Here is a 72,089-nt window from a genome sequence, read left to right as displayed (position 1 = left end):
GTTGAGTGCAGGTTAATGTCAAATTGGGTGAGAAAAGTGACCTTAAAATGGCCTATTTTTGTCCACACAGGCAGAGACACGAGTGTGTGTCTTAGCCGTGTGTGACACATGGCCTAGCACATGGGCGTGTAGTTTGGTCGTGTGACCCTTGCACCTTAATTTCATACATTAGTTACCCACACAGCCTGGCACACGGGCGTGTGACTTGGCCCTGTGACCCAAGTCAGAGAGTTACACAGGTAAGGACACGAGTTAGGATACGACTGTGTGCATCATATCAAATTCCCACGCGGCCTAAGACACGGGCGTGTCTCCTAATGTAACACCCCAAATTTTGGGCTTAGAAGAAATAGGTTTTGAACAAGGGAACAGTTAGGAGACTGCACATAAATATTTAGTTGTGCAAGGAAGTGACGTAAATGAATGTTTGCTTCAGTGGTTAAGTGATTTAGGAGTGTTTGGAAGTGTCTGAGAAGTCAGGGGTTCAAGCCTTGGCTTATGCAAAATTTTTATTTTAAGTGAATAAAATCCTTGGATCTAGATAGTAGTTTCTTAAATTATTGTGGTTAAAATATGATACAAAAGAGTTGTTGGTCTAGTGGTAAGGGGCGTGTGGAGTGTACATGGGGTCTAAGTTCGAGTGGTGGCGCATCAAAAAGGGAGTATTTATTTTGCTGCCTAATTCGTGTGGGTGGTAGAGTTGGATTGAAATACTGCTAAATAGAGTTTGAACTGGTCATAGAGAGAATTAAGGAGAGATATTTGGAGAGATTTGAGGAGAGAATATTGGGATTTGGGGAGGTTGTTGTTGTGGAGATATATATATCATCTATTTGTTCCTTATTCTCGATTGGAGATCAGCAAGGTTTTTATTGCTCTCTCCAACCTGCATTGATTTCATTCCTAACTAGTGGTGGTCGAGGTTGATTGGCACATTGCCTAGGAACCAAAGGTGCGATGATCATTCATTTTCGGAATAAGAGAGTTCAAAACGAAGGGAATCTACAAATCGTATCAGGTGTGTAACCACCCCACTGTAATTGTAGAACGGCAAAAGTCGAAAAGTCAAAATACGGCGTTGAGACCACACGAGTGTGTGATCGCTCGTGTGGAAAGCCAAACCTGCGAATCATGGGCGATAAACTGTAGAGGCCTCCATGAGCATTTCCATGGGCTTAGGCCGTAATGGGCCACGTTGGGCCGAAATGGGCCGTGTGGGCTCAATGGGCTCGTGGGCCCCACACAGATGAAATCCACGAATTATGGAAAATACTGGACTGGGCTATATAGATCTCATAGCCATGGCAGAATCTGGGCTAAACGAGCCGCACGAGAGTGTGGGCCCACTTGGGTCGAGTAATGGGCCTTGGGCCTATTTAGATTACTTGAGTCGCTCGAGGCAACTATAGACCTTTCGAGAGGTCGATAAATGATCGAATTACCCTCATAGGATAAAATGACCGAATTACCCCCCCCCCCCCACAGGGTAAAATGATCGAATTACCCCCACAATGGAAATTACTAAATTACCCTCACAAGGTAAAATGACCAAATTACCCTCACAGGGGAAATTATTAAATTACCCCCACAAGGTAAAATGACTGAATTACCTTCATAGGGTAAAATGACCGAATTACCCCCACAGGGTAAAATAACTAATTACCCCTACATGGTAAAATAACCGAAATACCCCCATAGGGTAAAATGACTAAAATACCCCCATAGGGTAAAATGATCAAAATACCCTCATAGGGTAACATGACTGAAATACCCCTATAGGGTAAAATGACCGAAATACCCCCATAGGGTAAAATGACTGTTATGGCCTTATGCTATGTATGCCTGATTTGCTCTATGATATGTATGACTATGATTGAGCATGACATTTTTCATACACGTATGATATTATGTCACGGCATGTTGCATGGGGTTGGGTTGTTATATTTGGAGGAAGTGTATTGTACTGTTAAGGTCGCACGGGTCGCGCAAGACGGTTGTAGACCTACTGGTGGCTTTGCCACATATACTATTACTGGCAGCTTTGCTACAATACTGATACTGGCAGCTCTGCTGCAATGCTATTACTGACAGCTTTGCTGCGATATTGGTGTGTTGGCTGGGTGGGTCGATTTTATCCACACATGGTGTGTTGGTGGTACGGAGTGGTGTGTTGGTTGGATTGGGATGGGATGTGTAACACCCCGTACCCGAGTCCGTCGCCGGAGTCGGACACGAGGGGTTTGCAGACTTAAATCACTTCTTTGCACAATCCATTTTAAAATTTTCCAGGCAAGCTGGCTAACTGCGTCACTGTCACCTTAAAAATCATATCTTGAGTTTCACAACTCGAAAATCAGTTTCGTGATTTTTCCCTGAAACTAGACTCATACATGCATCTACAAATTTTTTCTAGAATTTTTGGTCGGGCCAATTAGTACAGTTTATTAGTCAAAGTCTCCCCTGTTACAGGGATCGACTACACTGACCTTTGCGCATTACGACTTGGATATATCCCTGTACAGGGCTTCAATACTGATGACATTTGTTTCTCTAGAAACTAGACTCAAAGAGGAATCTATACATATATGGCATGACTTCTAAATGTCTCTGGTTAATTTATAATGAATTTCCAAAGTCAGATCAGGGGATCCAGAAACCGTTCTGGCCCTGTCTCATGAGAACTTTAACATCTCATAATATACTGTTCATATGAACGTTTCCTTACTTTCCTATGAAATAGATTCATCAAGGTTCGTTTGCATAATTTATTCACTATTTAATTCCATTCCTACTATTTTTAGTGATTTTCCAAATCTACGTCACTGCTGCTGTCAGCATCTGCCTTTAAGGTAGACTTTACCTATTTTATAGTTTCCATGATTCAACTAGCCCTTTTAGCATAAATAGCACAAATTATGATAGTGATCAACCATTCCCATGGCCAATCCTTGTTAAGCATATCCATACCAAATGAGTATAACATTATGCTCAAACATATATAAGCCATTTTCGCATGGCTATCCAAAATTATACAAATCCAAAGGGTACATGACCAACAACAAAAGGGTAGTCCTATACATGCCATTTCAAAGTTCAACCAAAATTGTACCAAAAGGGGGCTTTGATAGTGTGGGAGACTTCGACTTCCAAAAATCCCGAGTCCGATAGCTGACGAGCCAAAATCTATAAAACAGAGAAACAAAGAAACGGAGTAAGCAATTTATGCTTAGTAAGTTTTGAGCAAGGGATTCCAGCACAACAAAAGTATAGCATTCATGTAGCTAAACAAATAATTTCATATGCACAAATTTTCAATATCATACTTACTTCACATTACCAACCCTTATATTCATACACAAAGATCAACTTAGCCAAAGGCCGGTAGCTCATTTATCAACTGAGCGAATACTTATTTGTAAGGGCTCAACTAATTCAAAGCACATACGAAACATACCTCAATGTTGGGATGTTACAAGCGTATCAACTGAAATTTTTACAGCAAGATCGTTCATTCCCAAATCACGTACCTTCGGAATTTAACCGGATATAGCTACTCGTTCAAATGCCTTCGGGACATAGCCCGGTTATAGTAACTCGCACAAATGCCTTCGGGACTTAACCCGGATTTAGTAACTCGCACAAATGCCTTCGGGACTTAACCCGGATTTAATAACTCGCACCACTGCCTTCGGGCTTAGCCCGGAATTAGTATCTCGCACAAATGCCTTCGGATCTTAGTCCGGATATGGTCACTTAGCACAAAGCCTTCGGGACTTAGCCCGGACATCATTCGAATAACCATGCACATTTAACAATAAATCATGACACATTCGTATTTCATTTTCATTAGCAAAACTCAAACACAAGACACTTATCACTCTTGCCATTTCGGTTCAATAGCCACACACAAAGAGCACGATTTTGATTTGCTTAAAACATGATCTAATCAAATCATAATTTAAGCTCTATTACTCAAGAACTTACCTCGGATGTGGTCGAGCGATTTCGACAGCTATTCGATCACTTTTTCCTTTCCCTTATCCAACTGTGGTCCTCAAGCTCTTGAGCTAATTCAAACAAATTTAACTCATTAAAGTCTCATTTTGCTAGCTTATGGCCGAATATACACATAACTTATGTACTTATTCAAGTGGCCGAACATACATGTCTATGTTGGGGCCGATTGCAACACTTAATACATTCTACAAGTATGGTCACTTGTATTGACTAAACACCATTTTGTTTCAAGTTCAAAACTTGGCCCATACACATATATACACTAGTAAAGCATCCTCTCCCTTTCCATCAATTCAACACATGCATTACTCATTAATATACAAAAATTATATTCCGCCTTAGCACACAACTTGCTAGCCGATTCTTCTCCATCTAGCAACTAATGCACATATGTGCTCATTTGTTAGACTCTACTTCATCTAACAACCACCATATTTCCCTTCTACTTCCTACCATGGCCGAATGCATCACAACACCATACCATTTCAAATTTTTGGTCATGGTTAAACAAAGAACTTAATGTCTCACTCAAAAAAAATGCTAAAAAGAAGATTCAAGAATCATCAATCCACCATCACATGCACCATTACAAAGCTTCACTTTTAGCATGCAAATGATATCAACACAAATCCACCCTAGCCGAATATCATCTCCATGACATAGTAAAGATTTGAACCATGGGCTAGTTAGAACTCAAGCTAACTACTAAAATATACATGAATCTCATGAAGCAACCTCAAACATACCTTAGCCTAGTTACATGCATGGCCGAACCTCTTCAACATTTCCTCCTTTCTTTCCTTTTGAATTTCGGTCAAAGATGTTCAAGGATGAACACACATTTTTTTTCTTTGTTTTCTTTCTTCCATTCACGGCAAAGGGGGGGAACACTCACACACATTCCTTTTTTTTTTGTTTTCTTCCTTCCATTTCTTATTAGTTTATTGCCCATGCTTCTTATTTTATTTTTCCATTAACACAACATGTTTCATGACATGTTTTGCCCATCATCCCTTGTCATGGCCGGCCACTAGTACTTAAATGGGGGGAAATTGACATGCAAGTCCACCCCTTTGATTACATGCACTATTAGGCCACTTACATTTGCCTAGCACATTTCTAAATTTTCTCACATAAGTCCTATCAACTAAATTCACATGCAATTAACTAAATCGAAGCTTAAAACTTTCACACATTTATGTTCACATATTTTAGGCAATAATTATCACATTCAAATAATTTGGTGACTCGGTCTAGCGGTCCCGAGACCGCTTTCCGACTAGGGTCACTTTAGGGCTGTCACAACTCTCCCCCACTTAAGAAATTTTCGTCCCCGAAAATCTTACCGATAAATAGGTTTGGGTATCGTTCTTTCATCGAGCTCTCGGTTTCCCAAGTAGCTTCCTCGATCCCGTGTTTGAGCCATAACACCTTAACTAACGGAACCCTTTTGTTTCGCAACTCTTTCACTTCACGAGCTAGGATACGAATCGGTTCTTCTTCACAACTCAAGTCAGATTGAATTTCAACTTCTGAGGATTAATCACATGTGACGGATCGGATCTATAACGTTGAAGCATCGAAACATGAAAGACGTCGTGAATCTTTTCAAGTTCAGGGGGCAAAATCAATCTATACGCAACCGAACCAACTCGTTCGGAGATTTCGTACGGCCCAATGAATCTCGGGCTCAACTTGCCCTTACGGCCAAATCTGAGTATCTTTTTTCCAAGGCGAAACTTTAAGAAACACTTTGTCTCCCACCTGATATTCAATGTCTTTTCGTTTCAAATCCGCATACGATTTCTGACGATCTGTGGCTGCCTTCAAACTTTCACGGATTACCCTTTACTTTCTGTTCAGCATCTTTAATCAAATCAACTCCGAAAATTTTACTTTCACCGAGCTCGGTCCAAAACAATGGTGTACGGCATTTACGACCGTACAAAGCCTCGTAAGGTGCCATCTTAATACTTGATTGAAAACTGTTGTTGTAAGCGAATTCAATCAAAGGTAAATACCGTTCCCATGAACCGCTGAACTCGAGGATGCAACATCTCAACATATCCTCAAGTATCTGAATTATCCGCTCGGATTGACCATCGGTTTGGGGGTGAAAAGCGGTGCTAAAGTGCAGCTTGGCACCCAAAGCTTCTTGCAATTTCTTCCAAAATCGCGAGGTGAATCTCGGATCTCTATCCGACACAACAGAAATCGGTACCCCGTGTAATCTCACAATCTGAGAAACATACAATTCAGCTAGTTTATCCAATGAAAAATCCGTACGTACGGGGATAAAGTGAGCCGACTTAGTCAGTCTATCCACAACAACCCAAATCGCATCTTTCTTACTTGCCGATACTGGCAACCCAGATACGAAATCCATCGTGACTCGATCCCATTTCCATTCAGGTACCATGATCGGCTGAAGTAATCCTGAAGGCACTTGATGTTCTGCTTTCACTTGTTGACATATTAAACATCTCAAAACAAAGTCGGAGATGTCTCGTTTCATACCATGCCACCAAAACTGACGTTTCAAATCGTTGTACATTTTCGTACTCCCCGGGTGAATTGACATTCGGCTACAATGGGCTTCGTTCAGAATCATCGGAATGAGTTCCGAATTCCTTGGAACACACAAACGACTTCTGAACCTCAAACAATCATCATCATCAATTTGAAACTCCGATTCCTTGTTCGGAACACACTCAGCCCGTTTTGCAACCAATTCATCATCGACTTTCTGAGCTTCACGAATTTAATGAATCAATAATGGTTTGGCTTTTAATTCAACTACTAACACATTGTCGGGTAGAAAAGACAAGTGTACATTCATCGCTCGTAAAGCAAACAGTGATTTCCGGCTTAAGGCGTCCGCAACCACATTAGCCTTTCCCGGGTGGTAATCAATGACAAGCTCATAATCTTTCAACAACTCAAGCCAACGCCTTTGTCGCAGATTCAAGTCTTGCTGGGTCATCAAATATTTGAGACTTTTGTGATCCGAAAATACATGGCACTTCTCACCAAACAAATAATGTCGCCATATTTTCAAAGCAAATACGATGGCAGCTAGTTCGAGATCATGGGTCAGATAATTTCTCTCGTGTGGCTTCAATTGTCTCGACGCATAGGCCACAACTCGACCTTCTTGCATCAATACGCAACCCAACCCAAGTAGGGATGCGTCACTATAAATGACAAACTCTTTGCCTGATTCGGGTTGCACTAAAATTGGAGCTTCAGTCAAATAAGTTTTCAATTGATCGAAACTTTTCTGACATTTCTCCGTCCATTCGAACTTAACATCCTTTTGAAGTAGCTTCGTCATTGGTGTGGCTATCATCGAGAAACCTTTTACAAATCGTCGGTAATAACTGGCGAGCCCCAGGAAGCTCCGAACTTCGGTAATATTTCTTGGAGGCTTCCAGTTAAGTATGGCTGAAATTTTGCTCGGGTCAACTCGAATACCCGATGCGGATACCACATGACCCAAGAAGCTAACCTCTCTTAACCAGAACTCACACTTACTGAACTTAGCATATAACTGCTTATCCTGCAAAATTTGCAACACTAATCTCAGGTGCTCAGCATGTTCGGTCTCATCTCCTGAATAGTCCAAGATGTCATCAATGAACACAACTACGAACCGGTCCAAATACTGTCTGAAGATTCGATTCATCAAATCCATAAATACCGCAGGGGCATTAGTGAGCCCGAACGGCATCACTAAGAACTCGTAGTGACCGTACCTCGTTCTGAAAGCAGTTTTGGGTACGTCCGAATCTCGAATCCGCAACTGATAATAACCCGATCTCAAATCTATCTTTGAAAACACTGAGGCTCCCTTTAGTTGATCAAACAAATCATCAATACGCGGTAATGGATATTTATTCTTTATCGTCACTTTATTCAGTTGACGATAGTCAATGCACAACCTCATGGTTCCGTCCTTCTTTTTCACGAACAATACTGGTGCACCCCAAGGTGAGAAACTTGGTCGAGCGAAACCTCTATCCGTCAACTCTTGCAACTGAGCTTTCAGTTCTTTTAACTCGGTTGGTGCCATACGATACGGAGCTATCGAAATTGGCGTAGTTCCATGTACAAGCTCAATACCAAACTCTACCTCCCGAACAGGTGGTAAACCCGGTAATTCTTCAGGAAAAACATCCGGGTATTCACAAACCACCGGCACAGATTCGGGTTTCTTTTCTAATTCTTTGTCATCAAATACATACGCAAGGTATGCTTCGCACCCTTTTCTTACATATTTCTGGGCCAACATTGCTGATATTACAGCTGGCAACCCATCCAAGTCCGTAGACTCAACTCGGATCATCTCATTATTTGCGCACCTCAAATCCATAGTCTTGCTTTTGCAATTCACAACCGCATCATTCACGGTCAACCAATCCAAACCAAGAATAACATCAAATTCATCAAACGGAAAAAGCATCAAGTCCGCCGGAAAACAGGAACCTCGAATTACTAGGGGACATTTCTTACACACTTTGTCGACAAGCACGTAACGACCCAAGGGATTTGACACCCGAATTACGAACTCAGTAGACTCAATAGGTAAAGTCTTACTGGATGCTAAGGTTTTGCATATATAAGAATGAGTAGAACCAGGGTCAATCAAAGCAATCACATTAGTATTAAAGAGAGTAAAAGTACCGGTAATAACATCTGGCGAGGAAGCATCCTCGCGTGCGCGTATAGCATAAGCCCTAGCAGGAGCGCGAGCCTCGGATCTGGTCGTAGCATCTCTAGATCCTCTCTGACCACCACTAACATTGCCCGTATTTCTAGATGGTCTACCTCGAGCAGTAGTAGCACCTGGTTTCCCACTCTGACTTACATTTTGTTCAGGCAACCTCGGGCAATCCTTGATAAAGTGGTCAGCTGATCCACACTTATAGCAGGAGCGGTCATGGAACCTACAGCTCCCCGAATGCCATTTACCACAATGCTGACACTCCGTTCTGTCTCGACGTTCATTCCCAACACTGGCGACCGAAGTGCCTCGTGTACCCACAGGGGGTCGATCACGATCTCGTCTAAAAAGGCCCGAAGTGCCTCTAGACCGGCCCACATCATCTCGAAATTTCTTCGATACCTGTTGAAGAGACTTTCCCAAGGATCTTTTACGAAACTCTCCAGTTCCCACATCAACTTTTTGTTTTCTTTTTTAAGCTCTTCGGCTTTACAAGCTCGCTCGACAAGACTACGAACTCTCGTATTTCAAGAATGCCAACGAACATTTTTATATCTTCATTCAGCCCATCCTCGAAGCGTTTACACATGATAGCCTCGGACGAAACACATTCCCGAGCGTATCTACTAAGTCTAACAAATTTTCGCTCGTAATCAGTAACTGACATAGAACCTTGCTTAAGCTCAAGAAATTCCTTCCGTTTTTGATCAACAAATCTCTGACTGATATACTTTTTTCCGAAACTCAGTTTGGAAAAACTCCCAAGTTACTTACTCTCGGGGCACAACAGAAGTCAGAGTACTCCACCAATAGTAGGCAGAATCGCGTAGCAAGGAGATAGTACACTTTAGGCATTCATCGGGTGTCAAAATAGCTCATCGAGTACCCAGATAGTGTTGTCCAACCAAAATTCAGCTTGCTCGGCATCGTCGCTATCTGTAGCTTTAAATTCAGTAGCCCCATGTTTTCGGATTCTGTCAACTGGGGGCTTATTTGACCTTATTTGGTCAGTTACCGGAGCTATTGTAGGTGCGGGGGTGGCATTAGTCGGGAATGGAGGTTGTGGGACAGCCGTATTAGTTCGAATGTATTGGTTGAACCAATCATTCATTACGCTATAGAAAGCTTGTCTAGCTTCATCATTCGGGTTACTAGCATTAGGTTGAGAGTCCGCTGGCGCTGTCCCTTGCGCGGGAGCAGGCGCCACACTCTCAAGATCATCAGCTACCGCTCGGTCGGGATCGGGATTCATTACTATAAATAAACACATTTTCAATCGTCAGAAATCACCACACTATCAAATAATCACAAAATGGCATGTATAGCTAGACCCAAATGTATTACGGTAGTCCTAGAATCGACTAAACCGTAGCTATGATACCAATAAAATTGTAACACCCCGTACCCGAGTCCGTCGCCGGAGTCGGACACGAGGGGTTTGCAGACTTAAATCACTTCTTTGCACAATCCATTTTAAAATTTTCCAGGCAAGCTGGCTAACTGCGTCACTGTCACCTTAAAAATCATATCTTGAGTTTCACAACTCGAAAATCAGTTTCGTGATTTTTCCCTGAAACTAGACTCATATATGCATCTACAAATTTTTTTCTAGAATTTTTGGTCGGGCCAATTAGTACAGTTTATTAGTCAAAGTCTCCCCTGTTACAGGGATTGACTGCACTGACCTTTGCACATTACGACTTGGATATATCCCTGTACAGGGATTCAATACTGATGACATTTGTTTCTCTAGAAACTAGACTCAAAGAGGAATCTATACATATATGGCATGACTTCTAAATATCTCTGGTTAATTTATAATGAATTTCCAAAGTCAGATCAGGGGATCCAGAAACCGTTCTGGCCCTGTCTCATGAGAACTTTAACATCTCATAATATACTGTTCATATGAACGTTTCCTTACTTTCCTATGAAAATAGATTCATCAAGGTTCGTTTGCATAATTTATTCACTATTTAATTCCATTCCTACTATTTTTAGTGATTTTCCAAATCTACGTCACTGCTGCTGTCAGCATCTGCCTTTAAGGTAGATTTTACCTATTTCATAGTTTCCATGATTCAACTAGCCCTTTTAGCATAAATAGCACAAATTATGATAGTGATCAACCATTCCCATGGCCAATCCTTGTTAAGCATATCCATACCAAATGAGTATAACATTATGCTCAAACATATATAAGCCATTTTCGCATGGCTATCCAAAATTATACAAATTCAAAGGGTACATGACCAACAACAAAAGGGTAGTCCTATACATGCCATTTCAAAGTTCAACCAAAATTGTACCAAAAGGGGGCTTTGATAGTGTGGGAGACTTCGACTTCCAAAAATCCCGAGTCCGATAGCTGACGAGCCAAAATCTATAAAACAGAGAAACAAAGAAACGGAGTAAGCAATTTATGCTTAGTAAGTTTTGAGCAAGGGATTCCAACACAACAAAAGTATAGCATTCATGTAGCTAAACAGATAATTTCATATGCACAAATTTCAATATCATACTTACTTCACATTACCAACCCTTATATTCATACACAAAGATCAACTTAGCCAAAGGCCGGTAGCTCATTTATCAACTGAGCGAATACTTATTTGTAAGGGCTCAACTAATTCAAAGCACATACGAAACATACCTCAATGTTGGGATGTTACAAGCGTATCAACTGAAATTTTTACAACAAGATCGTTCATTCCCAAATCACATACCTTCGGAATTTAACCGGATATGGCTACTCGTTCAAATGCCTTCGGGACATAGCCCGGTTATAGTAACTCGCACAAATGCCTTCGGGACTTAACCCGGATTTAGTAACTCGCACAAATGCCTTCGGGACTTAACCCGGATTTAGTAACTCGCACCAATGCCTTCGGGCTTAGCCCGGAATTAGTATCTCGCACAAATGCCTTCGGATCTTAGTCCGGATATGGTCACTTAGCACAAAGCCTTCGGGACTTAGCCCGGACATCATTCGAATAACCATGCACATTTAACAATAAATCATGACACATTCGTATTTCATTTTCATTAGCAAAACTCAAACACAAGACACTTATCACTCTTGCCATTTCGGCTCAATAGCCACACACAAAGAGCACGATTTTGATTTGCTTAAAACATGATCTAATCAAATCATAATTTAAGCTCTATTACTCAAGAACTTACCTCGGATGTGGTCGAGCGATTTCGACAGCTATTCGATCACTTTTTCCTTTCCCTTATCCAACTGTGGTCCTCTAAGCTCTTGAGCTAATTCAAACAAATTTAACTCATTAAAGTCTCATTTTGCTAGCTTATGGCCGAATATACACATAACTTATGTACTTATTCAAGTGGCCGAACATACATGTCTATGTTGGGGCCGATTGCAACACTTAATGTGACACCCCTAAAGTGACCCTAGTCGGAAAGTGGTTTCGGGACCACAAAACCGAGTCTTATAAATAATTAAAGGTTATATTCTGTGTTTATGATGTGAGTAAATGCTTGTGTGATAGTTCCATACTTCAATTTGGTCAGTGTATGTGAAAATTATTAGTAGGGACTTATGTGAGACAATTTAGAAATATGCTAGGCAAGTGCTAAAGTGGCCTATTAGTATATGTGGGAAAGTGCTTGTCCTTGCATGTCAAATTAGCCAAACTATAGGTAGTGGCCGGCCATGCTACAAATTGTATAATCAAGTGTGAATTTTATATTAACTTTAATTAACTAGGTGCCATATTAGTATGGAGGATGTAATAAAATAAAGAATTGATAACTAAAGGAAGGGATGGGTGAAAGAAAAAAAAAAGAGAGATCATCATACATGTTTCTTCCTAGCCGAATCTAAAGAAAAAAAAAGGGGAACAAGAGCATTTGGTGATGAAAACAAGTTGTGTTCTTTGGTTCTTCTTGGCCGAATTGAAAGGAGGAAGAAGAGAGTGAAGCCATCGGTCATCTTAAGTCAATATTAAGGTAAGGTGTTCATATTAGTTCTTGAAATTTTAGTTGATCTTGAGTGAGATATCAAGTTATTTTTTTTGTAACCCATGATGAATTTTTGATTTTTGGATTGAGTAAGGTTTTCGACTATGGTAGCTAATAATGGTGAGTTTTGTTGTTTCATGTTAAAGTTAGGTGAATGAGGATAGATGAGTGTTTGAACCATAAAAAGAATTCGGCTACCTTGTTATGAACTAGGGCCGATTGTGAGTTGGTTGTGGTTGAATATTACATGCTTGGTAGAATGGTGGATGAAAGTGCCGAATGTGGTCTTTGGTTTGGCATGAGGTGATAAATAAAGGTTTAAAGGTAGCCTAAGTTAATTGATACTCACTAATGATTTCGAATGGAAGCTTTGTTAAGTGTGAAATGAGTGGCCGAGAGAGAGAACTATAGACTATTGCCGAATGTATGTTGGGTTGATAGAGTCTCCAAATTGATTTTATGTGAGTATGCATGACCGAATATAATCGGCCACATGAGTAAAGAAATGGGTTATTTGATATGTGGTAAAAGTTAAGTGTTAAACGAAATGGAAATGATATCATATTGGAATATGTATACTCGACCACATGAATGAACACATAGATTGGTGTTGCATGTATTCGGTTATAAGTAAGCATATTGGTGGCTTAATCTTGGCTTAGACAATCGGCTAAAAGAGAGTGTGGGTTAATATGTTGAGTTGATTCATGATTTCATATGTATGTGACTTTAATGTCTAATGTATATATATATGGGTTAAGTACCTTGATTTTCTCTTTTCGATTTTCAAATGATTAAATCAATTTATTTGTTAAATTAAGCTCAAGAGCAAAGGGGAACTAAATCCGATAAAGGGAAGGAAAAAAGTGATCGAATAGCCGCCGAAATCGTTCGACCACATCCGAGGTAAGTTTTAAGTGATTAAACGTTGAGTAAATTCAGTCATAATAGGACATAATGAGTTGATTTAATAAGATATGATGTGACCATGATATGTCTTAAACTCAAATGGTAAGTTCATAAGTGTTTGGACTTGGAAATTTAAGAGCAAATTGTAATAATTTGCTTTGGACAGCAGCAGTAACGTGATTTTAGAAAATCACTATAAATTGTTGGTGTGGAATTATAGGCTGAATAAAATCTCTAGTTTCTTATAAAAGAGACCGTGGAAGCAAAGAAATTTCCTATAAAGAGATATTTAAAGTTGTGTGGGACAGTGTCAGAATGACTCCGAAATCCCCTGTTCTGTTTTTAGAAAAATCATTATAATTTGTATAAAAATGGTTATAAGATAAAATTTATATTCCTAGACTCCTTAATGAGTCTAGTTTCAAATGAAATCAAATAGAACACATTTTTAATTCCGTACAATGAGAAATTTGATTCGTAGTGAAGAGTGGTCAGATTAGTCAAACAGTGAAACAGGGGAAACTTTAAGAAAAATCTGGTATTGATTGGCCAAACCAAAAATTCTGAAAATTTTCTGGATAATATATGTATGAGTCTATTTCCAGGGAAAATTAACGGCACTCCATTTGGAGTTTCGTAGCTCCATTTACGAATAATTTAATGACTGTTGCTCAGAAAAAAAAACAGCTTGTGCTGAATTTGGGATTTTGTTGTAAACCTTAATAAAACCATTTGAGTTGCTTATAAGCTATCGATTAAACATTGGTAATCAAAGTACCAAATCCGTATTAAAGTGAAGCTATAAGCCACAAATGACTAGTATACCTAGTCAATTTTGTTATGATGAAGTTGATGTACAAGTATATATATGTGATAGGGCCGAGTGGCCAATGTGATGAATGTGAAAGTATATATATGCGTGATAAGGCCGAATGGCCAATGTGATGAATGTGAACATGTGTATGTGTGATAAGGCCGAATGGCCAATGTGATGAATGTGAACATGCATATATGAGATAAGGCCGAATGGCCAATGTGATGAATGAGAAAGTGTATATATGTGATAATGCCGAATGGCCAATGTGATGGATGTGGAAGTGTATAAATGTGATAAGTCCCGAAGGGCAATTGTGTCAGCGCTATATCCGGGTTAAAACCCCGCAGGCTTTATGCGAGAATATTATCCTGATTAATGTCCGTAGGCTTCGTGCTCGTACTATATCCGAGCTTTAAAGACCCGACGGCTAAATGCTAGGATTCAAGTAAGACTTTGATATTGAGTATCTGCATTAAGTTACCATCAAATAAGTATTATGTATTCAAGATGTTCAGGTACGTATTACTTACTCATCGGTGGAGTGATTTCGAGGTGAATTATCAGTATCAAAGAGGTAGGTAAATGTGATTAATATTATAACTCCAAATGTGAGAATGATCTAATTGGTAATGGTATGTTTGTATAATAAAGTATGCGATGAAATATTCTTATGTATTAGTGCATATTCTGCCCAAAAGCCTTATGATCTGAGTATGGGTTGGGTTGAGCTAGATGTGCCAGTACAAGGTAAGGATTATGATTTGTAAGCTTACATATATGTGATAAGGAATATGTTGGTTCTTTATGTGCCTATGGTAATTTAGTACTTGTCATGTTGAAATACTTAAAAGCATGGATGTGATTATGAACAAGTGGAAAGGATTATTGAAAGTTGAAAATCGATGAAGAATGTGCTTTGGAAATATTTGACCATCTAGGTCATTATTATTCGAAAGTATATATGTGGCAGCCAAGTGCTGCGTTTAATGATATTATAGATCGAGATGAAGCTCTAGATTAACTTCATCGAACAGTTGAAATGAATGACCAATAATAGTGATTGAGAACACTTTGTCTTGCTTAAAACTTACTAAGCATTAAATGCTTACTCCGTTTCTCTGTTTCTCTGTTTTATAGATTTTGGCTCGTCAGCTATCGGACTCGAGATTTTTGGAAGTCGAAGTCTCCCACACTATCAAAGCCCCCTTTTGGTACAATTTTGGTTGAACTTTGAAATAGCATGTATAGGACTACCCTTTTGTTGTTGGTCATGTACCCTTCGGTTTTGTGTAAATTTGGATAGCCATGCGAAAATGGCTTAAATATACTTTGATCATAGCATTATAATCGTTTTGTATGTTATCCGTCGAGAGGTATGGAAATGTTGGTAACGGTTAGCCATGGGAAAGGTTATTCTTGATCACTTTTGGAATATGTATGACAAACTCTAGTTGATCCATGGAGGATCATGAAATAGGTAAAGTCTACCTTAAAGGCAGATGCTGACAGCAGCAGTGATGTGGATGTGAAAAATCACTAAAAATAGTAGGAATGGAATTAAATAATGAATAAATTATGTAAACGAACCCTGATGAATCTATTTTCATAGGAAAGTAACAAAACGATCATATGGATAGTATGTTAAGAGATATTCAGGTTCTCGTGAGACAGGGCCAGAACGGTTTCTGGATTCTCTGTTCCGACTTTAAAAATTCATTATAAATTAACCAGAGATAATTAGGAGTCATGCCATATATTTATAGATTCCTCTTTGAGTCTAGTTTCTATAGAAACAAACGGCATCAGCATTGAAGCCCTGTACAGGGACATATCCAAGTCGTTATGCGCGAAGGTCAGTGTAGTCGATCCCTGTAACATGAGAGACTTTAACTAATAAACTGTACTAATTGGCCCGACAAAAAATTATAGAAAAAAAATTTTAGATGCATATATGAGTCTAGTTTCAGGGAAAAATCACGAAACTGATTTTCGAGTTGTGGAACTCAAGATATGATTTTTAAGGTGACAGCGACACAGTTAGCCAGCTGTCTGGAAATTTTTAAAATGGACTGCGATAGTAAGCGAAATTAGTCTGTGAACCCCTCGTGTCCGACTCCGGCAACGGTCTCGGGTACGGGGTGTTACACTTAATACATTCTACAAGTATGGTCACTTGTATTGACTAAACACCATTTTGTTTCAAGTTCAAAACTTGGCCCATACACATATATACACTAGTAAAGCATCCTCTCCCTTTCCATCAATTCAACACATGCATTACTCATTAATATACAAAAATTATATTCGGCCTTAGCACACAACTTGCTAGCCGATTCTTCTCCATCTAGCAACTAATGCACATATGTGCTCATTTGTTAGACTCTACTTCATCTAACAACCACCATATTTTCCCTTCTACTTCCTACCATGGCCGAATGCATCACAACACCATACCATTTCAAATTTTTGGTCATGGTTAAACAAAGAACTTAATGTCTCACTCAAAAAAAATGCTAAAAAGAAGATTCAAGAATCATCAATCCACCATCACATGCACCATTACAAAGCTTCACTTTTAGCATGCAAATGATATCAACACAAATCCACCTTAGCCGAATATCATCTCCATGACATAGTAAAGATTTGAACCATGGGATAGTTAGAACTCAAGCTAACTACTAAAATATACATGAATCTCATGAAGCAACCTCAAACATACCTTAGCCTAGTTACATGCATGGCCGAACCTCTTCAACATTTCCTCCTTTCTTTCCTTTTGAATTTCGGTCAAAGATGTTCAAGGATGAACACACATTTTTTTTTCTTTGTTTCTTTCTTCCATTCACGGCAAAGGGGGGGAACACTCACACACATTCCTTTTTTTTTGTTTTCTTCCTTCCATTTCTTATTAGTTTATTGCCCATGCTTCTTATTTTATTTTTCCATTAACACAACATGTTTCATGACATGTTTTGCCCATGCTTCTTATTTTATTTTTCCATTAACACAACATGTTTCATGACATGTTTTGCCCATCATCCCTTGTCATGGCCGGCCACTAGTACTTAAATGGGGGGAAATTGACATGCAAGTCCACCCCTTTGATTACATGCACTATTAGGCCACTTACATTTGCCTAGCACATTTCTAAATTTTCTCACATAAGTCCTATCAACTAAATTCACATGCAATTAAGTAAATCGAAGCTTAAAACTTTCACACATTTATATTCACATATTTTAGGCAATAATTATCACATTCAAATAATTTGGTGACTCGGTCTAGCGGTCCCGAGACCGCTTTCCGACTAGGGTCACTTTAGGGCTGTCACAGGATGGGTTGCATTATTGCACTAGACTGTTTCTATATTGGGCTAAGGCCCACACTGTTACTGTATTGGGCTAAGGCTCACACTATTACTGTATTGGGCTAAGGCCCACACTGTACTACTACTAAATAGGGCTCAGGCCCAGACTGTTACTGCATGTTGTATGCTGACTGTTTGGTAAAGGATTACACACTGAGTTTTTGTAAACTCACCCACTCCTTTTAATTGTGCAGGTAATCCTCAGCCATAGACGATTCGGTGCTGCGAGGGACCCGGAGGTGGCCACATTACTACTGCTGTTACATTTGCTTTTATTTTAACTTAGTTTATATATTTGGGTTTTGTTTTTAGAATAAGGTCTTTAATTTGGGTTTTAAATTTTAATTGGGCTTTGGCTTACATATTTTATACTGCTAGTTAGGTGAAAACAATTTTTCAAAATAAATATTGTTTTCAAAGACACAAACTTTAAACATTAGATTTTTCAAATGCTTCCGTATTTTTAGATCAACCTTTTATATCAAAAGTAGACAACAAGGCAAACATTTTGGCTAGATGATTTGTTAAATAATAATCACGGGGTTTTTAAGCCTAGAAACAAACTTTTATCAACGAGTCTAATTTTTCGCTAAACACCTCAATGTGACATTGCCAGATTTGGCCATAACTCTTAGGTCGGGTTTGGGTTGTTACACCTGGCCGTGTGAGCCACACTGGCGTATGTCCCCTACTTTTAAGAAAATTTTTAAGATTTTAGATGAATATTGGGTCTCAAGGGTTCATCTAAGGGACAATATGAGTGTTATATGATTGATTCTTAGTATGTGTAAAAAGGTTGAGAAATGTTTGTATTTAATTCGTAAAGTTTGGTAATTTCTGTAACCTATTTCAGTGACGGATAAGGGTTAGAGGTGTTACAAACTTAGTTTTCCTTCAGTTTTCATAAACAAATTTGTTCTTATCCCTTGGAATCATTTTCGATCCAAGAGCTCTTTTATAATATTAAAGAATTTCAGTTATTTTCCTTTGCAAGCGACGTCATTTGTTATTCCTATCGAGAGATTTCCTACTCTGTTATTCAATCGACATCAAATATAGGATTATTCTAATATCTTTTATTTTTTGATTCAATCCTTGTCTTTTCCTGTTTTATTCAATTGAGATTAAAATTATGAATAACATAAGTGACTAAATCCCTTAGAGGAGATTAATGAGTGGAAGGGGACATGATTAACGTAGGATCTAGGATTTTTCGAGAGGATTAGTTGGTATAGATTACGCCTTCATAAACCCAAGGATTGAAAACCGTAGAAAGTAATCATAGTTTAGACGAGACCAAGCAATAAGTCTAACTGAGTAAGTCGAAGTTTACCTTTTTTAGAAAGTGAGGTCGAGAGATAAGTGAGTATCAACCGATCAATTAATCAGTCAGAGGTCGAGAGGTAATAATTGGTTAATAGATAGATAATCTACCCTAAAACCCTAATCTGAAGTTAATTACAAATCCTAAAATGAGTTAATCTTCCTGATTGGTTTAATTGGTTTAGTCGTTTGTTTATTTTCTTATTTATTTATTTTAGTTATTTAATTTCTCTTATGAATATATTTTATGATATGTCGTAATATTCGTAATATAAGATATAATTATTACTATTTAGACTTATTATTGTAAAGGAATTTTTATAGGTTTATTACGATCCTCGGAATACTTCTTGTGTTCCGTTGTACACATATACTATATTACCCGTATACTTGTGGACACCTCTGATTTAATTTCTTATATTTTTGGTGTGATAATTTTACTATTTAGTATGGCTCATATTTTAGTCAAATTTAGGGATAATCTCCCAGTTAAACTCTGTTTATTTGTTTCAGTTTACCTTTGATTAGTCCATATTATTTTATTATAATTTGACCTATGAATTTAGCTTGCAAAGGGTAAAGAGCACTATAAGAATTAGGGTTAGAGTGTATTTTCATTGACGATGAAGATCAGGCTAATCTATTATAGTGCTCTTTACCCTTTTCATACAAGTCTTTCAAAGAGACCTTGATTTATGATAGAGATAAACTCTCATTCGAGGATGTGAAGGGTCATTTGTTGAGTAAAGACAAACTCGACAATGAGTTTGGTTTGGATAACAAGGAAAATAGGCAAGCTTTCGTTTCGGTAGCATCAAAGAAGTGACACAAAAAGTGTCATTATTGTAAGAAGTTAGGTCACGTCAAAGCAGATTATTATAAACTGCGAAATAAAAGGGCTACTAAGAGTAACGAGGAAGATGTAGTTGGTGCTAATTTGGCTGACGAAAGCGGTGATGATTTCTTGTTAATGTCAATGAGCGATAGCTCCGAGCTTATGTCCGAATGGATCCTAAATTTAGAATATTCTTTCCATATGTGTCCCAATAAAGGATGGTTTTCTACATATAGTTCGGCTGAAATTGGAGTTGTGTGCATGAGAAATGATTCATCCAGTAAGGTAATCGGTATTGGTCCTGTTAAAATTAGGATACACAATGGGACGACTAGGACACTCTCAGATGTCAGTATGTACCTGATTTACGAAATAATCTCATCTTCTTAAGTATTCTAGACTCAAAAGCTTGCAGAACCAACATCGAGTCGAGTGATATTAAGGTGTTTCATGGGGCTCTTTTTTTGTTAAAAGGTAAAAGGACCAACAGTCTTTATATTCTAGAAGGTTCTACAGTGGCAGGTGAAATCAGACGTCCCTCGTTTGTTATAGATTCGAAGTCAACTCGTTTGGAGCAGAGACAACTAGGTCATAGGAGGGAAAAATGTATGACTGTTTGGAGAAGATTCAAGTTTTGAAAAGTTAGGAAATTGTGTTCGTGAAAATGAAACTCGGGTTAGTTTTGATTTGGCAGTGCACAAGCCGTCGAAGGCTAGAAGTCTTCTAGCTTCTAAGCATAAATTCGACTCAGTTAATTCCCTGCATAATTCAAGGTACGCCCTTTGCGGCTTTGGAAATGATGGCATTGTGGAAATACGAGTCAATAGGGAGACTTGTTGAGTATACCTCATATTTCAGTCAAATTTGAGAGATTATCTCCTAATTAAACTCTATTTATTTGTTTCAGTCAAACTCTGATTAGTCTACGAATTTAGCAAATAAATAAGCTCGTTTACAACCTTAGAAAATACACCCATTGAAATATTAGAACTCATAACACTTTTGGAGAATTATGAGTTTACGTTTTGAAGGTTCTTTATTTTTCTGGTTCTTTATTTTTCTGGTTTCAGGGTTTAGTTTTTATCTCCATCTTTTATACTCTTCGTTCTTTTGTCATTATAGTAAAATTTTTGTTTATTTATTTATTTTTATTTTTATTTGTTCCATTTATTTTTAATTTTTTTAGGTTGTTTATGACTCAGAGCTCTAACACCCCAATCGAACCATACCCAGATCCGGAGCAACTACTCAGGCGCACTCATCAACTAATGGATACTAACCCACTCACAGTAATTAATTTACCCCGGGAAAATTTGTTATTTGAAGATCCACGAGAGTGACAAGGCAATATTTGGGAAAAAGTCCCAATGGATCAGCAGATGTTGCGTGAGTATGCCTTACCAACACTCGATGTGGTATGAGGTAGCTTAGAACGGCCAATGATTAATGCCAATAATTTCAAGATAAATATGGACACTATTCAAATGATCCAAAATACACTGCAATTCAAGGGAAATATGGTGAAAGATCCTAATCAACACTTGAAGCGATTTCTTCAACTTTGCGACACCTTCAAGTACAACGAGGTATCCGACAATGCTGTGCATCTTCAATTATTTTCGTCCTCATTGTACGTCAATGTGGCTGATTGGATCGATTCATTAGGACCAAGTTCCATTACAACGTGGAATGATCTAGCAGAAAAATTTCTCCATAATTTTTTTCTGATAAGTTGAATCAGTCAGCTCAAGTGAGAAATCGCCAATTTCAAACAATACGATGGTGAGTTCCTGTATGAGGTGTGGAAGCATATCATGATGATGCTAAGAAATTTCCCACAACATGGAATGCAAGCATGACTCCAAATTCAAATATTTTATAAGGGTGTTGATGGTAACATTAGATCCAGCCTAGATAGAGTGGTCGAAGGATCTCTTTTGTTCAACACTTATGAACAAGCCTATAAAATCATTGATGATATGATTATGAATTATTACATATATCCCAATGAGAGATTTATATATAAATCCAAGCCTCCAACAGAAAAAAAGATGAATGAAGACAGCAAAGATGATTGATACCAAAAAATCTTAGAGAAGATTAACCGTTTGGAGACGACCGTAGAACCACTGAGAGTGGAGCCATATTTTGATAATCAACTAGAGGAGGTGAGCTACATAGTAATAGGGGTGGAAATCCCTATTCAAATACCTACAATCCCGATTAGAGGGATCATCCAAACCTCAAATAGAGAGGTAATTCAGGAGGTGTAAATAAAGCGCAAACCTACAAAACCTTCCTTATCTCAACCACCACCATTACAACAAAAAATCATGGGGAATGACCATGCTGCACGTGGTCAAAGATTCAAACGATTAGAGGAGGAGATGCAAAAAATAAAGACGAGCATTCGACAAGTCCAAGCACTATATGTGGACGACTCGAATCCCAAATGGCTAGCCTCTATGACCAAATGACACAATTAATAACAATGTTTCAAAAAAATGGCCAGAGTCTCTCCAGTAACATAGAGAACAATCCTCCAAAAAATGAGAAAGAGCATGTAAAAGCAATCGCTTTGCGATCGGGAAAAGGATTTGATGCATGCACTGCAGCATCATCTGATTATCCATCTAAGAGGGCTTTAGATTGGTCTAAGATCCAATCACATAATGCAAATGGGTCACACTGTATTGGGCCTAATTGAGTTTCTCCCCACATTATAGAGTTTATTGGGCTTCTACTAAATGATGTTGGATCTAAATAGACCAACCATGATAATTGGCCCAAGTGTGAGGGGGCCAAGTGCAAGATGAGGAGCGTCATTGCTATTGTATCAATTGGACCTTTGTTTAGAGTTGAAAACATTGGAAATAAAAGATATTAACCTTGGGCTAAGTCCAGATATTTGGCTCTAACATGCGACGTCCAAATGTAAAATGAAACGACCCAATTTTAGTCTTTATTTTATGGATTCTTTAACGTTTCTATGTTTCAATTCTTCTGTGTTTATAATTTATGTTTTTGCACCATATTTATTTTGTGTCCATAGCTTTTGTGTTTTCATATCATTTATGATTATGTCGTTTCCACATGTTTATTTGTTTATGTGTGTTTTATAAATATATATTGTGTCATGTATCTAAGTTACGTTTTTTAACCATTCTAAACTATCATGTTTTCATGTTTACAAGTCTCATGTGTTTAAATGTTTGAATTATGTTGATGGATTTCTATTTATATTTTTCGCAAGTTACAAGGAACAAGCCTTGATGTTTAGACAATTAAAAAATCTTCTGGTTAGGATAGTTGCATTTTTCAGGTATGAACAGTTACAAGGAAAATATAGACAATTTCAAAGCTTGGACGGTTTCCTTATTCAATTTGGATGTTTCTTTTCATTTAATTACATGTTTATGACCATTTGTAATATTCCTTTAACTTTTATGCACCTATAAATATGAATCACTTGTAAGCTTGAAATACATCAGATCAATATACAGTGTTGTGAGTTTTATTCTTTTTGTTCTTTGAGAGCGCATTCTAAACTTCTCAAGATTCTGGTCTTGTTGCATTCAACAAATTTCGATGTTACCACTCCCCTTTCTCATCCATGTCTGTGAGTGTGGCGATCACTATACTTTTGGTTCCTATCTCATAGATAGCTTCAAAGCTTGGACGGGACAAAGAGAAGCTAATCGGGGATAAAAATGGACGACCGGAGGACTTCGACATATATTGAAGGGCTAGGAGCAACATCATGTCCGTCATGCATAGGCCATGGTGCGACACAAGAACTTCAAAGCCACAATACCTGGTGTTAAGGTGTCATGTCACGCCATACACAAGCTATGGCATGACACGAGCACTTTGAAACTATGGCGCCATGCACAATCAAAACCGGATGGTAATTAGTGCACACAATATCTGAATGGTAATTAGGTCAAATTAGTAATAATATCGTAAGGTATTTATTACCTTGCATAAATTTAGTAAACAAACGACACAACTTCAATTTATTAATTTATTCTTCGCAACAACAACACAAATACAATTTAGTAAACAAACAAAGGATTGAGCCAGAATAATTTAGTAAAACAATTAGGGGCTTAATTTCGTAATTTTTCATCCTAGAATTAGCTAAAACGAAGCTCTGATATCACTAATTGTAACACCATTAAAGCCTAGCAGACAACTGGCAAACTGAGGTGAAAACTCGAATAACCGACTATATTAATGCCTAAAGTTTACGAATTTTTTATACAGATGCAATGCCAAGATTATAGACAAATACTTCTACTTAGCACATTTATATTTTCTTCATAATACAATCCACCAACTTAATTACAACCCAGTCGGATTTAACAGTGTTCAATAAAATAAAGTAAATACAACTCGAACATATAAACTGCCTCGATATATGCATGCTACAAGAAAAATGAAGATAGACTCACAAAAGGCCTAAAGATTCTGGCTACGTCCCTCTTGGAAGTCGAAGAAATAATTTTTTTCGATACCTAAAGGGCAAGAAAAGAAAGCAACTAAGTTCGGGTAAAACTTAGCGAGTTCCTAGTTTAACCACTGAATTAGGATTTCACGATCCATAAAAAATCAATATAATATCACTACAATTCACAATTTAGTACAACTCGCATAATGATACAACTCACACCGTCTACGGCTCGCATAATCATACAACTCGCCTAGATACAGTTCGTTGAACCATACAACTTATATAGATACAATTCGCAAAATTGTACAGCTCGCATAAAGATAGTTTGCATAATCGTATAGTTCGCATAATTAGACTCTTCATAGAGTTTCTCATAATGACACTTCGTAGGGTTTTAGTGTTGCAATTTACTCACTGTGCTACAACATACACATAAAGTGGGTGACGAAGTGTAAGTAGATGGAAATGTGCAAGTGTACACAATCGTTATCAAGTAAGAAAGTGACAAGTAAATATCGATTTATCGTAGCTACAGGGACTGTGAAAAGAATTATTTATGAATGCAATTAAAAACACTTTGGTGAAGAAAATTATTTTGATTTTTAGAAAGTGATTAAAAACTAAAATTTAACTAAGTAAAATAAAATAGAATAAAAATAACAGTTTCAATGCACGATTTCTAAAAAACAAGTTTAATCAAAATGCATAATTGTGTTAGATTAATTACATTTCATAACTTAATATTACTAAAACAATGTTCATATTGTTACGAATAAATTCACGGCAACTTGGTAATTTGTTAACTATAACACATACAGACTTACTAAATTAACTAATCTCTTGAACGTATCACTATGCCAATTCAAACAATTAATCAATTTAAATAAGCAAGTAAAAGATTATGTGAGGTAACAATATATTCCTACATTGAAACAGTTTAATCACAATAATCTTGCAAGTTATGCAAGGCTAGTGCACTATTTAATACCGTCACTAATTTAACCCTCAACTACCTTAGAATATTAAACATACACTGATTAAGTATTGTGTCAATTAATTAAAATTTCAACAAGATTAATAATTGATTCATTAGTTACCTTACAATTGTAATGCAAGAATAACATAATCATGATTTTACTTAATCAAACAATTTACCAAGACCTATAACAACATAAACAAAATTTTAATAACTTAAGTGGACGAAATACAATCAACCTGACACGATTTAAATTTAAGTCATGTTAATTAAATTTATAATAACAAAAAAAACAAATATTCATAGACATGTTCATAACAATAGCAAAAAAAATTAGAGGATAGGAAACTAGAATCAAATCTCGTGTTTCTCTAAAGTCTGACTAGTTTGCTCCGCTCCACTTTCTTCGCTCGTTCTTTTTGAACCGAGGCTTCTACAAACACTTAAATGCTGCTACCAATGGTGGTTGAAGGGATCTTTTCCAAGAGGGAACATTGGCAAGGGAATGGAAGGGAAAAATGGAAAGCAAAAGAGAGAAAAACAAGTGAAAGGGAGAGAGATGTGTAGAATGAAAGATATGAGAGGTGTGTTGAAATGAGTAGCAAAGGGGAGTATTTATAGGTGGGATTGGCTTCTAAAAATAGAAAAAATCAGCAGCCATAGACCCCCTTGGTCGGCCACACATGTGGCAAGTTTGAATGTTTCAAACTTGCTAAATTTAGCTAGGGGAAAATCTACAAAAGCTTGATAAGTGGAGGGATTTGAAAGAAATTTCAAGGACACTTCAAGGCTGATTTTCAAGTCAAATAATCAGCTAATTTAAGTTGATTGGGTCAACATGTTGGACGGTTTTGGGCAGCCCACGTGCTCGGTTGGATCAGCCTTTCGATTTAGCACAATTGGACCTCTTTGCATAATTTAATTAATAATAATTATTTAACCCAAAATAAATTGGATTAAAATTAAAATTAATTATATTATGTATCAATTGGACCGTCTTAGGCAGAGAAATTAATTTGCCTCGATGCTTCAAAAAATGCTTCCCGATTTTGGGCTTCTAGCAATGTTTGCCGAGCCAATTTTCACCATTTGTGCAAATCTGTTAAAATTAAATCAAAATTTATGAAAATTTATTATAAAATTAATTAAAATTAAATATGTTGATAATTTAAGTACAATTTAATTACTTTATAATTATATTATATTTTTCAACAAAAATTACACCGAAACTGCTTGAATTTGAGTTAAAAAGGACAAGAAAAAGTCTATATATTTTTGCGTTTCCAAGTCTCGTGAATAGACATATGGAAGATAATCCTGTGGACAGTCACACTAGGGATAGTCTCTATGTACAGACATATGGTGAATGGTTCTGTGAACAGTCATATTGTGGATAGCCTCCAACTTCGCAGAATCTAACGCACATATAACAAACCCTAACGAGGTCATCGTATAGCGTACTTATCCATTTTTACATAAACCATCTGAACCTCCACAAAGACACAGTTTAATACACTGAGAAATCTTCATACAACCCAACCAAGCCTCTGCAAAGTCATAATTTAACATATATAGAAATTTCTGAACAGCCTACCTAAGCCTCTGTAAAGCCATAATTTAACATATATAGAAATCTCTGTACAACCGACCCAAGCCTCTACAAAGTCATAGTTTAACATATATAAGAATATCCGTACAGTCCACCTGAACCTCCGCAAAGCCACATTTAACATATGATGCTTTTATGCCCAAAATAAACGTCTCTAAAATTTGCCACCACTTTGCTTTTTATACCTCCATACTTCGTTCACATAATTCACAAGCATCATGAAAGATTTGTAATTTTAATATTTACACAGTCAATTTATAACTATATGATTCATACAAGATGCGCAATACAATAGAATGTTGGTTTAGCATAGATCAATAAGAACACCTTCGACCAATGCTAGTGCAAGATGGAATTCAGATGCAATTTCACATTCAATTTACCCAATACAGCAACATCCCACATAGCAACATAACCATCAACAAATTTACATTACATGCAACTCATCAGGACTGCATTTCTATGCTCACAACCAAAATGCATTAACACCCAAAAATGCTCACCGTAGCACACAAACATACACCACCAAATGTATCTAAGGATAAAGCACCCACCAACATCATAATTGAATTTCCACAACAAGTAACATATTGATTGAAAGACTGAAAGTTTTGAGTTTATGAACTCACCAGCAAAATCCCTAAAAGTTGAATTTACCTACACCAGCTTAGCCTTTCCTTTGTCACTTAGATCTTCTCCCTCCTTGTTAGCTAAACATAATCAACCGTTAAAATTAAAAATGGAGGCATTCATAAGAAAACAACTAAAATTCATCAACATGTTGAGAAATTTCTAAATTTAACAAGCCTCTAATACTTTTTAACTGACGATCAAGTTTTTAATCAAAAGCCCACAAATTTTCTTTCCTTTTTCCTACCATCAAAAGGTACAGGAGGGTTTAGAAACATTAGTAGCTCACAAATTTCACACTTAAATAAGCTAAATCGCTAGCTTCTACCAACATGTAGACAGATTTCCTTTTTCCCCTTCTATTATCTTAACAAGCCAAATAGAGGAAAAATAAAAGAAGAAAAATGAATGAAGGAAAATTTTGTCCCTAGACGGTTTCTTTCTCCCCTCTAATTACCCTATTATCATCCACCACTCAATTTTCAAGCACCCCTAATAAACTAAAATAACATTATAAAATTTAAAAACCTCCTCATTATCTCTTCCACCATCTTAACTTATAATTTTATAAACTAATTTCCTCCCAATCAGCCACCCCCATAAACCAAGTATTTAACTAAAATGTCCACTTTCATCCAACTTTTTATAAATTGATACCTATTAAATATTGCAAGAGTAAATTTAGAAATTTAAATCAATCAAAGGCTTCAATTTAAAAACGAATCGATACTACATTAAAAAATTTGAATGTGATAGATAGGGCTCAATGGTACTTTCATGATCCAAGATAGTATAATACAAACATTAAAACCATGATCTAATACAATTGCATATACTTATACATTTCATTTTTAACCAATTCATGACCATAATTACAATCCATTTCCACCATATCTTCACACATACAACATACATATAGTATTTATAAGTCAATTCATTAATCAATTCAAACCAAGCTTACAACTAAATACAAAAACCACATGTTATTTAATATCATATTCACTTAACATATTTTACCTTGCTAGCTTACCATTCAATCACTTTTCTAGAGTCATTTGACTCTTTCACGATCATTTCGACCTCCCAGACTTGTTTCCAATAATTTTCTAAATAACTTAATTAAATTTTTTTATCATATTTCACATATAATAAAAATGAGGTCATATCATTAGTGTAACAACCCAATTTAAGTGGTATCAAAAACGGTAGTTTCAAAACCCTATTTATCAATGATTGAGTTCATAAGTTTTAACATTTAATACTTAATAGTCTATTATAGTGTTATTTGAAATCCTGGGTAATTTGTTTGACTGGATAATTAATTTTAGTATAGGGATTAAATTGTAATGATGGTAAAAGTTGATTCTTTGGATTTCTATTTACTAATGATAATACATTTCCGATTAGGGCCTAGAATGATAATTTAGCCATTGCCTTTATAGATAGTGGATGAAGCAAGGAAAATTCATTTTTCTTTCATCTTTTCCATCATTGTCTTTTTTTCTTGTTGAGATAGGGAAATGCAGCCAAGTTTTGTGCTCTTGCATGGTAAGCTAATTCAAGCCTGTTTTATATGAATTTTGTGTTTTTAGGATCGTTTTACTTCAATCTAGCTAACAATTGTGTCTGTTTTTAAAATTTTTAAAGATTAATGAGATTGTCATTGTTGAATGCTTGAAATTGTGGTGTTAAATGATAAAGTTAAAAGAGAGGTTATGAAAAAGGACCACTTTGTAAAATGAAAACTTGTTAGTTTCAAATATCAGGACTTAAGTGTAAACATTTCGAAACCAGTTTGAGATTTCTATAAATGTTGTTATAATAGGGCTTGACTGTATATGTGTTAGGCTTCAAAGAATTGCGAGTGACTGAATTGAACTGACTCATATGTATAATAAGCTGATGATTGATATTTAATTGATGAGAATTGAATTAAATTATGTTATAGATTAAGAATTAAGTCCACCGAGAGAAGATCGAGGAAAAGAGAAAGTCGTTGAGCAGACTCTACCATGGTGTGTTACCATTTTGCTAGGTAAGTTCATATAATATGAATCTATTTTAGTTTTATTCTTTAAGTATAAGTGTGTGCATGAATTGATCATGAATTAAATTTAATAAGTAAGAGTTTGGTTGTTTGGATAAAAAGGAGACATCAAGTTGTGAAACACAAACAAAGGAGAATTATGTTATGAAAAGAACTTATCCTGACGAACTTATCCTGATGATTCCAAGATTCTAGCATTTTTTACAAACCTAAAGATACATGTGACAGATTTAACATGGACTGGTAATCTGATGTCGTTTTAAAGGTTTAGCCTAAATTCATAACCTTGCATGTATAGATAGCCTTGTCCAGGCTATTATTGTGTCGATAAAGGTTTAACCTGAACAGATAACCTGACACTTCTGTATATGATTATCTTGGATGAGCCTCTAATGTGAAATGTACATGTGTTTTGATTTTTTTTTACAATGTTTCATCAGGTATTATAAAACATGCAAGTTATGAAAGTATTAACATACCATGTTGCGTATTTATTGTTCTGTGTGATTGATTAAGTGTCTTCATTTATTATGTTGGAAATAAGTTTCCGTATTTATTATGTTGAAAATAAGTGTCTACACTTATTATGTTGAAATTGAATAGGAATGAATTAGGTATGAAAGTGTTAACATATCATGCTGCGTATTTGATATACTGTATGTTGATAAAGTATCCGCTCATTATGTTGAAAATTGTGTTGATTTGTTTGGTAAACCATGAACACATTGTAGATTAACTTTTAAATTGTGCTTGAGGTAAGTTGAAGTTTGATCTTGTATGAACTTACTAAGTATTCATAATACTTACTCCTACGTTGTTACATTTTTTTAGATTTTGGACGTTCAAGTTGCATTGATCAAATCCGTAAGAAACTCAAACTATCTGCACAGATATTTGGTAGACTTGATTATATTTTAGTTTGGGTGGTGGCATGTATATAGGTTGTTAAGGGTATGTGAACATATCAAGTTCAAAGTTATTTATGTTTGTCATTTGATATTGTAAATGAAGGGGATGCTAGTCCATTTTAGGATACGTATACATGTCATAGTTTTGTATTCGCACAGATGTTTTTGAATGGGGCATAGGATTAAATTTGTTTTAGTTTAACATTTCGTAGTATAGGAGTCTGTTGGACCTTCTGTCTACAGGACAATCCACAGTTGAACTATCCACAAGAAGTCCGCCAGGTAATGGTCCGCCATGTATGTGTTAAGCATGTTGTAGGTTACGAGAATTGTGTTCTGAACGTACTGTAAATTTTGCAAGCATTGTGTCCATAAATCAATTTATAAAAAAAAGTTCAGGTAATCAATGGTAACATCTTGTAGCTTGGGTTTGGTGACCGAATCGGGTTAGGGGTGTTATAGTTAAATGATTTTATTTGACAATATTATTTACCGAGTTCACCATTTATAACTTTATTAACATGACTTAGACTTGGAAAGATACTCGGATCATCCAACCAACACACCAAACTGACACCAAGGAGCATGATCAGATAAATTGAAGTAGGGTAAACTGGCACATAAAGTGCATACTGGCGCACAAAGTGCATATTGGCATAGAAAGTATATATCTAGCACACAAAGTGCATCTTGACATATGAGATGCATCCTAGCGCATAACCCCATACACAAACCAATCCTATGGCATGCCAGCTATATCCGACACAGCCTGAACAACTAATAAGGTGCCAACCATTTTTACAATTCAATACATATAAAATTCTCAATCGCAATCATAATCCAAATCCTTATCAAACTCATACATTTCATATTATATAACATATTTTCATATCACATAATGTAATTCATGTAATTTTCCATTTTATTCATTTTGGTCCTCTATCCCGATAATCCTTACGAAACTTAATCAAAACATGTCATACTATCACATATACTTGCCTCAATGATTTATTAATCAATAAACATGTATATGCTAGTAAATATTTCTATCCCAAATAATAAATGTACAAATTGTAATCTTGTGTCACTAGTTGATAGCTCTCATTTTTCTTTTCCCTCTCAAAGGTTCCGCGTCGAAGTTAAATAAATATAATCACAAAACATATAACACCATACATTTCCATTCAATTCACAATCAAATAAAATATTAAGCATATTTTCTAATTTATTCAATTTAGACCCTAAAATTAAGACAAGCATAACTTTCAATCTAAAGCTTCAGATTAAAATTCGATTTCACATAAACTCATTAGGGCCTTCTACTTCCTATTCCTACCAAAATTTCATAACAGTTTTATATTTTATTCAATTTGGTCCCCAATATTCAAAACTAACAATTAAGCTAAATTAACTTTATAATCTAGTATTTTTCATAATCTAAGCTTAAAACCTATCAACTTCACATCTAATTCTTCTAGAAATCAACAATGACAACTTTCTAAAACTTTAAAAATTTTACAAATTGGTACATGAATTAGCTAAATCAAGCTCCCATGACCTCAAATATATAAAAAAAAATACAAAAAAATGACTTGAATTTACTGTCTAAATAATGGTTGAATGGTAGAAGAAATTTTTGAAGTTTTCTTCAATCCCTAACTATGGTAGAAGGTGGAATCGATGAGAAATATTAGAGGTTTCCACTACATTTCCTATTTATACACTAAATAGATGTTAATTAACCTAATTTAATTAATTAAATTATGATTTACTTAACATAATTAACATTTAATCAAGCTTAGTGGAATTCTTCTTCATCATCCACTATTACATAATTAAAAAAGGTTTAATTACCATTTTGGACCTTTAGCTAATTGTTGTTTAAGTCCCCGAGCCTGTTTCTTAATTAAAAATTTATAACGACTAAACTTTTATAATTTAGTCCCTAGGCCTTAATTAATCACATTATTTACTAAATACTTTTACAAATTTCAATTCATCAACATATTAAATCTATAAATATATTATTTAATATTTACATACTCAGTTTATAGAAACGATGCCTTAAAATCGTATTTTTTGACACCACTGAAAACCAGGTCTTTACATCCTTGAATAGTGAAGACAAGTTTTTGAATTATAAATTGGTTTGAACATATTTATAACTTGTAATTATGTTTAAATATGATTTAGAAATATTTTTAAAATAATTTGGAACCATGAGTTATGATTTAATGGTGTTTAATGATATTTTAGTGTGTGTTTTAGGCGTACTTGGTTCGCAACAGAATGTGTCGGTGTACATAATTGTTATCAAGTAATAAGTAAGTAAAAGATTTATCGTCTCCACAGGGATTGTATCTGTTAATCAAATAATTGAAAAATTATTAATTTAAAAGTTAGGAAAGAAAACACAATCATTTGGGGTGATAGATGTTACAATTAAATTAATTAACTAGATGCAAATTAACCTAAATGTAAATAAGATTAAATAAAATGCAAGGTGATGGTTTAGTAGCAATTTCACAAGTTTAACAACAATAACATGAATTAGCTAGAATAATTACAACACTTGACTCAATTCATTCTCATCATATTTAACAATGTTACAAAAAAAATTTCATGGCAACTCGATCATTCATTAACTTGGAATCTGATATAAGTTCTTTTGAAGTCTTATACTTAGAAAAACATATATATTTCTATATTCATATTTAACTAAGGATTCCTTAGAATTTATGTGAAGCAATAGAGACAGATCAGGTTTGAAACAATTTAATCACACAAACCTAAAGCTATGCAAGGTAATAGAGCTCTCCCAAGTTATTACGAACCTTTAATTTAATCGGATTAGGATCTAAATTAATCATGCACCTTCCAATTATCGTGTCTATTAATTGCCATCTGGTTAGGATTGATAAACTAATTCTAATGCATCCAAACATTTTTTAATGCATGAAATACATAAATGATTTTAATTGGAAGCATAAACAATTGCGGCACAAAACATCATAAACATGAATCAAATGAATTTTATAAAACTATTGCAATCATTCCAGCTAAAACAAAATTAAGATATCGTCATTAATGGAAAAAAATTAAACAATTTGCAAACATATTTGAATAACCAAGAACAAAAATAAAGAATAAGGAAGAAGGAACTCTTGTTGATTTCGGTGATTCTCTGAAGACTAATCGTGGTCGCTTCCTCCAATTCTCGTGATTGCTCCTTTGCAAACTACTCCTTAAGGTGGCCGGTCAAGAGATTTTTTCTCAAGGGAAATTCTAGCTAAAGGGAAGTGGGGAAATGAATGACTTATGCATGGAAGAGAGGGGAAAAAGATGAGAGAAAGATAAGAGTTGAGGGATGTGTGGGATTATTGAAATGGGAGGTGGTATTTATAATAGAGGAACGGTTTGGGATTTTGCTAAAAATAGCATGGAGATCTCTTGGTTTGATCCCTTACTTGGTCGGCCATGACATGTGGGATGGGAGGTTGTTGGTTACTGGATTTGGTGACCATTTCTCCCTTAATTCATGGCATGGGTTGGACAACAATCAAGCTTTAAGTTGGGATCCGATTTGTGGTTTTTTTTTCACAGATGTAGGGGCCTTCAATTTAATTAATCCGAAGCTAATTTTGGCAGCTTTTGGTGTCTTATCGAATTTGGGCTTCTCTTCCCCCTTGTTGGGCGGTTTTAGTAACCTAATTACGAAACAATTTAATTCTCTTCAGCAACCGTCTTCAAGCTATGTCAAGGCAATATTTTTTAGCCCAATTCATCATCTAACCATCCAAATGAGGTGAATTTTAGCTCACATGTATGTGTGTTTTTATTGAATCCCACATTAATTAATTCAGTAGTCCAATTGCAACAAATTGAGTAATTAACATGTAGCATAAAATAGTAAAATTATGTAAAATTAATACTAAATTTCATAAAATTACACACTTTACTAAAATTATTCCCAATGTATAAATATGAACTAAAATCACTCAATTAGTTGTCCATATACTCGAAATTTGCATAGATTACAAATAAAAAGGTGCTTGAAAAACCTATATATTTTATACGTATCAGTACTCGGTGAGTTACGTTGCAACCATGAATTTGCAACATTGCGACTACACATTTTCCACGTCACGACTTCATTATTCAGTAAGTTCCATTGCAACGTCATAAATACCTCGTCGCGACACTGTTACAACCTTACATTATTTTATGTTATTTTGACCTTCCGAGGCACGTTTTGGGTTTTGACCAACTACGAATCAATTCTAAATCATTTTAAATTCTTTTTAAAACTTTCAATTTGTGTAAAACATATTTTAAATGCTTTATAAAACTATTTTAAAAACTTCACTACTAAATAAAATTAAGATTTCTTTTTCATACATGCTCCGATGACATCTCTCACACGTACTGATCGTCGAGACAGGTAAGGGTGTTACAAATTCCATCACCATTACATGAATGCTCACTATCTTCTTCTTCCAACATGTTATGATGATCAGTGAATCCAAATAAATCATACAACGTCCAAACAACTCCTTTGAAAAACTGATTCAACACAATCATATGTTTGATTTTCCATTGCACTAGTTTTCACTTTTCCTACTATCACTCTTTAAAATGAAATATAAAGATTACAAATTGATAAACACTAATAAAGAATTTTTCTTAAAGAAAGAAAGACATCGTTCTTATGTTTCTAACGGGAAACAATTCATTTTCATCTGCCTTTTTTGCACAAGTAATAATGCATTATAGAAACACTACAGCAAAACAGGCTTTTAGCGGCGTTTGCAAAAAATGCCGCTATAGACAATGTCGCTAATTTTGGCAGCGTTTCTTTCACATAAACGCCACTAAAGAACATGACCTTTAGCAGCACTTTTATCACAAACGCCGCTAAAAACATGACCTTTAGCGGCACCTTTTTCACAAACGCCGCTAAAGAACATGACATTTAGCGAAGCCTTTTTCACAAACACCGCTAAAAGTACCGTTCTTTAACGGCGTTTTACAAAAAATGCCACTAACTTTCACAGATTTTTAACATCCAAATTTCATCCATATACAACCCTTCCTGTAGCATGGAATCCAACTAAAAACAGCAAATCTAAATGATACTTTAAATTTAACGAATGATATATGATATAAATTGATAAATGAAGTATAATTCAAATTATTCTTATAATAATGTTAAAAGTTAAAATGTTAAAAATATTCATACAGTAGTCTAAGATGGCAGATTTTGCGACTGCTGAAACATCTTCATCATATTCTGAAGCTATAGCTAGAATGCGTCGTACTTTTTGCTCTACTCTGCTTCCCTCGCTGCTGCCTCCCCTTTAACCTGTAGCTGGAGTTCTTCATATTTTCTTTCAGCTTCCGCTTTAAGTTGAGCAATTCGTTCATCTGTGCTCGCTTGCATCTGTGCCATCAGTTCTCTTAACCTCTAAACTTCAGCTTGAGCCTGACTCCCCGAAGGCATGTATTGCTGTAAGCTGGATCCAAAATATTAGGTTGGGTTAAAAAAAGATCCTTGAAATCAAACTCGACCATACCTTTTAGGACTCAAAACTTCAATAATAATCTGGTTATCAATGTCGTCAAGATAAACAGAACTATCACTCGAAGCAATCGCTTCATACTTCGCCTTTTTATCCTTTAGTTTCTCCAAATAAATCAATCAAAGAGTTAGAAACGCAATATATATTATAAAAACAAATGCAACATAACTTAACATTATTTGCATTACAAATAAAGAATTAAACCATTATAATTAAACACTATAAATATTTAAAATAATTCAAATTTTATTAAGTAAACATACAACAATTTCTGCAGCTTCAGAAGTCATAGGAGATCCATCTTTCTTCCTATGTGAAATGTCAAAAAGCTGAAGGCATCCAACTTTTTTACTAGACAATAGTTCCTACAATATAGTAGTAAAAATATTATTTAATAGAAAGTAATAAATATTTGACACTATTAATAAATTCAAAATACCTCGGCCTCAGCTACACAAGCAAAACTTTTCGACCCAGCTGTGTGAGTGAATTTCTGTTTTTGCCTGCTGCTTGTTCCAACTCATTCACGATCCTACATTATAAAACTATTATTACGTATATAGTAAATACTATAAACTGAAATAATTAAAAGTTTGAAAGTACGTAATACCTCTCATTTATTTAAATTTCAAAATCTAACCGCATCTTCCCATTGGTACCTCAGCATTCCCAGCGGGACATTTCATAATTTCTCTTCGAGTGTTATTTTTGTCTTAAAATATTCTTTCTTTAAAGTACTTTTATGGTCTCTCCATCTTTTTCCCAATGCCTTCTTGACAAAATTATCTGAGACATCTAAAGCAAATTATTATCCGAGAGCTCTAAAGCAAACCTCTACTACAAAAACATAAGTTTAGAAAGTAAATATAAATGAAACTTAAATCAAAGTATTATAAATTACATTCACGTTTTGTTACCTTAATATTTTCGAGAGCTTGACTTTTGTTACTATCAGGCATTTGATGCCATGACTCATAGTTGATAGGCAACATATTGGCATTTCGTGCTATGATGACCAAATATCCTGCTAAAAGTCGAGCTTCTGATCCAACAGGCTGACCAAGATTGTTTCTAGATGCTTTGACACGCTCGACAGGATTTAACTCGTATAAATCTTTAAATAGTGTACGCCTTCGACCTCTGCGCGTCCCATCACTTTCAGCTGAAAAATGGTATATTATAATATAAGAATTTGAAAAAGAAATCAATAATAAAAGTCAACACGCATGTAAATTAAATTTAACTTTACTTTGAATTTCTACAAGTTCGTCAGGTGTATTCGGAACATTAAAAGATCCAATAGCAGTCTGTTGTTCACTATTTTTTCTTCCGAATTTGGAGTATTTTGAATAATACTTAGATCTCGCAATCTTCTTCTAGGCATTTTATCTGTAATACACATAAAATAGTTGAAATTTTAGTAACTAATTACAACAATAATAGTACATATAAAATAGTTGAAATATTTAATAAGACCAAGATTTAAATTATGATATTAAATATAATTAAAAAAGTCGTAAAATCTTACTACATCATAATTCGTAAATATCTTCATCAACATCCTGGCGAACCTATTGAAATTGTGTACTAGTAATAGGGATATTTTCATTTAAGTTTTGTTCTGGAAAAGGCAAAATTTTTTATCTTTAGTCGATGTCATCTCTACTTCCATTGCCCATGTCAAACAAGTCTCTAGGGATGTTACGGAGTACAACGTACCAACCCTCATCAGTTGGATCTTTTGAGTAAAAAACTTGTTTCACTTGAGAAGAAAATATATACGGCTCATCTATCAATTGTTGTCCAGTGTGAATTAATCGAGAGAAGTTCACCATTGTAAAACCAAATTGATCTTATTTAATTCCGCGAGCAGTATTAACATCAGCCCAATCACATCAAAATAAGACAACTTTCCATTTGCCATAGTAATCCAACTCAATAATGTCAGTAAGAAGTCCGTAATACTCCACATTTCCCTCAACAGGATTACTGTCCCTAGCTCTAGCATAACTTGTAATTGAAGAATTAACAACTATTCCACAATTTTGAGTTATCAATCTCTCGCGATATTTCGTATGAAATCTGAATCCATTGATGAGGAAGGCACTATATCTTTTTACTACTCTATTCGGACCTTGGGAAAGCCATTTAACTTTGTCATTGACGTCCTTTCCACTCCAAACCTATTGAATCGAAAATAAATTGAGTAATTATAAATGTTATGAGAAAACATTATTATTTGTCAGTGAAAGCTTCAATTGCATATTGTTTGGCTTAACCATTCATGAAAAGATTCTGTGAATAACTTTTTAATCTCTCGATGTTGTAATCTTCGGGAGCGTGAACGAGATCTCAAGATTTGTTTGTATTCACTATGTTAAAAAGAGGTTCACTTGGTTAGAAGATAAACAAACTAAAAAGATGAATATTTATCAAATTCTAGAACTTACTTGCGTAATGGTTCCATTGAATCGTGGTGAAAAAGAACATATCAATGTGCTTGTACCCACGATCTATCATCTAATTCTGCAATTTCAACTTTGCCGATTGGTTCTCCATTATGATCAGTGAGCCCAGCATTTCTACTTGGTCTGTTCAGTCTTGTTTCGACATCTTCTAAATATCTACACCATGTTTGGTTTGGTGTATTGGCTATGCCAATACACCCCTAATCGGTGGGCCCCACCTAATCCCTCTCTATTCCGTCGTTTGGTTCAATGTATTGCTAATACGCGTGTAATCCATTACTTTCCTAATCGGTGAAAACGACCGATTTCTATTCCCCTTCTTTTGCCCAGATTAGCTACCGCTTCAGCAAACCCTCCCTGTTTTACCCTCCCCCGATCCCCTTTGTTTCTCTTCTGTTCCTTCTAGCTTCATCCGATTTGCTTACTTGTTTCTTTGCTTTTCTTTTCTGCCGATTTGCTCCTAGTTTATTTTCTTTTCTTTTCTGCCGATTTGCTCCCCCCGTTTCTTTTCTTTTCTTTTTCGGCCGATTTGCTCAGTTTCTGCCGATTTGCGTCATCGGTTAGTTTTCCTAACCCGATAGAATAATATCCTTTTCTATTGTAGATGAAAAAAATATACTTTCGAGGTAAACCTTTTCTATTATTTTTATCTAATTGGTTTCCCATTTTCTCATTACAGGTTCTTCTTCATCGCACTCTGCCCCGACCTGCTCATTACAGGTTTACGTGACATCACAAGTTAGCCCGATAATTTTATTTCCTTTTCTATTGTTTTTATCTAATCGATTTCCCCTTTTCTCATTACAGGTTCTTCTTCATTGTGCCCCGATTTACTCATTAACAGGTTAGTTTTCCATAGTTATTTTGTTTGTATTGCATGTGCGATTGAAATGTAGCTTTCCCCGATTGCATGTTTCTATTGCTGTTTCTTAATATGGACGGGATTTGTATATTGAATCCTACTCTAGTTAAGGGCTTTAATATGGATGGATGGGGCTATTGAATTGTAGTGTTAAATTTCATATTGTTGATACTGTTGTCTGTTGTCTGTTGTTTGTTGATGTGTTTTGTGTTGTTGGTTAGGCTTAAGAAATGCATACTATTGTTTGTTGATATTGTTATTATGGATATTGTAGGGAAAATTATGCATGTATGTCTTTATTCATCAGCATAGGACCGACAATCCTTTGAAAACAATAGTCGGATTAGGCTTAACAGATGATCCTTTGAAATTGTTCTCTCTTCTCTACTAACCTTCGCTTTTGATTTTTTTTTTTGATGATGGCTGTTTGTTTTATAGCCGAATTATGAAGTTTGTTTGATCGAATTTCGAAAACTTTGAAGTGGTTCCCAGCGTTCGAAGTTGTTCTCTCTTCTCTACTAATCTTCGATTTTTGTTTGTTCTGTTGTAATTTTCGAGTCCTTTTTTGATCTCCAAAACCGAATGAGATTTCTTCTTTTGTTTGTTTGTTTAAATGGCTGAACTGAGTCGTTTTTGAATTTGATCCTCTGAAAGTAGCAAAAATAGGTAAGATGAAAATTAGAGATGATAACGAATGTTCAAAATAATTAATAATGTTAAGAATATTGAATTTAATATTTTAAAATTTTATTCACTCAATATATATATATAAATTTCATGCTGAGTGCAGATCATAGAAACTAGAAGCTGTTAGATCTGTGTGTAGTCTGGCTTTGGATATATGTGCGAAGATACTGATACTTCAATATCTTTCAAGTATTCCATTTTTTCTAAAATAATTAAACATACACATGGTCAGTTACATAGATATCAAAGACCTTATGATTTCAATCTTGTAGGTAAGTTAAAATACTTGTACATTACAAATTCATGTTTGAAGAGTTTATAGGCGATAAAGATTTTGTTGATTTGTTCTGGAAATTGTTTTGATAGTCTGCTGGAAAATGTTATTAATTTGTTAGTGAGTAGAAGATGAAACTGTTCTGGCAATTGTTTTGATTGTCTGCTGGAAATTGTTCTTGATTTGTTAGTCAGTAGAATATGAAACTGGAACTTGATTTGTTCTTGATTTGTTAGTCAGTAGAATATGAAAATGGAAATCAAATGCTGTAAACGAGTTACTTGCAGGACCACTCTGTTTATAATAATTTAATTTTATTAAATGTCAACCAAGTTGTGATTGAGTGATAATGTATAAAATGAGAAATTTAAAACCTTGCTGTAACAGGCATATAGATTGGGATAAGAGTATGATTTCAAGAGCATGTGTTTTGAACATAGGCCATGATAATACAAAGGAAAAAGTCAGCCATTAAAATAAGCAAGTAATTAATTTCATCAAAGAGCATTCAAAAAAAGCATTCAAATTGGCTTTCAAAAAAATTGTAAAAGCATTCGCTAAAACTTGTAAAAGCAAGTAATTAATTTCATTAAAATATCTTTCCTTTAATTAATTTTCATGCCCTTCATGATGTTTGTAATCTATTTCTAAAGCTAAATTATCATTATATTTTTCTTTATATCACATTTCACCGACCAAAGTAAGCTAATTGAATGTGATTAATTGCTCTCTTTTTTATTATGGTTTACGTCACTAGCTCTCAAACCGTATTCATTTCTTTTACTTTTGTCTCTAATTTTTTTATATTGGTATTTAAATTATTTTTCGATTATTATTTTTAGTCAAAAAATTTAACGAGTTTAAAAATAAATAATCCATTCGATCGGTGAGAATGCACCACGTGTCTATTCTTTTTCTTTTTTCATGTCATCTATGAAGTGTTCATATATTGATGGCATGATTATTGACTGATATATATATCTAAATCTAGATCAAAATAAATCATATATAATAAAACTAAATTAAAATAAGACCTAAATGAATGAAAGTCAAAAAAATAATGTTGCTTAGAAAATCTTTTCACATTTGAACCTACCATGTGAAGAAAATCTAATTAAACTTGGGTCTCCAAATTCATATTTATTGAACCCTTTTTTACTATTTCTAAGGAAAATTATATATAAATTTGTTTTCAAAGTGGTCAATAATGTGAAATCATAAAATAGCAGTTCCTTCAATAATTATAAACCTTAATTATTTTAATCAATAATTAAAATAAGGACTTTAATATTTTATTATTAAATCAAATCCTCATTCTTTATTTTATTTGTTTTAAAATTAGAAAAACCTTAATTAAACTAATCATAAATAAATAAACTAATCAATGTTCAAACTTTGAACATGCTTTATTAAACTAATCAATGTTAAAACTTTGAACATGCTTTAATGAACTAATCAATATATTTATACGAAATTAAATGTTATAAAAGTTTTAAAACTTGAATTATACATATACCAACAATTAATTTTAGGTCAATTATACATACACTAACAATTAATTTTAGGTCAATTATACATGCTTTATAATTTCTTTATTGTTTGGGTGATTGATAAAGAAATGAAATTAAAGTTGCAACGATATCATTTAGTAGATACTTTTTTTCTTCGTGTGTTCTAAATTTGTATTGTTTATTTTTATTTGATAATGTGTAATTGCAACTTCAATTCATTGATAGTGTGTTCTAATTTTAATATGTTGCAGTAATGGCTCGTGTGCCTTTAATTGCACAAAGTGTGAGGCGTAAAAGAATTGGTATTGTTGTGACAATATGGTTGGAAATCTGTAGAATTGTGATTTGGTTCTTATTTAGAATGGGTGCCAGCCTTAGCCTACATAGACCAAGGATTAGGTCCTATACCTTAGATTTTTATGCAAAATGGGATTATGTGAAAAGACTTGTATATGCTAATGACGAGACCTGTATTGAACAAGTTAGGATGAATAGAACTGCCTTTTTTAAACTATGTGAGATGTTAGAATCGATAGGGGGATTGAAGTCGTCAAGGTTCATGCTTGTTGATGAGCAGTAGCAATGTTTTTACATATCATCTCCCATCACCTGAAAAATCGAGTTATCAAGCATCACTTTAGAAGGTCCAGGAAAACTGTTAGCAGAGCATTTCATAGTGTTTTAAATGCTGTCATACGGTTACAAGATGTGTTATTTAAAAAGCTGGAGCCAATTACAGCCGATTCTTCTGACACAAGGTGGAAATGGTTTAAGGTATTGGACTGAGTTTTATATATAGCTTGTACAACATTTAGTTGATTTAGATTTAAAATAGTATTCTAACTCAAGGTTTTATATCATATGATATAGAATTGCTTAGGTGCTCTTGATGGAACCCACATCAATATTAGGGTTCTAACAGTTGATAAACCTAGATATCGAACGCGAAAGGTGACATAGCAACAAATATGCTAGGTGTTTGTACACCTGAGATGCAATTTGTTTATATTCTTCCTGATTGGGAAGGTTCAGTTGCCGATGGACGGGTTCTTCGAGATGCCATTAGTAGAAGACATGGACTAAAAGTTCCTCATGGTAAAGTGGATAGTTAGAGGACTTTGATATAGTTCATTAATATCAAACTTTTTGTGCTGAATTAATCATTTTTAAAAAAATTATTTTATAGGTTGTTATTATCTAGTTGATGCTGGATACACAAATTGTGAGAGATTTCTTGCACCTTTTAGAGGACAACGATATCACTTGAACGAGTGGCGTCAAGGTTATCAGCCAAGTTCTCCGCAAGAGTTTTTTAATATGAAACATGCCTCAGCACGTAATGTTATTGAAAGATGCTTTGGGTTATTAAAACTTAGATGGGGAATACTTAGGAGTCCATCGTTCTATCCTGTAAGGGTGCACAATAGAATTATTATTGCATGTTGTTTGCTCCATAATTTTATTCGAACCCATATGAGTATTGATCCCATTGAAGCGGGGGTGGGAGAAGGATTAGCTAGTAATGTGGTGGATGACGATGAACCAAATATCACAAATATTCATCCATCGGATGCTTGGGCTACTTGGAAGATATCACTAGCCAACCAAATGTTTCGATGAATGGCAAGCATCTAGAAATTAGTTAGGTTTAGGGACAAATTGAGTTTGACTTAATTTGTTGATGTTATTTTATGTATCTAGTTTATGAAACTTTGGTGGTGTTTGAATAAAATTATGTATTGTACTAAACTTGTTGAATTATAATTTAATTTATTTTCATTCAGCATGTGTTATAATTTTAAATTTATTATTGCGCTTTTGATTCATGATATTGAACTAACGATATAATTTTATAAATTGTTCACCTTTTGATTCATGATATTAAAAAAAGTAAATAATGTTAATTTGTTTTTTTTTCTTAAGATAATTATGTCAGGTGTTCCACATACACATGCTTCTTCTCAAGCTTCTCGAGGAACCAAAAGAAAATGGGTTCCAGAAGAAGATGCAGCCTTAGTTTCTTGCATGGTGGACTTGCACAATGTTTGAACATTTAATGCTGATACCGGGTTCAAAGCTGGTTATTTGAACGAGTTGGAAAAAATACTAGAAAAGGCTTTACCAAATGCAATGTTGAAGGCGAAACCAAATATTGAATCGAGGATCAGGTTACTTAAAAGGGAATGGTCAATCATCTATGACATGCTTAATGGCCAAAACAATAGCGGTTTTGGTTGGGACGAGCATAGGCAGCTCGTTGTTGCTGAAGATGCAGTTTGAGAATCCTATGTAAAGGTAAAATGTATTTCAAGTATTTATTTGTTTTTTTTACCAAACTTATAACTAATATGGTTTCCTCATTTTTTTTAGAGTCACAAAGAAGCCGCTCAGTTCAGACATCGTACTTTCCCTTACTACAACCAGCTTACTGCCATATACGTAAGAGATCGAGCGATTGGGAAAGACGCTCAAACAGCTGCTGATGTTCTTGAAGAAATATATGCTGAGGATGTACCTACTACAGATATGAATGAAGAGAGAAACACATTCTATGACTGCGAAGCTGACGTCTCTTTAGACGACATGGATGTTTCTGGTACGGAGCCGCGAAGAGATAGAGACCAAGGGGGTTCCTCATCTTTAAACAAGAGAGAAGAAATCTGATACTCGTGATAATATGTATTCTTCATTTGATGAGGCTGCCACTTTGTTGGCCGAAAACATCAAGGCCGTTGGCGATCAAATCAGTAGGAGTATTGCCTCCGAGGTGGTAGTTCAGCAGAAGTCAGAAGAATATCAAAAGATGGAAGAGAAAGCTTCAAATTTATATTCAACCTTATGGGAAATTGAAGGTTTATCCGACGATCAGCGGTATGAAGCTTTGACTAAAATTCCAGATCATCCAACTCAAATGATCGTTTTCTTTAGTTTACCTTCTGTTGCGCGATTAGAATGGGTCAGAAAATTTCTTTCTCACCATTAAAAATCAATGTTCAAACTTTTTGATGTTATAAAACTATATAACATATGGATTATGATGTAGAATTTCATTTTCATCTAACCTTTTCTTAATATAAGTTAATTATGTTTATGCAGAATATAATTCTCAAGTTATATTTTGATTTTAGTAAATTCATATAAGAACATTTTATTATTAAGAAATTTATAAAATTATATATCATTATTAAATTATATTTAATATTAATTATTTTAAATTGTATAAATTCATATAAGAAAATTTATTATCAATAATTTTATGAAATTATATATTATTATTAAATTATATGTAATAATAACTATTTTAAATTATACAAATTCATATAAGATAATTTATTAGTTATAATTATTTTAAATTTTATTAAATCATATATTTTAAATAAAATATATTTAATATTAATTATTTCAAATTATATTTTATAGTATCATATATTATGATTTGAGTAAATTCATATAAGAATATTAATTATTAAGAATTTTATTAAATTATATATTTTAATTATAATATATTTAATAATAATTATGTTAATTTATATTTTATAGTATCATATATTATGATTTGAGTAAATTCATATAAGAATATTAATTATTAAGAATTTTATTAAATTATATATTTTAATTATAATATATTTAATAATAATTAAGTTAATTTATATTTTATAGTATCATATATTATGATTTGAGTAAATTCATATAAGAATATTGATTATTAAGAATTTTATTAAATTATATATTTAAATTATAATATATTTAATAATTATTATGTTTAAATATGATTAAATTATTTATTATTGATAATAATAATCTTATTAAAATTTAAATAACAATAACAATAATCATTTACCAAAACAAATTTATGCTAAGGGTATTCTAGTCATTTTAGTTTTTTCCATTATGCTATTACACATCTATTCCATTCAACCAAACACAAGATTACTATTACGCCTCTATTCCATTACATTCAACCAAACAGTTGATTTGCTATTACACCTCTATTCCATTACACCTCTATTCCATTGCGCCTCTATTCCAATACAGCAAACCAAACGTGCTGCTAGAACAGAAAGTCATACACTCCTCTGCCAAGTAACCTTCAACAATTGATCCTTCTGGATAACGCTTATTACGGTAATAAGACTTCAATTTGGATAGAAACCTAAACACGATATACAACATTATCAAAAGTTGTAGCTAAAGGCATAGAGGTGAATGAATTATTAATTTACAAATAAATTAGCACATTTCTATAGGATACATCCATCAATAAAAAACGGGTCCACCAAGTATTGCTTCATGAGGGAGATGGATTAGCAAATGCACCATAATAGTGAAGAAGGAATGTGGGAAGATCTTCTCTAAATTGCATAAAGTCAAAGCGGCTCAATCTTGTACTTTCTCAAGTTCTTGAACATCTAAAACTTTGCCCCAAATAGCTTTCATTATATTAGATAGTTCAATTATACAAGACGTCACATTTTTTGACATACAACACCGTAAAGTAACTAACAGTAAATCTTGCATCAAAATATGATAATCATGTGATTTTAAGGAATATAGTCCTCAGTCTTTAAGACTCACACATCGAGATATATTTGATGCATACGCATCTGGGACCTTTATATCCTTTAACACCATGAGAACACTTCTTTCTCTTTCTTTGACATTGAAAAATAGAAGGCGACAACCGATATTTCCCATTTGAAAGTACTTGGGAATGAAGATCACGCCGAATACCCATGTGAACTAAATCAAGTTGACTCTGAAGATTGTCTTTCGATTTTCCATTGTCATTTAAAATTGTCCCAATGATTTTCTTGCAAACATTTTTCTCAATATGCATGACAACAAGATTGTGTTGTAAAATGTGATACTCCCAATAAGGTAACTCAAAAAAAATACTTCTTTTTTTCAACATGTCCACCTCATTAAGTCATCATCTTTATCAGATTCATCATCTTTATCAAATTCATCATCAGATTCATCATCAGATTCATCCATTGATATTCTCTTTGTTTGCATGTTGGGCGGTTGATTCATCTTTCCATAACTGAAATTCATATCTTTCAACATGAATAATTTCAGATCCAATGGTCTGCGAAGGAACTTCTCTGAACTCTTCAGTAACGTCAAATAAAGTACTCTGAAATCTAAATTTATAATTTCTATCTAACCACCTACGATGCCCCCATATAAGAGAACTTCTTCCCATTATATAACCACTTCGAACATGTTTGCACAGCACAATAAGGACAAGCATAACGTCCCTTAGTACTCCAACCAAATAAATTGGCATAAGTCGAGAAGTCATTAATAGTCCACAACAAAGCTACACGTAAATTAAAGTTCTCCTTTCTCAATACATCATATGTTTCAATACCTACCCATAACTGTTTTAACTCTTCAATAAGTGGCTGCAAATAAATGTTAATATCATTTTCGGGACCTTTCTCGCCAGAGATAATCATAAATAAAATAAAAGAAGATTGCTTCATGCAAATTCATGGAGGCAAATTGTAAGGAACAAGCACTACAGGCCAAGTACTGTACGAAGTGCTCATGATTTTATAAGGATTAAATCCATCAAATGCTAGCCCAAGCCTCACACTCCGAGGATCACTTGCAAAGTTTGAAAATTTACTGTCAAATGATTTCCAAGCTAAAAAATCTACAGGATGCCTTAATAATCCATCATCAATTCGTCCATCATGATGCCACGTCATAGACTCGGCTATCTTCGACGACATGAAAAGCCTTTGAAACCTTGGTATTAGCGAAAAATACCGCAAAATCTTAATTGGCTTCTTTCTTGATTGTGCATCATATTCATCCTCATTCACATCTTCTGTATTTCTATTCATCCAGCGAGACTTACCGCATACATGACAAGACTATTGGTTTTTCCAATCACCCCAATACAACATGCGGTCATTAAGGCAACTATGAATTTTGTTGTACCCAAGGCCTAAATCTTTTATCAGTTTCTTCATATCTTTGCATGAATGAGGGATTTTTGCAAACGGAAACATATCTCTCAAAAACTCTAATAGTATTGTCAAAGAGTTTCCGGTCTATCCTTCCAAACACTTTAACTAAAAAGACGAATACAAAAGAACATTTTTGAAAATTTTGATCCATCATAAAGTTCTTCATTCATTTCATTAAGTAACATGTAGAACTTTGTCGCTTCTCCATTTGGCTCTTCATCAGGTACACTTCTTCCCGTTTCGATAAAAACATTTCCACCAAGATTACAATCATGGAATGCAACAAAGTCGGGTGGAAACGATTACAAACCATGTTAAATGCATCCCGCAACATACCTTCCATGTCATCTTCTCTAACAGACTGATGGTAAGCACTATGAGGATAAGCCGGATTAATTGTTGAAGAGGTTCTACTATATGTGCACTCTCCATGGAAAATCCAATTTTTATACCTCCGAATAAACCTATCAACAATTAGATGTTCATAGAAAACTTCACGGAAATGCCAATTGATGTTGCCACACTTCTTACACGGGCAAAGAATCATATTCTCTTGGCTTGCATTTTGAAATGCAAAATTTAGAAAAGTTTGTACTTCATTTCGATAGTCGTTGCTTACCCTTGACAAATTCATCCAAGACCGTTCCATTTCGTAGTTCTTGAAGTCTAAACTTGACAATAAATTACACAGGTAAGTTGTTTATTTATAAGTATAAACAAGTTATGTAAGTTATGATATGATATATATTTAGGTATTATGTAAGTTATGTGAGTTATGTAAGTTACGTAAGTTATGATATGATATATATAAGTTATTAAATGATATATGTTATATGAGTTATGTAAGTTATGATATGATATATATATAAGTTATTATGTTATGTATGTTTTGTGAGTTATGTAAGTTATGATATGATATATATATAAGTTATTAAGTTATGTGAATTATGATATGATATATGTAAGTTATTAAGTTATGTAAGTTATATGTGAGTTATGTAAGTTATGATATACATATATATAAGTTATTAAGTTAAAATCGAAAATTCTTTAAAGTTATGTAAATTATGTAAGTTATGTAAATTCTTTAAAGTTATGTAAGTTTTGATTTTTATATTAAAATAAATTTAAATAATGATCAAAATTACTCTCCCACAAAAAATATTTATAAGTCTTAAAAACATTTAAAATTATTAAATATTAAAATCAAACATTGTTAATATCAAAAATTAATTAGTATTAAATATATACTTGAAAATATTATCAAAAAAAAGTACAAATTCAAAGTGTACAGTAATAAACTTGAAAAATGTGCAGTAATAAAATAGTTCCAATTACAAAGATCCCAAATAAATTTAAATAATGATTAAAATTACTCTCTTACAAAATATATTTATAAGTTTTAAAAAATTATTAAATATTAAAATCAAACATTGTTAATATCAAAACTTATTTAGTATTAAATATATACTTGAAAATATTATCAAAAAAAAAAAGAAGCACAATTTCAAAATGTACAGTAATAAACTTGAAAAATGTACAGTAATAAAATAGTCCCAACGACAATGATCCCAAATTGAAACGTCAATTTAAAAAACGAAAAAACAAATTTAAAAGATTAATTAACCTTCTGGTTATCTATGCTTTTTGTGCAATGCTTTAGTGTATGAAAGCTAACAAATTTGCCAGCTGAGCAGGAATTCCTCCAGCCAAATTGGAATCACACTTGTTTTGCCAGCCAAATGCAAATCTGCAGTAGTAGCACAAACCGTAACCAGTAAAGACCTCAAAAGCAGTAATAGCAGAATTTCACATCAATAGCAGCGGATTGATGCCGCAAATAGCAGTAAGACGCTCTTGTAAAAAATGTTGACTTTCATTAGGTATAGATAATAAGGACAGTTCAAATGAATCAATATAAAAGTACACCAGAATATAAATTTTCACTAAGAATTTATCCAAGTTACCTACATCAGGTATAATATGGCAGAGGAAAACAGTACATCCAATTCCAAGCCATTTGCAATACTAAATCCCCTACTTATCTAGTAATATACATCAGGTATATTATATACAGAAACAAAACTGAAATATTAGTTTTTTTTAGGGTAAGAAATATTAGTTTTATTAGGTAAAAATGTTTAAACAAATTAATAGAAACATCACCATAGCAAGCTAGGGTTGGCCTGTAATGAACTGGAAATGAGCATTATTATTTACATTTAAGAAAAAACATATGTTCAAGACAATCAAATCATAGCTGAAACTTTACTCTTTTATTTTATTTTTTCTTCTTTTCTTTTTAAAATCAGAACATGTTGCTACAATACTTTCAATCAAGAAACTTGTAATGGGATTTGAGTCTTACAGGAATGAAATATCTTTGTCAATAACATGCATAGAAGCTTTAAGTGATTTTTTACAAGGCAAAAGCCTGTTTATTTTATGCTTAATATAGAAAGAGAGAAAAAAGTATTAAGACGATACTCACAAAGCTAACACCAATGGTACTGATGTAAGTATCCAGATATGAATCATCCTGGTTGACCAAAATTAAAGAAAAATGATTTTCAAAGCATTAACATTTGGTGAACGGATAGAGAAGATAACAAATCATGAAACTAAGATCCACAAGATTAAAATCAAAGGACCAAGAATTTACATCAAACCTCAAAAGTAGACATGATTTCCCAACACCAGAATCACCAATAAGCAAAAGCTTAAACAGATAATCACTGTCATTAAAACAAACAGACCAATTTCAGGATATTTATACACAGTATATGTGTGTGTATATATATAAAATCTCAACATATAAACATAGATCAATTGAAATCTTATAAAGCAACCAAGCTCCTTGATACGACTTCAGAATATAAACGAACAATCGATGCACGATTATTTCAATCTTTAAGCTTAAATTTCTTCGAAACATATTAAACTTCTCCAGAAACTTTTAACTAACTTAAGAAATTACGTCCAAAAAATCAAAAAATTTCAGCTAAAAATATTATTTCTTATCAAACTTACAGAGCTAGAAAATCAATAAACAGATCTGAAACAAAAATCAATCGGATCCGATTTGCAAAGCAAATCAATAAACAAGATGAAGAAAGAAACAAATAAATTATAGGGAAAACAAGCAGATCCATATAAATATAAATTGAAAATGATTAATTTAACATGAAATCAAAAGGAAACTAGAAAATTAAAGGTTTTTTTCTTCAGATTCGAAAAAAAAATTAAGAGCTTACCATTCAGGATTCATGATATATATATATATATACTTTTCAGTAGAAAAGAAATTGATTATTTCTGACGATAATATATAGTTTTATAAAGCACACATACAAATATTCAAATATATAAATATGTGTCGTTATGAAAATTTTGAAAAATAAAAAGGGAGCGCCACTTAATTCACCTACTCTTCCGCAGTAAAGAAAAAAGAGAAAAACCCATCCAAAGGTCTGCCCAGATTAACAGCGAAAGAGAAAAACCTTACCGATTGGTTGCAGCAGAGGATTACGATGGCAACGCAGCAGAAGGGACACTCGACGGCAATGCAGCAGATGGTCGAGTGGAGGAGGGCGATGCAGCAGAGGAGGGATTCTGATTTGGGGAAGATTTGGGGAAAATTTTTAGGGGGAAAAAATAAGGTCTTTCGGGTATATAGGTTGGGATGAGAGTGAGGAGTGCAAAATGACGTTGTTTCGTTTAAAACGAAATGACGTTTTGCGGCATTTTTAACCAAGCGCCACTAATGACACTCGTCACTAAAAACAACATTGTTTTGTTTATGATTTTTTGCAGCGTTTTTTTCAAAAATGTCACTATTGCTTACTTTTTGCGGCGTTTTTTTAAAAAAACTACTATTTGCTTACTTTTTACTACATTTTTATCATAAACGCCGCTAATGCCTTTAATGGTTGGAATAATTTGGGTAATACAACATAGTTTAGGTGCAATCGGGGTAACAGTGTTAGTGTAAATAACAGTTGTGTCAAAAAAAACCTAGGTACCAACTTCAGAAAAACAATATAATTTAGATACTATTTTGTAATTTAAGCCTATAAAGAGAGGAAGGGGTGAATGCAATCTCAAAATGATAAAATTATTTTTGAAGGTTTTTTTCTTTGAAAATTATAAAATTAAAATTGAATATAAGGATAAGATTACTTTTTAACCTTTCTAGAATCTATAATTTAATTTTGGTATCTTAAAATTTTAATAATTCTAATAATTATTTTAAAATTAGTTTTTTTTAAGTACAAAGATTAAATTCTAATGAATTAAAGTAAAAAGCTTAACTTTTTTTTCATAAAATAGAAGGATGAAATTCATAATTAGACAAAAAAAACCCTAAACACTACATTATTGATGAAAATTCAACAATTAAAATTAGCAAAATCAATGATTGAACTATCAATTACTGGATGTATTTCAAGATTCTAATGAAGTTATTGATATCTAAGGATTGAACAACAACTCCTAGTATTAGAAGTGAAAATACACCACACATAATATTTTCTTATGTTTCTGTTAGATGTTGTCGAAAAGTGTCTATACACGGAGCAAACCGACACCATTTTGTTTAAAATCCTAAACACTAAACTATAAATCCTAAGCCCCTAAACCCTAAACTATAAACTTTAACCCTAACCCATAAACCCTAAACACTAAACCCTAAACCCTAAATACTAAACTATAAACCTACAACCTAAACCAAACACTAAACTCTAAACATTAATTATTTTAAATAATAGTATTTTTTTCATTTTTAACAAATATTTTTCTATATTTTTTACTTTCAAATTTTTTCTACGTCTCATTATTTTTTTCTGAAGAATTTAAATATTCAATTAAAAATAAATTGTATTTTAATTAATATAAATAAACCATTTAAAACAGATAAAATGTTTTTACGGCATTTTTTACAAAGCGCCGCTAAAGCTCGATCTATAGAGGCATTTTTTAAAAAGCGCCACTAATGCCACTAAAGCTCAACCTAAAACGACGCCGTTGTGCTTAAATTTTTTGCGGCGCTTTTCAAAAAGGCCGCTAAATCTTGATCTATAGCGGTGTTTTCCAAGAAGCACCGCTAATGCCACTAAAACTCAACATAAAATGACGGCGTTGTCGTTAAACTTTTTGCGGCATTTTTCATGACGCGCCGCTAATGCTTGATATATAGCGGCGGTTTCAAATAAGTGCCGCTAAAGCTCAAAATAAAACGACAGTGTTGCGCTTAAAATTTTTGCAGCGTTTTCTAGAATGCGCCGCTAATGGTCAACCTATAGCGACGTTATTCAAAAAGCGCCGCTAATGCTCGATCTATAACGGCGTTTTCTATCCAAACTCCGCTAAATGTGCCGTTAAAAACCTGTTTTGCTGTAGTGAAAATGTAATAAAACATTAATTCCAGTCGCCACAAACATCATTATGATAAACAATCATTAATAACATGTTTGGGAAGGAAGCTTGTTAAAGTTGTGACCTAAATTATTGTTAAAGAAATAATACAATGGTAAAATTAGAGGATCTGTTGTACGGATCAAGTTGGACAAGTAGAATTCGTATAAAATTATTTACTTCTATTTGACATTGATTGTATAAGTAGAATCAATATAGAACTACTCTTCTTATATTTGACATTGATTAGAATAAGGTTTTTTAACCTTTAAATAGATGTAGTCGAAACTCCTCTTATCTCATTTGATTTTCAACTTTAGTAAATTCTGTTTTCCTCTACCCGTATTTTACGTAAAATATATGTGTTTTATTTTTCTTTTTTATTGCTTGACGATCTTTCTATATTGTTATTATTGACTTTGAATTAAAAAAAATTGAGTTGTTACATGGTGAAGCAAATGGAGGGAAATACATGCATTCACATATCGCCAAACACACTTGAAAGGTCAAATTATCATTTTGTCGAGTCTAAATAATTTCTGGACAAAAAGTTTTGAACATGAAAGAGCTCTCATTAAAAAAATAATTTTGATTCAAAATAAAAAGTTTTAATAGTATTTAACATTCGAAACTGAATTTTAAAATTGAAAAATAGAGAAATTAATTTCTCATTTATAGAAAACTATTACAGCTTGTTTGGTTTGGTGTATTGGCATAGCCAATACACCCCTAATCGGTGGGCCCCACCTAATCCGGGTGTAACACGTCGTTTGGTTTGATGTATTGGTAATACGCACCTAATCCATTACCTTCTTAATCGGTGAAAACCACCGATTTCTATTCCCCCCTCTTTGCCCAGATTAGCTACCGATTTAGCATCACCTCCCTGATTTGCCCTCCCCCCATCCCCTTGTTTCTCTTCTGTTCCTTCATCCGATTTCCTTCCTTATTTTTTTGCTTTTGTTTTCTGCCGATTTCCTCCCAGTCCATTACGCCTCTTTGCTGCCGATTTGTTCCCTCCGTTTCCTTTCTTTTCTTTTTCGCTCTGCCACTCTTTCGATTGCCTTCTCAACCAGTCGACCTTCTTCTTCTCAACCAGTCTCCAGGTTACTGCAACTGAAAGGTAAAGGAATGGAATCACTGTAATGAGTTTCAACTCTCTCTTTTCTTTTCTTTTCTTTTCTAACTCTCTTTTCCTCTCTGTAATTAGTTTCAATGGCTGCCTTGTAGTGTCTTTAGCTTAATTCTAGGTTAGCAGATTCGAATCACTGTTACCGTAGAAAGAAACCAACGGTGAAACCAAAAAAGCCGACGATATCCCCACTGTCACCGTAGCCATCGCTGGTTCTATCGTCGACAACGCTCAGTCTCTCGAGCTCGCCACTCGAGTAATGGAAAATCCCTCTGTTTCTCTTCACTCTTTCTACCCTATGTTACAAATTTTCATTTAATTTCTCATTTTTCTTTCAGTTGGCGAGTCAAATTGCTCGTGCTGCTACTATTTTTCAGATCAATGGGTTTTTTTAACCTAATTTCTTATTTGTTTAATGGTCTAATTATTGTTTTAGGCCATCTATTATGCTGAAATTTGAGATGTTGCCTCCACTTGATGCTCCACATCATCTGCGTAAGCATGAGTGGGCTCCCTACCGGGAAGGTAAAGTTTGGCTGCTGCCTTTTGTAATTGTTATAGGTTTCTTACTAGGTCTATAATTGTTAAAAGGTGAATTGTAGGAAGGATAGATGCGGACAGATAAATTGATATGCTTTTTAAATGTAAAGAGCTTGGATGTAATTTGTATGGGGAATTGATTGGAAACTGAGGTTACAGGCTTTTATAAAGAAATGATAAGGTTAGGTTAGGTTCCAGATTGTTAGGAACTTGGGTGCAGTTTCTATGGGGAATCTTAGTAATCTGTTGCCTACTAGAAGACATGCTTGATCAATGGTGAGCCTAAATTGAATCTTTGGCTGACTTCATTTGTTGCGATAACTTTATAGGTGTCACACTTGAGGAAAAACACACAAGCTCTATGGGAACAGTGGTCGATTTAGGTTTAGATAAGGTATGTCTGTTCTTGTGCGAGTGTGACTCACTTTAACTTGCTGCCTGCATAATTTCTTTTCTTTTTAATCAAGCGGCAAATTTTAACCTTAATAGGCAAATTTTAATGATAGCTATCAACTTATTTGACCACATACTGGTCCTGAAAATCTTCTTGTTTGCCCCTTGAAGTTGTTAATGGCTTACGGTTATTGTCTTTTTTCTTTCGTACTTTTGGCTCAAACTTCTTTTTGAGCATAGAAGTTATAAATGGAAAGAAATTAAGTCTGTTGATGAACATTTATTAATTCTTAGTTGCTAATTTCATGCTGTTCAATTATTGGCATTGCCATAATTTTTTTATAGTATCAAGCACTAAAAAGATTTTCATATAAAGCTGGCAATGGGAAGGATCATATTTGCTCTGAATTATTTTCTTGTACAAAGTTGTAGTTTCCTATTTTGCATTCAGAAAGCTCAAACATGACTTAAAACTTATATATATATATTCTCTTGTTCAGATTAAATTTGAATACTAAGGAGTGTGATACTGATATATTACTTATGAACTGGTTTGGGCTATTTCATGGTTCTTTATGCAGAATGTTGTGGTTGATCAAGCACTTGGGCCTGGAAAAAGAGTTACCGTTTCAATGGGAACTAACCAAAACTTGGATTATGGTAATAAAATTGTTCTTATACTATTTCATGTTTCATTGTCATGTAATTGTTTTTCTGAATTGTTTTTCTGAATTTAGCTGATTGCATTGATTGTTTTAATTCATAGGATCAGTGATGGACATCATTCAGCTTCATTGTTTAGTTTTTGGTATTGGTGCTCATGACATAGGCAGAGTAAGTAGAGATTCCCTTCTGCTGAAAACGAGGAACAAGTAAGCTTTTGATTTCTTCTGCTGAATGCTTGCTTTATATTGTAGTTGAACTAAGATCTTGAGGCAGTACTGCAACTTGTCAACAAATATGCCTTCTGGTTTTTGGTGCTTTAGAGGAAACATGTGCTCTTGGCAATTTAGCCTTCCTGAAGAGGTAAATTACTTTTGATTCATTGTGATTTTTTAGCAACCTTACCTCATGGCCTTTTATTTCCTAATTTATCAATGCATCATATAAATCCAGAATTGGTAGAGATTGCTTTTTCCCTTAACTTGTGGAATGGACACATGAAGTTGGAGGTTATTTTCAATGGCAACTTTGGATAGTATTCGTTTTCCTGCTAGATTGGTGAGCTATTTTGTTTGAAGTGAAGAATCGGTTTCATGGAAGGCCAATTGGAGTTGAGAGCAGGGTGAAAGAGATATTGTATCGGCTTGAATTTCTTCTATTGAATGCTTGCTTTATATTTTTAGTTGAAGTGAGATATTGAGGCAGTACTTCCGTTTAATTCAGAATTGTTGTAAACTCAATCGAGTTCTTGATGATAATTCGATATGGTTATGTTTTTTTTATTTTTTAGAGTTCAATTCTTACTTATTAAATTTTATTAGTTATAATTATTTTAAATTTTATTAAATCATATATTTTAATTAAAATATATTTAATATTAATTATTTCAAATTATCTTTTATAGTATCATATAATATATTATGATTTGAGTAAATTCATATAAGAATATTAATTATTAAGAATTTTATTAAATTATATATTTTAAGTATAATATATTTAATAATAATTATGTTTAAATATGATTAAATTATTTATTATTCATATTAATAATCTTATCAAAATTTAAATAACAATAACAATAATAATTTACCAAAACAAATTTCTGGTAATTATTAAGAATTTTATTAAATTATATATTTTAATTAAAATATGTTTAATAATAATTATGTTTAAATATGATTAAAATATTTATTATTGATAATAATAATCTTATTAAAATTTAAATAACAATAACAATAATCATTTACCAAAACAAATTTATGCTAAGGGTATTCTAGTCATTTTAGTTTTTTCCACTATGCTATTACACCTCTATTCCATTCAACCAAACACAAGATTACTATTACGCCTCTATTCCATTACATTCAACCAAATAGTTGATTTGCTATTACACATTTAATCTAATACACCTCTAATCCAATACACTTCTAATCCAATACACCTCTAATCCAATACAGCGAACCAAACGCACCCTAATATATTTTCCTCTTTAATAAAACTCTATTTAGGCAAAAATAAGGATTGAGATGGGGGCGGCAAATGGCAAATGCAAATTATGCAAGGTCGTTTATGCTTGAACAAACAAACATCTGGGGTGGACCCCGCATTTGTTTGGATTCTGGAGGAAGCCGACACGTTGTTTGGAATTGGATTCCCCATGTTGTGTGCATGTGCGCCAGGTGTCTCATTTCCCTACGCACCATATTTCACTTCCCAATTATTTGACCTTTTTCCCCCGAACCAACCAAAGCCAGAACATAATGAACCACCCCATCATTCTCAAGGTACGCTACAGCCGTCCTTTTCTATTTCCTGCTATTCCCCTTATCATTTAATGATTCATTTCTTCCTTTCAAACCTTCCTTCATTCGCATTCTTCAAACCCTTTGTTCACTTATGAGCTTTGGAATATGGCGGTGTGGGTGATTTTCTAAAACTTGATGCCAATGGCGATCGTCACAAGGGGTCGCTACCTTGAGAAGCTGTTCAAATTCGTTGACGACCAAGCGGGGCCTTTGATTGATGGAACTAAGGTTCTGAAGCTCAACCCGGCGGGGCTCCATTACGTGCAGTCTCGGCTCCAAGCGTTGCAGGAGCTCGACAGACTTCTAGTGGGAGCTCCAGTTGACTATCTACGTGCCTACGTCTCGGACCTTGGGGACCACCGTGCGCTCGAGCAGCTTCGGCGGATACTACGCCTCCTAACCACTCTTAAGGTGGTATCTGCCTTGGCCCCTCTTGCGCGTGATCCCACGCCGCTCTCGTTGCTCCCGTTTGGAAGACTGAAGGTTCTGGAACTCAGAGGGTGCGATTTGTCGACCTCAGCAGCCAAGGGGTTGCTTGAGTTGAGACATACTTTGGAGAAAATTATTTGTCATAATTCAACCGTGAGTGTTTTGCATTATTTTCGAACGAGAGGAAGAATTAATGACATTCATTCAGTTTTTGTGATTATAAATCATAAGATCTCCCTCCCCTATTTTCTTCTTCCTAACTAAGGACCATTAAAGTTATTAATTATATATGGGTACTTTACACAAATTTTTTTCTCAAGATCAATATTTTTGGCATGTGTAGGATGCTTTGCGACATGTGTTTGCCAGTAGAATTGCTGAGGTAAAGGGCTGTCCACAGTGGAACCGCTTGTCCTTTGTATCGTGTGCATGCAATTGCCTGCTACTAATGGACGAGTCTTTGCAACTTCTTCCCTCTGTTGAAACCCTTGATTTGAGTCGAAACAAGTTTGCCAAAGTGGATAATCTTCAAAAATGTGCTAATTTGAAGCACTTGGACCTTGGATTCAATCAACTGCGATCCATCTCATCATTTAGTGAGGTAGGAATAACTCAGATTTTTACTTGACATTTGATTTTGATTTGATGCTGAAAGATTTATCAAATGGGGCTTATAGCGGTATCATCTTCTCTAGCATGTATTTTTCTGGATACTACAATTGTTATTGCTTCCCTATCTTGTTTGCTTGTAATTGTGCAATTGTCTGTATTTAAACAATCATTTTCGTCGGAGTTTCGTGTTAGTTGTTACTTTCATGCGCATTACTTGAGTGCTTTGATTTTGCCTTTTCTTGTTATTTCCCATTACACTTCTCTATTTAAATTACTTATAGACATTCATTTGAATATTTTTTTCCTAGGTAAAAACTCCTTTGAATAATTTCTTAGTGACATGCTCTATATCTGAAGTTTTGATATAGGGACCTATGCACCATTGTTTTTGAAAATGCAGGTCTGCTGTCATGTTGTTAAACTAGTTTTGAGGAACAATGCACTATCTACATTGCGTGGGATTGAGAATTTGAAGTCACTTGAAGGGCTTGATGTTTCCTGCAATATTATTTCCAATTTTTCAGAGTTGGAGTTCATTGTGGGCCTCTCATTTCTACAAAGCGTGTGGCTGGAAGGGAATCCACTATGTTGTGCTCGATGGTATCGCGCACAAGTTTTCAGCTACTTCAGTCATCCAGAAAATGTATGTATATGGCATGTTTTTGTTGTGGAATTTCTATTAATATGCAATAGTCATGCTCCTTTTGCTAAATATTTCTTGTTTTGGTTTATCCTGTAATCTTGCTAATTATACCGTTCCTATGTTCTGTTGTATGGCTGATTAGTTGAAATTAGATGACAAGGAAATTAACACCACAGACTATTGGAAGAGGAAGATTATCGTTGCCAGCAGACAGAAACGACCTTCAAGCTTTGGGTTCTATTCTCCCGCAAAAGATGATGCTGAAGGAGCAGGGTGTATCAACAAAAAGAGGGTCTGTAAAGTTTCCCCAATTCTCTGATTTGTATGTTACTGTTGTAACTTCTGTCATCCATCATTCCCCTTTACTTGTGAAATGGTTTTGGCACACTGGTTTGTCTTTTTGACGCATTTGATGAAATTTTGTTGTGAACTATACGTTGTAGTTTATATCTTGTTTATAAATCTGATTTTTTTTTTTTATCATTTTCACTTCTGCAGATAATGGTATCTCGACTTGCCTGTATTGAGAGTGAACAAGACAGCACTTATTTTTGTTCTGATCTAGACTCTGTATCATGTGGTAATGAAACTCAAAGCAGAGAGAAAATCTTATCTGAGGATCTAGCTGAAATAGTTGATCTGATAAACAGAGTAGAACAATTGAAGAAAGAGCGTTCTATTCTATGGTTGCAGGAGTTCAAGGATTGGATAGTTCATGCTTCTAAGAATTCTGCAGATGGTGGTAACTTTAATGCAACTATGTTGCATCCACAGAAACAAAATTATAAGAAAAGTGGGAAAAGTAAGAGGCATCTTATTGAAAGTTCAAGACGCATTTCAAAGTCCATTCAAGCTTCAGGGGATGAAAGTAGGTTGAGTGTGTTAGAATCTGATGGTTCTTTTGCAGATACGTCTACTGGTATGCATGCCAATGGGTATTTTGACCATATTTTTCCCCCAGGTATTACTGGTGGGTTCTCTCTACCAGGGTTGAGAACAACAGATATAAAACAAGAGTATCAAAACAATTACTTGCATGATGAGACGAGTAGCGGATCCATGCAGGCAGAGAGTGCTCATCACGGTATTTTTTCTGTCCAAGGAGATAATAGGATGCTTGAAAATGCCAGTGTATCACAATTGAGTACTACTGATACTATAATGGAGTCCAATTCTTCATCTGCTTACCCTGGATCGCCGCCTCATTATCAGAACGACCTTTTGCATCGTCGCCTCAATTTGGTGGAAGAAATCTTGCAGTTATCTGCAGAGTCCTATTCAGTGGCATCATCAGATAGTGATACTAGTTGTACTGAAGATGATTATTGTGAAGCTGGGCTATCTGTCTTGGAAAATCACAACAGGAGTGTTGAAGGGCATTCTTCATCGCATCCTTTTGAGGAGGATTATTATGAAAAACAGAATAAGATTTTGCAATTGAGCGAAAATGACATCTGCCTCATTGATTCATGTGCTGAGCAAACCTTTAGTACCACCAAGATTATTGGTACAGACCAAACCACTCAATGCCCAGTAACTTAGATATGGGTTCTCATGATCCAGGGATATCTTCTTTTGTGAACCAAGAGGCTGATTAGTTTGATAAAATAGAAGGAAACCCAAAAGGAAGAGAATCCGGAGGTCAGTGGGGCAGATATTATTATATTAAAGAAATGAAAGGGAAGCACCTCTTAAAAGGGGATGCTCATCAGAAAGATTTTGACAACAATCTGATGAGAAATGCAATTTCAATGCCTCAACTTGATACTGCTGCGAGTTGTTCCTATGCTAAATGCTTTTCTTAGGGGAAAAGTGATTATATTGCTTATTACTTCAATGAAAATGTTGCAGCATTAAGAGTTAGGGAGACTTGCAAGCTATATATGCGTTGCAAGTGTGTAGTTGACCTGTCCCTTCCAAAAGAAAGGTAAGCCTTTCCCAAAACTTTAGTTAAAGGATTTTAATTTGTTGTGAAGAAGAATGCAAAATACCTTTACTGGATAATGAGTTTTAGTTCACTAGGGTGTTTTGTGTTATTGTCTTTATCTGCTAAGGTATTTTAAACATGTCCAAACTAATTACCCTTTATGCTCTTCATGTTTCTCTTTCCCTTGTTATGTTTTATTGATTCACCATGGAAGTAATTCATCTATTGGAACGACTTCCTAAAAGGTTTAGAGAGTGAGAACGAGTTTAGACATGGTTTTTATCAAATTTAGGCATTGAATCCTTTTGGGTATAATTTGTTGCAACCTTGCATCAATAGAGTCCTCATAGATTGTGGATTTGGCATTCTGAGTCTTTACTTTTCTTGCTTTTGCTTTTATTTGCAGAGAAGTAGCTATAGTATTGAACAGTGAGGAAAAGTTCTATATGCTGCTTGTTAGTGTCACTTTTGATTGATGAGGTTGGATTATGAAGAAATCTTTTACAAGAGGTATGAATTTGTAGAATTTTTTTTCACCGATGATCACTTCGCAAAATTTCTTGCGTGGAATGGCAAATATCATTATGAGTGCAATTTTATGTGTTTGCAGAGAGAATCTTGGATATATTAAAGTTTCCATAAGTGGGGATTTGGTTGGTCTGAGTCTTTAAGGTTGTTAGTGATTTGTGATACTTCATTAGAAGTTAAGATACTAAACATTCCTCAAAACCCTGTATCTAATTCCTATTGTTGGTTACGATTCATGTGCACTAAATGATAAACGTTGTTAAAGAAGGTGATTTGAATAATCGTTCACTTAACCATGATAAATGTTATATATACCTTTATGCGCCTTCAATGGAAAATTAAGCGATTGGATTGTGGATCCAGGAGAGACCAACTATATGACAGGTGCTGAGAGTTCATTCGAATCTTTAAAACCATGTGATAAGAGTTTGACAGTAAGGAGAGCAGATGGATGTGTCTCAAAGATAGTTTTGGGCAGGGTCTGTTAAAACATCAAAGGACCTCTTTTGGTCCAAATAATCTTCTGTCGATAAGCAAACTTGAAAAGGAATAGAACTATGACGCTAAATTCTTTCAAGATTCGTGTGAATTTCTAGACTTGAACTTGGGGAGGATGTAGCAATGCTAATGCTCGGGTTTCTATCTTTTAGGAATCCTTACAGCGAAAGAATAAAGGCATCCAAGCCCAACTGCGACATGGGTCAGTCCTAAATTAACTTTTCAAGCTATAGTTTTGTAACGGGATGGCATTTCGTTTAAGAATAAAAGTCTATTCTCCGAACATATACCCTAGTTACGCATCTTAACCTTTCTCAGTAATCCGTAGTGATGTGTAGGGACCATCTAGGGTAAGTGATCATTTGCGTGTATGGGTATATCACCGCCCATGATGAATAATCAAGATATATCCTTGGATAGAGTGTAAGGTGAATGGAATTCTAATTTGGATAGGACTCTTCGCAATGAAAGAATTTTGTCTATTTCAGAAGTTGAATTGTTGATCCTCGTCACTATGACATTGGATCCAACTCAAAGGGGGGGGGGGTTATTTATTCGTGTATAATATATTCCCTTTTTTAGAATTTAATTTTAATTACATATTATATTATTTTCATCCCTGTACTTTTTTTATAGGAGTTATTAGTGTCTTCTTATGTTTTTTCATTAGTTATTGATATTTAATCTTTCTTGGATGTAGTGGTAAATCTAGGGGCAAAGACAAAATCAAAACAGAATTAAGTTAAATTATATATTTTTATGATATAAAAATATAATTTTATTATTTTTAAAAGATTAAATTAATTTTTATCATTTTTTAAAAACAATCTCTGATTTTATTTTACTAATTTAAAATAAAATATCATAAATTATAGATGATTTAAATGAAACAGATTTTATTTTAAAGGAGCTGGGCCTGTGAGCTCCCTAGATCTTTCTTAGCTTGGATGCTACAGATGAAGGGTGAGGAGTCCGAATCATAAGAGGACTTGCACGTAAAGATGTTCCCTGAAAGGGAAAGGAAGTATCAAAATCTGAACAAATGATTCTCAATATCCATAGAGAATTTGATAATACTAAAATTATAATTTGGCAATGCTACAATTATATTAGCAAATAGTGGTCAATCTTCATTATAGAAGAGAAATCGAAGATGATATGCGCATGCTCAAAAGAAAAAAAAAGAAGAAAACCAGCCATGACTTGAGAACAAAGGTGATGAGGACAAATTATATACACGTGGAACATTTTCAAAAGAAACGCTCTGATTCGCTGCTTAGACTTCCTAAAATGCATTTCTTTCTGTTCATTTTTTCTTGGGCCTTTTTTATCAAAATAAAAAAATCCTTAAAATGGTATACCACCTCCATTATTTACGAAAATAATATATTCAGGGTGGTTCTTTTCTGATACAGGTCAATATATCATTGAAAAATAAATTAATTTTTTAATGGTGGAGGTTGGGAGATAGATAATACTGATTTAATATACGAGTTTAGATATAGGTCAAAATATTGTTAAATATTTTCTTAACAGTTGTTGATATGTGTCAAAAAAGACGGGTGGTATTGCCTCTCTGCCACCTTCCACCATCTTGAACATATCATTCAGTAATTAATGGTAGTGGAATACGATTTTAGAATTTTTTTTATTTTGTATTATATGAGTAAAAACCTTTTTTTTTTCTTGCCATTACACTACAAGAGAAATGGAAAAAACAACACTTTCATTTAAACTCTTTTTGCATCATAAAAGGGAAGAAAAAATTTTGTCACTCAATTTTTTCAAATAATTTTTTTCAAATTAAATATTTATTCTGCCGATGGTGTCATTTACCTTCAGGTTAGTTGCCGATCGTTAATTGTTTAATATCATTTTGTGTAATTTATTTTAAAATTATTTTACCTACATTTGTAGTGAATTTTTTTTTGTCCACTTTATTTTTTGAAAGCGAATGTAATTTTATTTTTAATTATAATTTTTTTGTCATATTCTAATGTAATAGGGACCATTCTCGATGGGTTTTATTATAATAGATAATAGTAATGGTGATAAATCCGAGATAATGTGAGGAAGTCCATCTAAGATTTTAACTTTTGTGCATCATTGATATAATAGGCTTCTTGGGCCTTTTGGCAGTTGTTTATTAGTTGATTGATATTCATTGTCAAGTTGATTTGATGATGTCATAACTAAAATGTAAATTTCTATAATTTGATCAAGTTAATGCATTGCTAGTTTGTTCTTGCATCTAAGACTTGATCTTTCGTGCATCATTTGATATGATGGGTCTTTTGGGACTTTTGGCAGTTGTTTATTGGTTGATTGGTGTTCATCATCAAGTTGATTTGATGATGGCACAATTAGGATGCAAATTTTAGTAATTTGATCAAATTAATGCATTTTTAGTTTGTTTCTGAATTGTTTCAGTGTTGTATTTATTGTCATTTTTTTAGATTTTTTGCATACATAACATTTGTGTATTAGTTTGTAGTAACTTATTTATCATTTGTACTATATGATATGTCATTGTATTTTTATTGTTCATGGTTCTTATTAATAATAGTATTTTTTTTAAAAAATCAGCAGTAATATTTTGAATGAAGTTGATTAGCTCATCAATAAGAATCGTAAGGCTTTTTTTTTGGTACATTAGTTAATCTTGAAAGAAAAATACTAGTCATTCAAAAGACATAATAACAAATAAAAGTTAAAAGTTTACTATAAGAGAGTCTAGTAGTGCTAATGGAGTACACTAATCTTAATTGTTTTTGAAAAAATAACAAGAATTGTGGGAATTTTCTCTGTGTTTCATTCCTCCCAAAATCAAGAACATATATACACAGTAAAATACAAAGATAAAAACCAAAATATTATCTCCTAAACTTTAGCATCTAATCTCCTAATTAAACCAAAATATTATCTCCTAAACTTTAGCATCTAATCTCATAATTAAAAGAAAATAGATATACACAAAAACTACCATACATATTTACAGAATTAATTCCAATACCCCCCTCAAGTTGGAGCATGAAGATCACGGATGCCCAACTTGCAAAGGAGAGAACGAAAAGATGTCTGACCAAGAGCCTTGGTAAATATATCCGCAAGTTGTGACGTTGTTGGAACATAGGTAGGTTTCATATTGCCTTGGAGAATTTCATCTCGAACAAAATGACAATCTACCTCGATATGTTTGGTACGCTCATGGAAGACAGGATTGTGAGATATATAAAGAGCAGCTTGACTATCACAAGCAAGCGTTATTGAGTGCGGATGAGAGACTCCAAGACTACCTAATAATTCCTTTAACCACTTGAGCTCACATGTGGTCACAGCCATGGATCGATATTCTGCTTCTGCGGAGGATCGAGACACCGTGTGTTGTTTCTTTGTCTTCCAAGATACCAGAGAAGTACCCAAGAAAATCAACCATCCTGTGAGTGATCGTCTTGTCAACGGACAACCGGCCCAATCCGCATTGCACCAATCGTACAACCGCAGATCACTTTTGCTACTCAAAAACACTCATTGACCCGGAGTTCCTTTCAAGAAACGAACAACTTGAAGCGCTGCATTCCAATGATCAATGCGTGGTTGTTGCATGAATTGAGATAAAATATGAACATTGTATGCAAGCTCCGGTCTTATGAAGCATAAATAAATAAGTCGTCCAACCAAACGACGATACGGTTCTGGATCATTTAAAAAAGAACCTGTAGCAAGAGCTAACTTATGATTCTGCTCAATAGGAATACTTGATGGTTTGGCTCCTAAAAGTCCAACTCCGAGATGATGTCAAGAATGTATTTGCGTTGATTCAAAACAATCCCCTCTAGAGAACGCGCAACTTCCACCCGAAGGAAATATTTTAAGGGTCCTAAATCCTTCATATGAAAACAATCACTGATATAAGATTTAAAAGACTCAATAGCTTCATGATTATTACCTGAGATAATCAAATCATCAACATAGACGAGAACATTGACTTGAGATGTATCTCTTTGCAAGGTAAAAAGAGAGTAATCCGAATGCGATTGTTTCAATCCATAATCTTTTAAGGCTGTCGAAAGCTTGGCAAACCAGCATCTTGGCGCTTGCTTGAGCCCATAAAGAGATTTCTGAAGCTTACACACTTTTCCCTGTTGTGTTACTCGAAATCCGGGTGGTATCGTCATATAAACTTCCTCCTGAAGATCCCTATGTAGAAAAGCATTATGCACATCCATTTGATGTAATTCCCATTGCTTGGCTGCTGTAATAGCAAGAAAAACCCGAACAGTAACCATCTTTGCAACCGGTGCAAATGTGTCGGTGTAGTCAATTCCAGCCACTTGATGATTACTAAGAATCACAAGACGAGCTTTGAATCGTTCAACGGAGCCATCAGAGTGATTTTTTATTTTATACACCCATTTGCATCCGAGTACCTTTTTCCCTTTCGGAAGATCCTCAATCTCCCAAGTTCTTTGCTTTTCTAAAGCCTTGATTTCACTAGACATGGCATCACGCCATTCTTGGCTTCTAGCAGCTTCAAAATAAGATTTCGGCTCTCGTTCTGAGGTAATGGCTGCAAGAAAATTCTGATGTTGCACAGAAAATTTATCACAGTTCACATAATGTGCTATATGATAGGGCTTACCTTGCGAATGCCGTGGAGGGGAGAATTTTGGGGATGGACTTTTCCTCTGAATGGTGTGTATGACAAAGTCCCGCTACCGAACTAAGGACTACTTTAAACGCCGTCCACGTCCCAACTCTTCTTCACCACTTTGAGTATCAGTTTCGCTACTTTCATTTTCAGCCTGCTGCTCATCTACATCAGTAGCTTGACTATCATTTGAAACCGCTACCTCATTCCATGCCTCGTCAAAGTCTTTCACTTTGAGGGAGTGCAATTGTGTCGATCATGGATTGATTTGCAAAAGCTGTAGCAAAAGGAAATTGATCTTCAAAGAAAACAACATCTCTAGAGACAAAGAATTCCAATTTTTCTAAGTCATATAAACGCCAACCTTTCTTCCCATAAGGATAACCCATGAACACACATTTTCTACTTCGGCTGGCAAACTTATCCCTAGTCTTACAGTGAATGTAACACAAAGATCCAAAAAATTCTTAGGTGACCAAAATCTGGTTGTCGACCATAGAGAGCCTCATATGGCGTCTTTCCATTTAAACCCGAACAGGGAGTTCGATTAATTAGGTAACCTGCAGTCAAAATGCACTTACCCCAGAACTTGATAGGAAGCGATCCTTGAAATCTAAGAGCACGCGCAACATTTAAGATGTGCCTATGCTTTCTTTCGACTCTCTCATTTTGTTGTGGAGTGCCGGTACATGAAGATTGGAAAATAATATCATGTTCCACAAAATAATTCTTCATGCAAGTAACTTTTTTCCCGTTGTTACTACGTACCATCTTTACTTGTTTATCAAATTGTCGTTTGATCATAGTGAAGAAATTTTTAAACATTGAAGGTACTTCAGATTTATTGTTGATCAAGAAAATCCACACACTCCTTGAAAAATCATCAACTATTGTCAGAAAATATGATGCTCTACAAGTAGGCAAAGTGTTATAAGGACCCCATAAATCACAATGTATTAATTCAAAAATATCAACTGCACGATGTTCACTTAAAGAAAAAACTTCTCTAGTTTGTTTTGCTCGAAGGCACACATCACAACATTTATTCAAAATCTCATCCCTACTATCTCTATCTACCTTCGGAACAAGTTTCGTCATCTGCATAGATGGATGACCTAACCGCTTGTGCCACATTTCTAACGAGTTACCGGCAGTCACCCTCATTGCCTTGATCCTTGGAATTTCCCGAAAGTAGTAGAGTCCATCCCTTTGTTCACCCGCTCCAATCAGCATCCTCGAGGTACGATCCTGTATAACACATAATTTTTCAGTGAACTGGATAAAGTAAGAATCATTTTCCATAAGTTGTGACACAGAGACAAGATTGCATGTCAAATTCGGCACAAATAGAACATTTCACAACAATAAATCTCCTCCAAGAGCAACAAATCCTTCCAAAGTAGCCACAGATTCACTCCCATCCGGTAACCCAACGGGACAATTAGGAATTTTATGAATATTATGTAAAAATTTTAGATTACCCGTCATCTTCTCAGTCGTAGTTGATCTCATACCCTTTAAGGTTTGGAGCAAAACTTGCCACTGTTCATTGCTAAGCCCAGGCAAAGTGTTTGCTTTAGTATCATCAGTGCTAGCATTTGAAGACGATACTCCCCCTTTGTGGGTCCGAACAGCATTAGCTCGCTGCTCCCCTCGTCCTCGATCGTTTGATTGATGTTGGCCTAAATTCTTGCCACGGCTTCCACCCTTCATAGTTCCTCGGGGTCGATCTCCCCACCATTCAGGATAACCAATAATAGCAAAACAATTATCGATATCATGTCCAGGTTGTTTGCAATGGGAACAAACCCCCCCTTTCTCCTTACTTTCTCCACGACCTTGACTTTGCACCGCCATAGCCATCACATCGGAGCGGTCTTCCATCTCACGAGATATGGTATTCACTCGTTCTTCCTGAATAACCATCGAATAAACCTTGCTCAAGGATGGCAACGGATCGTTAGCCAAGGTGTTGGATCTAACCATGCTATATGTCCCATCCAATCCCATCAGGAAGTGGTGAACTTTTTCCTCTTCTCGTCGCTTTTCCAACTCGACTGATAGTTGACAACTACAATTCCCACATTTACAAGTCGGCAATTGATCAAAAATCGCCAATTCATCCCATATCAGTTTCAATTTTCCAAAATAATTGACAATAGTCAATCCTTTTTGCTTGCATTCTACAAGATCAGATATGAGTTGTTGGATTCTTGGACCATTGCCCATTGAAAATCTCTCTCGAATATCATCCCACAAATCCTTAGCCACCTCTACATAAGATATAGTGGATCGAAGAGTTGGTTCAATGGTATTCCGAATCCACGAAACTAGCAACGAGTTAATGGTCCACCAATCTTCAATGTCGTCTGATGTATCATCTGGTTTTTTAATCGATCCATCAATAAATCCGAACTTCTTCCTAGCACGCAACACCGTTCGGAAAGAACGAGCCCATTCTTCATAGTTTTCCCTTTCAATTGTACTTGAGTGATTGCAAGTCCAGGATTATCAAGCGAGGTTATATCGTACGGAGAAATCATTTTTGGCACAACCACCCCTTCGCCGAATTTGTGACCGGAATCACCTTTCCCACCAGCCCTTAGCAAAACTTTACACGTTCAAAACCTGCTCATGATACCATGAAAAAATAACAAGAATTGTGGGAATTTTCTCTGTGTTTCATTCCTCCCAAAATCAAGAACATATATACACGGTAAAATACAAAGATAGAAACCAAAATATTATCTCCTAAACTTTAGCATCTAATCTCCTAATTAAACCAAAATATTATCTCCTAAACTTTAGCATCTAATCTCCTAATTAAAAGAAAATAGATATACACAAAAACTACCATACATATTTACAGAATTAATTCCAATAGTTTTGGATCTTGTGATGAAGTTTGTCCTTACTTCCTCAGGAACATAGAATAGATGATTCTCTTTGACTTTGATTAAAATATTTCTAAGTAACATCAACTTAGCTTATGTTCTATTTTTGTTATTGGAGGACTTTGCAAACATTGCCTTCATGCCACCTGTAAGGAATCTCAAAATTGAAAATATATTTTTGTGTCCTCCTGATTCTTTTTCCAAGAATCACTTGATAGAGGTTAACCAGTTTTGGTTTTGGAACTTCTCTAGGGAAAGAGATCTCTATATTGGGGATCTTGTTCTTTGCTTTCGAAATATGGTTAATGAAAGCTTTCTCGCGGTTTAAAACCAAGTCTCTGACTTTGCACCAAGTTTTCTAAAGGTTTGGATTTTCACCTTTGAATCTAACCCTGTTCTAAAGATCCAAACGTCTATAAAAAGCCTACAAAGGTCCAAGTGAATCATAAACAAGGTTACTTATCATGTTTATAAGAAGATATCCAACTTCTTATCCATTCTCGAATATAAACAGAATGAATTCTAGCAATTCTAACTTCTAGATCAGAATCAAAAAACACCGTCCTAGAAAAGCTTCATTCAAGAAAGAGGTGATTTGGAGTTTTACTATGCATCCCAAAGAGGGATCATTTGTTTGAAATAACATTTACTCTTTTAACAATAACTTCATTACTGGTAAACAATTTGAAACAATTTTTTTAGATAAAGATGATACTCTTGGAAGAAAGTTTGAAGCTCCAACTTTTTCTCTAGAAGAATTTCATCAATCTTTAGTGGTCATTATGTTTGAGGTCCCCCATGTATTTAGTGATTGAAAGAGAGTAAGTTGAATTGATTTTGAAGTTACCGGATTATGTATATGCCTACACAATTTCACCATCCCCACAAAAAATGGAAGGGGTGCTTAGAGTAAGGATATTTAGAGCCTCTTTATTAAGAATTATAGTAGCTTTATTAAGTTTCCAATAAGCATTACAATTACCTCTTAAGGACATTGCATTATTAGATCTCCTAATGCTGATATTATTGCTCAAATAGAATTGAACAAGGATTCTTCCTTTAGTGACCATAGACTATTCTCGCTCTATGTTATCATCCAAGTCTCTTTTTTACAAAGATCCCTTCCAAATCCATGAATCACTTGCCTTTGGGCCACTTCCAAGATATGGTTGGATTGACTATACTTTTTCTCCAAAGTTTTTCAAAGTAGCCAATGTTCTTTATGGAGGAGCCTTTAGGCTATTTTTGCTAAGAGTGCTTGATTCACATTGGATGTTCTTTTAATTCTTAAACCTTATTAGATTTTGGAGTTAGGAGAGTTCTCTAGATTTTAATTTGTATTATTCTTTTTCCATCCACATAATTCCACCAAAAGTCTTCGGCACATGCCATTATCTATAACTAAAGTATAAAGTCTTTACAAAAATTGAACTTACGAAAACTCTCAAAGTAATGTTGCATGACCAAAAACCACTTCGAATGTAACACCCCATACTTGACCCGATCACCGAGTCTGAGCTACAATGCCACATTTATTGCCAAAGCAACTACGATCTACTCATAATTAAAATATATATTTTAAAGGATAATTATCAGTCAAATATATATTCCTTAATCTTACTAAAATAAATCTATATTTCATTCATATATATATTACTACTAGGTTATAAGATATAACATTTAATTATAAAATCATTCAACTACCCCAAAACCTAACTTATTGGGTACATGTCAAATATAAATAAAGTTGGAAACAAACGAACGTTGCTAAGACCGAGATTGTGGATGGGATGTTGAGGTCGATGCTCAAAAATCTTGAATTTAAATCTAACATGCGCACGAAGAGAACAAACCATACGCTAAGTAAAATGCTTAGTGGCATTTCCATAATTTAAGTATGTAATGTTAGTATAAACAATTCTATCCTAAGTAAAATAGTTAAATCTACATATATATATCTACCACATTCTTAATACTTGGAGTTACTAAGCTTTACATA

General features: G+C 34.5%; 1 protein-coding gene, 2 long non-coding RNA genes and 1 other non-coding gene across 11 annotated transcripts; 1 reads left to right on the top strand and 3 right to left on the bottom strand.

The window, feature by feature from the left end:
- Window positions 1–21,721: 21,721 nt before the first annotated feature.
- Window positions 21,722–21,827, bottom strand: LOC121215153 (small nucleolar RNA R71). Its single transcript, XR_005910882.1, has one exon. It is a non-coding gene; the product is annotated as a small nucleolar RNA R71 (small nucleolar RNA).
- A 13,956-nt stretch (window positions 21,828–35,783) lies between these two features.
- On the bottom strand, window positions 35,784–37,146 carry LOC121214678 (uncharacterized). Its single transcript, XR_005910296.1, has 5 exons — window positions 37,098–37,146; window positions 36,791–36,966; window positions 36,620–36,712; window positions 36,444–36,545; window positions 35,784–36,275 (listed from the first exon to the last, which is right to left on the bottom strand). It is a non-coding gene; the product is annotated as an uncharacterized lncRNA (long non-coding RNA).
- A 132-nt stretch (window positions 37,147–37,278) lies between these two features.
- Window positions 37,279–51,733, bottom strand: LOC107908486 (uncharacterized). 5 transcript variants are annotated; one of them, XR_001687047.2, is made up of 6 exons: window positions 51,469–51,664; window positions 50,633–50,698; window positions 50,455–50,502; window positions 49,591–49,713; window positions 37,430–37,569; window positions 37,279–37,342 (listed from the first exon to the last, which is right to left on the bottom strand). It is a non-coding gene; the product is annotated as an uncharacterized lncRNA (long non-coding RNA). The 5 variants fall into 5 exon arrangements; XR_001687048.2 differs by lacking the exons at window positions 37,279–37,342; window positions 37,430–37,569 and adding exons at window positions 48,007–48,427; window positions 48,583–48,629 and having other exon boundaries at window positions 51,469–51,663; XR_005910295.1 differs by lacking the exons at window positions 37,279–37,342; window positions 37,430–37,569 and adding an exon at window positions 39,790–40,157 and having other exon boundaries at window positions 51,469–51,663.
- Window positions 51,734–57,849: 6,116 nt separating this feature from the next.
- Window positions 57,850–63,082, top strand: LOC107908488 (serine/threonine-protein kinase 11-interacting protein). 4 transcript variants are annotated; one of them, XR_005910294.1, is made up of 7 exons: window positions 57,850–58,490; window positions 58,681–58,938; window positions 59,350–59,592; window positions 59,735–59,884; window positions 60,091–61,519; window positions 61,926–62,029; window positions 62,698–63,082. XR_005910294.1 is itself a non-coding variant. In XM_016835664.2 (5 exons), the coding sequence occupies exons 1-5, from the start codon at window positions 58,044–58,046 to the stop codon at window positions 61,132–61,134; spliced, it is 2,142 nt and encodes a 713-aa protein (XP_016691153.2). In that variant the 5' UTR covers window positions 57,850–58,043; the 3' UTR covers window positions 61,135–61,744. The 4 variants fall into 4 exon arrangements, 1 of the variants encoding a protein (XP_016691153.2); XR_001687052.2 differs by lacking the exon at window positions 62,698–63,082 and adding an exon at window positions 62,130–62,276; XR_001687051.2 differs by lacking the exon at window positions 62,698–63,082 and having other exon boundaries at window positions 61,926–62,276.
- The last annotated feature ends 9,007 nt before the right edge of the window (window positions 63,083–72,089 follow it).

Source organism: Gossypium hirsutum, chromosome D02 (assembly GCF_007990345.1).
Source record: "Gossypium hirsutum isolate 1008001.06 chromosome D02, Gossypium_hirsutum_v2.1, whole genome shotgun sequence".
NCBI lineage: Eukaryota > Viridiplantae > Streptophyta > Magnoliopsida > Malvales > Malvaceae > Gossypium > Gossypium hirsutum.
The sequence above is the reverse complement of the archived record's forward strand: the minus strand, read 5'-3'. Positions and strand labels throughout refer to the sequence as shown.

Excerpts from the sequence above, each read along its gene's own strand:
- LOC107908488 (XM_016835664.2), top strand. The coding sequence starts at position 58,044 with ATGCCAATGGCGATCGTCACAAGGGGTCGCTACCTTGAGAAGCTGTTC. Across the intron at positions 58,939-59,349 it reads CCATCTCATCATTTAGTGAG|GTCTGCTGTCATGTTGTTAA; the intron begins GTAGGAATAACT and ends TTGAAAATGCAG. Across the intron at positions 59,593-59,734 it reads ACTTCAGTCATCCAGAAAAT|TTGAAATTAGATGACAAGGA; the intron begins GTATGTATATGG and ends ATGGCTGATTAG.